The 72,089-nt window shown below is 35.3% G+C and overlaps 2 protein-coding genes, 1 non-coding gene and 2 pseudogenes across 4 annotated transcripts in view; 2 read left to right on the forward strand and 3 right to left on the reverse strand.

Moving 5' to 3' along the window:
- Positions 1-17,043: 17,043 nt before the first annotated feature.
- LOC143591395 (uncharacterized) lies at positions 17,044-23,881 on the reverse strand. Its single transcript, XM_077071612.1, has 14 exons — positions 23,764-23,881; positions 23,582-23,652; positions 21,450-21,635; positions 20,506-20,597; positions 20,153-20,346; positions 19,877-20,055; positions 18,590-18,922; positions 18,435-18,499; positions 18,298-18,346; positions 18,074-18,227; positions 17,903-17,987; positions 17,757-17,826; positions 17,520-17,660; positions 17,044-17,440 (listed from the first exon to the last, which is right to left on the reverse strand). Exons 1-14 carry the CDS (start codon positions 23,879-23,881, stop codon positions 17,144-17,146), a joined length of 2,034 nt encoding a protein of 677 aa, XP_076927727.1. The 3' UTR covers positions 17,044-17,143.
- A 4,638-nt stretch (positions 23,882-28,519) lies between these two features.
- LOC143591390 (GDSL esterase/lipase At5g55050-like) lies at positions 28,520-32,933 on the reverse strand (annotated as a pseudogene). Its single transcript, XR_013145659.1, has 5 exons — positions 32,672-32,933; positions 31,975-32,120; positions 29,185-29,420; positions 28,807-29,099; positions 28,520-28,740 (listed from the first exon to the last, which is right to left on the reverse strand). The product of XR_013145659.1 is annotated as a GDSL esterase/lipase At5g55050-like (transcript).
- Positions 29,462-29,534, forward strand: TRNAF-GAA (transfer RNA phenylalanine (anticodon GAA)). The gene has a single exon. It is a non-coding gene; the product is annotated as a tRNA-Phe (tRNA).
- Positions 32,934-53,298: 20,365 nt separating the features above from the next.
- LOC143591392 (tetrapyrrole-binding protein, chloroplastic pseudogene) lies at positions 53,299-54,067 on the reverse strand (annotated as a pseudogene).
- A 15,481-nt stretch (positions 54,068-69,548) lies between these two features.
- The window catches only part of LOC143591391 (uncharacterized), a 5,291-nt gene continuing 2,750 nt past the window's right edge, over positions 69,549-72,089 (forward strand). Inside the window, exons 1-6 of the mRNA XM_077071610.1 lie at positions 69,549-69,951; positions 70,736-70,814; positions 70,900-70,945; positions 71,047-71,145; positions 71,251-71,319; positions 71,420-71,759. Coding sequence (XP_076927725.1) covers positions 69,549-69,951; positions 70,736-70,814; positions 70,900-70,945; positions 71,047-71,145; positions 71,251-71,319; positions 71,420-71,759 — 1,036 coding nt within the window. The remainder of the gene's footprint in view (positions 69,952-70,735; positions 70,815-70,899; positions 70,946-71,046; positions 71,146-71,250; positions 71,320-71,419; positions 71,760-72,089) is intronic.

Consider the following 72,089-nt stretch of genomic DNA (forward strand, 5'->3'; position numbering starts at 1 on the left):
TGGTCGGATCAATTTCTCAAAATTTGAAAATTCTAATTATCCGACTCCCTCTAAGCAGGAGCTCCCTCTAAACGGGACAATTCCTTTTAGATTTTCTTAAAAATAATATAAAATCTTTTTTGGTAAATTAATTAATTTGTTTTTTGCTTTTCTTAAGATGAATTGAAAATCTTTTGGTGAGTTAAACTTAACTCATTTTCTCCCTCTAAAATTGTGACATATTTGAAAAATATTTACAATTTTAAAACAAAAGGATAGATAGGTTGTTTTAATCAAAATTGATCAGGCCGAGCGATTCGACCAGAAATTCAAATCGGGCATGATCGATGGCTTTAGTGAAAAGGTCTGCAAAGTTGTTGTCAGATAGACTATCTTAAGCATGCATTATCACATTGTATAACAAAGTTGAAGAGATTCAAACCGAGATCCAACAGCTGATGCTGGATCCATCACTTGAGAGAAGCAGTTGGACGAGGTTGGTTTGAGAAACGCTCGAAAAGTTGTTGTTGAGCCATTTAAACAAGGCTTCCCTTCCATGAAGTTTGTCCTCCCATGTCGCTTATGAAAGACTCGAATCCGCCATCTAATGGTTTAGCATCAAATAGCAAGGGTTCATCTCCCATCATATGCCGGGTGTAATCACTATCTAAGTACCTAATACTATTGATAGTCCTCCTTGATTGACCCTGCAAGTCGTTGATGGGAGATCTAGAAATACAAGACCGTGGTTTTCTCTTCACCAAAATCATTGAAACCTTCATCGGATTCGTCAGTCAAATTCTGGCCAACAGACTGTATATAGAAGAGGCCCCATTCTACTATGAGACTGACTAAGGCAGAGCAAGAGACAAAAGCAAACTTCTATACTAAAGCCTAAAGGGAGATTGCTGGTTCCTATTTTTTAATATTTTGTTAGGCTTTTGTATTTGAAATGGCCTGTAATTGATTAATCATGTTACTTTTGTTTCGTTTTACTTGTATATGGTGGTCCTGAGGCCAAAGACTATGCTTGTGCCATGTTAGGCCAGCACATGTGGCCCATTATGTATTTTGACCTAGATATGGAGTATATGCACTAACATGTACTCCATATTCTAGCAACTCTCTTGGAAATAGTATTCTTCTTCAACTCATTGTCTCTCTCCATAAAGTGTGTGTTTTGTGTATTTCTTGATCCGAGATCCAGAAATTCTTAGTAATTACCCCTCACCAAAGTCTACAGATTGATCCGGGATTAGTTGTTAGCTCCATATTGAGACCTACAGGTGTAGGTAAGGAATGAGTGGGATTCAAGCCCTCAATAAGCAAAAGCTTACATATCAGTTTCAATGCTCGCTTTCAGTCACTCAACCATCTCTCATACACAACGATTATGAACAAAAACCTAAAATAGACTGAATAGTAAATCTTCTTTGATTATTGTGTAGATACACGTATAAAACAAATCAATTTCTAACTAAAAAAACTACAGAAATACAAAACATGTAAAACAAATCAATTTCTAACTAAAAAACTACAGAAATACAAAACATGTATAGCAATGAAAAATTTTTAATTTGAAATGAAATTAAAAGTCAATGCACCTGCACCTGAAGCAACCATTTGCAATCACTAATCACGCGTTCACGCACTTCATAATATTAAAGTTTTCAAATTATCAAATATTAGATAATAACAAATAACGGAAAAAAAAACAATTCAAGAATGTCATTCAAATCTTGAAGTATTTTAGTTGTTATATTTTAAGGAATAATATCGTTTTTTTTAACGACCAACAAACATAGAATATGTAGGTACTCCGTACAGGGTGACCCAATGGCAAAAGAACACCACCAGCAGGCACAACCCAGCCGAACAGAGCCCTTAAGCGTCTGAAAATCACAAAGATCTCAGTCTTCCTTCATAGAGCTACCCATATCTCCCAAAGTGTTGTAAGTGGGATTTGAACTTGAGTCTCCGTTAAGAAACCCAAGCCCCCTACCACTACACCACATTGGATGGATACAGAATAATATTGCATACTAAATTAAAAAGAATCAAAGGGAATAAAACATATAAGATGAGAGAAATTATAAATTAGTATAATACAGAACTTTGTTGTCACAAAGTTTAAGCATATGACTTTGACTATTGATATTGTTAGTTTCAATAATTATTCGTGTTATTGAGTTGGTTTGATGATTGATTGAAAGCCTCCTAGGTCTTGTCCCTGTTGTTTGCCTAAGTTCAAGTCCTTATTGTGTAGCAACTTCTTTTTATAAGTTATTGATCGTTGTATTAGGTATTTTTAATTATGTTTTATTTGTTTCTTTTTTTAAAGACAATGAAATTATTTTTTATGATTAGTTTTCGTACACCTAGTGAACCTAATTTATACCGATGGAATTCGCATCGAGTCGTCGTCGTAACACCAATGTTTTTTGTCTTAATAATGCTAACTTGACGTAACTATATTTTTTAGGCTTAGTTCCCAAAACTTAACAAACATAGATAATACCGACCAATTGTAAATACTGCGTTTTATTGACCGAATAAACGTTGATACGTAAAATTTTTGTGACATATGTTGTACATGTATCATTACTAATCTATGTGTTTACTAATTTGTGTTTTGTATCATATGTACGGGTTTGAACCTAGCTGATAGCAACAGAATTGTGTCCATCGCCACAACGTAGCGGGTTGCCACCTAGTTTGATATAAAAGATTAAATTTGCTATAATTTAGGTTTAGGTGAATGTTAAAGAAATTGTATATAAATAGCTTGCAGAAATTCTTCCTGTTTTGAGAGGTGAATTTGACATAAATATAAAACAATAGGTTAAAAAACGTCGCAAACATAAAGTTGTAAGATATAAGTTGTGTCGTTACTGTTTCTATACCGCTATTAAAAAAAGACCAAAAATACATAAACCTGAATTCAATCATATTGAAACCAAAAAAACGACTATTTTGAATTTTTGTAACCATTTTTGTTCAGGTGGTATCGATTTGGTTAGGTTAAAAAAATATGTGTATTACAAGATTAAATGTTTAGTTACAATGGTTTCATTGCACAAAATTTGTCTTATGAAACTTAGAAAATAAAGCTGTGGTATGCTTAAAAGTATATCAAAACATGTTTTATATAAGCTAAAAAACCATACAAACAAATACTAATATTGGTTCCGATAATATCAACAAGTGTACCGATGTTGTTTGGTTGGTATCGATTCAATTTCTCACGGTAACCATACAATACCATCAATGGTACAGTTTTGCGACACTAAAGTCGTTTTATTTAGTATATATACAACTTCGTTTCTGACAAAGTTAATATTGGAATGTTTTAAGAAAAACTAATCATGATTGCAGCATATTTAAGTTAAAATGTTTATAATATTAAGTGTATAAGTGGTAAAATTGAAACTTATTTACAGAAAAAATGGTCGTGAATCTTACTTGTGGATAGTCAACTAATCATGATATTTGTTTAGTATATTTAACTATTATGTGATAAATTAAGTGATGGTGGATTTTGTCAAAGAAAGAGACAGATGGGAGAATTTGGACACCATTTGTACTGCACAAGTGTTTGTTGCATGCATGCATGTTTGCCCTATATAAACTCATGCAGCATACATGCATCATTGCATCAAGCAGTCATCTAAATTAATCATTGGCATAGGATCGCCTTGAGTGAATGAATGAGGAATGTGTATGGCATGGTCATGGGTTGCATTGTTGTTGAATTATATAAAGAATAAAAGCCATATATTACATGGTTTATTGTTGTAATAAAAACTGAAAATGTTTATCTTTTTTTTTAATTGTAATTGTTTGTGATTCGTGTACGTATTAAATTGTATGAAATGATTGAATGTAAAGTGGTTTATTGGTCGGGCATGTTTTTTTTTTTTTTGACAACATACATCTTACTCACTTCTAAATCACATCAAAATTAATCCTTATCTGGAATTGAACTCAGGATCTCTCGTCTAAGATACTTACACCTCTATGATGTGGGCTAGTTCCACAACCGCGGTCATGCATCTTACTAAATTAGATGCTATGATCACCAAGTTAGAAAGTTTCGATTTAAAACCTTAGGGACCTTTTGATTCGAAAAATGTCATGAGAAAACTTGGTGGAATTAGAATTAATTCAACGGAAAGGCTTAAGGATTTTGGTTTGTAAAATTAATTAAGGATTTGAATTTAAAAAAAATCAAATTGCCCTTTATTAAACCAAATTCCCACCAATCTTACTCCCGTATTTTATATGTCTCAAGATTAAAAAATAATAATAAAAAACTAACTGAAGCACACCCGACTCGGGAATCAGAGCCGGTCTATAGCTATCACTTTCGAAAAACTTAACTGTTACTCGGTCAGTTAAGGAGATCATTTAATACAGGTTAAAAGAGGTCTAAAAGGGGTCTTGCAAGGCAATCCAAGCGATCATGGCAGCAACTTGTTAGTTGATTTGAAAATAGAGGAGCGATTTCGTTTTTAATAATAAGCATCTCTCGTTCACAAATTTTGTTAACGTTATTAAAGTTACCTCTTTTCTTTGGGTTAAATAATGGAGCAACATACTGCCTTTGGATTGGGAGGCATGGTGCAAGTTTAATTCTGTTCACTTTTCCTTCTAGCATTGGCGAACCTACACTTTAAGTGTAGAGTCGGTCGACCCTATGAAATTTTTTTATAAATGTATATTTATGTTAAAATCCTAACCGACTCATTTCCTTTGTTTTTTTTCTTTCATGCTATAAGTTACCTTTTTGTTTAATGTATTTGCCATTTCAAGTAAAAAATAAAATAAGACATCCAATAATGGCATTTTAGCAATGTTAAATCATTCCATTGGAATGTTAAGGTTTTGAACTTTGAAGGAATTGAATTTCATATGAATGACGGAATTCAATTGCTTGATCAACCAAAGGTATTTTTGAGTGAAAACATTCTAATTTCAATTTTAATTCCAATTCCAGAAAGCACTAATAAGGGTTATTTTGGGGAAACTAAAATATATGTAATTCTTAATATCATTCATATTCATCCGGCAAGGCGTAAGGAAAGGCGAGGATGGGTGACCGTCTAGGGCCCGTTCTAACTTGATAGGTTATCATGCTGACGTGAAGAATTTTTTTCTTTCTAAAAACATTGTTAAAGGTTACATGGCCTTGTGATGTGCAAGTTGTAACTAATGAAAAAAAAATTTCACGTTAGGAATAGTGAATCCATGCATATCAAAGAAAGGTCTAGCTATTAAAATAGTTGTATCTATTGCTATTTGATCTATTATGATTAGTAATTGGTAATGTCGGTAAATTAGGTGTAGGTGGGGAAAGAGAGGGATTCGAACTCTCAGTAAGCAAAAGCCAACATACCAGTCCCAATGATACGCTTTTAACCACAGAGTCATCTCTCCTACATAATAATTATAACCCAAAAACCGAAAAAATAGTGAATGATGAATCATTCATATTAGATTGTTTTGTAGACACAACCAATCGATTACTAGAATGAATAAAAATAAAAAAAAATTATAGCTGATGAAATAGAAAACAGAAATAGAGTAAAGTTGTGATAAGTTTTTTTCTTTTTCTTTTTTTTTGTTATTTTTTAAGGGGGTGTTTGTTTTTTCTTCAAACATCTTCAAGGAGCTAATGTCTGCAGGCGCGCAGACATTACCCTTGAAGACTGTTTGTTTTTTTTCTTAAAACAGATCTGAAGTTATCTTCTTTCATCTTAAAAGAAAAGCAAGGAAATCTTGCTTAAAACATCTTCACAAAAAAACCCTACTCTTCTCCCTTTGCAGCCACCCTCTCATCCACTGCTCCTACCACCGTCCGCCAACACCACCACCCACCGTACGCCGCCACCACCACCCCCGTACCCCGCCGCCACCGTCCACCACCATCCACCGCCACCACCACCACCACCGTCCACCACCCACCATCCATCACCACCACCGTCCACCACCCACCATCCATCACCACCACCGTCCGCCACCACCACCACCATCCATCACCGCCACCACCGCCATCCATCACCCACCACCACCACCATCCATCACCGCCACCACCACCGTCCACCACCCACCATCCATCACCACCACCGTCCACCACCCACCATCCATCACCACCACCGTCCGCCACCACCACCACCATCCATCACCACCACCGTCCACCACCCACCATCCATCACCACCACCATCCATCACCACCACCACCATCCATCACCCACCACCACCACCATCCATCACCACCACCGTCCACCACCAACCAAAACCATCCATCACCACCACCCATTGTCCACCACCACCATCCACCGCCACTACCCACCGTCCGCCGCCACTACCACCATCCACCACCACCACCTTCCACCACCCACCAAAACCAAATCGGCATGGCAAGCAAAGACTAAAAACTAGATGTAACTTGAATAAATGACTTCTATCTTGTGAGATAAGTTTGACAGTTATGCAGACAGTATCAGCTTATAAAAACAAACAGTCTTATATTTTCAGCTTGCAGATCTTCAGACCACATCTTCAGTTGCAGACATGAAAACAGATGAAATCAGCTTGCAGACAGTTTATGTCTGCAAAAACAAACAGCACCTAAGTTAGCGAATGTCAATTGAGAGAAATTTAATTATGTAAAAACGTGAATTATTTAAAGTATGAAAGTAAAACTTAAATGTAAAAAAGAAATTAAAAGTCAATACACGTGAAGCAACCATTTGCAATCGCTAATCACACTTCATAATACTAAATTATAAATATTAAATAATAACAGATAACGTGAAAAACAATTGAAGAATATCATTAATATCTTTAAGGGGAAAAAGTTAAAATACAAAGGGAGCCAAAAATGAGAAGTGTGAGAAGGATTTAGGACCACACAAAAAACCCCTCATAAAAAATTCCAAAAAATTAATAAAAAAGTTCATAACTCAAAATATAAATAAAAAACGAAAAAGTTTAAAAACCAAAAATGTTTCCCTCGTTATTCTCGTTAAAAAAATAAAAATAAAAAAAAACTCCGAAAAGACACAATGCAGAGACAAAAGACACAATGACGAAAATGAACAAAAGTCACAATTATAACTAAAAAAAGACACAAAAAATCACAAAATATAACGCAATGCCGAACAAAATATAGCACAGTGTTAAGTAATATAACACAATATCAAGAAAAAAGACACAATGTTAAAGAAAAAAGACACAATCAATGACGAAAATAAACATAAAACACAATGATAAACAAAAAGACACAATGGTCTTTTTCACTTAACATTGTGTCTTTTTCGAGTTTTTTTTTTAAAAACGAGGAAGTCGGTGAAAACATTTTTGTGCTTTTACATTTTTTGTTTTTTTATTAAATTTTGAGTTATGATTTTTTATTTATTACTTTTAATTCTTTTTGAATGGTTTTTTTGTGTGGTTATAAATCATTCTCATCCTTCTTATTTTTGTCTCCCTTTATATAATAATTTGACCCTCTTTAAGGTTTATGAATTGTTATATTTTAAGGAACAATATCGCATATTTAATTAAGCTAATCAAAAGGAATAAAACAAATAATTAAGAAAAGAGTAACTTGATATAAATGAATTTTAAATTTGTCATGATTCACATGTGAACATTAAAAGAAATCTTAATCTTAAATATATAAATGAATCCTTTAAATTCTGCTTCATAATTTCTTTTAAGCTATCAGATTGTTTTATTTATAAATAAATAGAGGTTTCTAATGCATTTGATATGAATTCACAGGTATGGGTCTCACCAAACCATATAGTCATTAAACGGGTTATAACATCTCATTAAATTAAAAACTAATCTAACCAAATATTTGATATGAAATCCTATAAAACAGGGATATACTAAAAATTAATATCTGTTTTTTTAAATATTATTTATAATTAAAAAACAATTTTATAGTAAAAGAAAATAAGCGGGTCATATGTCTCATCAAACCCAGATAGCTTTTAAACGGGTTATAACATCTCACTTATTTGTGAAATTCTTTCATTATCAAACCCTAAGTATATTATTAATTTTCTTACAATAAATAAAATTAAATTAAAAAAATATATATAAATATTAAAAACGAAAAAAGTAAAATGAACTCCGTAATACGAGAGGAGAAAAACTAGTTATGAATAATATAGACCATGGTCGCTCAAGTGTCATACTTTTGCTAGAAAAACATCTTTTTAAGCAATTCTGACCGTGTTAAATAATCGGTTATTGACGGGTTTTTTTTTTCACTTTTAATCTCATATCATGATCGGTTAGAGTTGGGAAATTACAAATTAACATACGCGTCATATTTGGAATAAAACCACAAACTTGATTTAAAATCGCGAGAAAAGCTTGCATGGAAATTATGGTCACATAGAACATATATTCATTTTTTGATTCATGTGAAACCATTTTAAGTAAGGTTACGTGAATTTTAGTGTGGGGACAAATCATGTGTCTTGTTGCAAATTAGGTATGTTGAATGCATATAACCACTTGGTTTAGTGATAAATATATATATTTTACAATCAAATAGTTATGTATTCAAGTCTCACTTAAGACATGATAAAAGATAGAGAAAAAAAATTGGTTGTTCAAAAGAAATGGATGCATGATCAAGCAATAATTGCTATTAGTAAAATAGGTCAGAACTTATGTGATGTCGCGTAAAAGCTTTGACCTTGGATCACACCAGCCCCGGCCCAGAGGGGTGAGTAGAGAGGGCGACGGTCTAAGACTCACCGGTTTTTGAGACCTGGAAAAAGTTGACGCGTTTATATATATATATATATATATATATATATATATATATAATGTAAACTCTATAGTTTAATAAGTTTAATTTGGCTCAACTGGTAAACACTCCCCTGTTAAAGCTGGGTTGCTCAAGTTCAAATCTTGCATATGAGCCTAATTCTTATTAACCCTATGTTAAAGTCATTTTTTTATTATTTAAAGAAAAAAGACCATTTAATTTAAAACAAAAAATGGTAGAATAAATTCACGGTTCGTTTACATATTTAAATTAAATTATTTTGCTAATATATTTTTGTTTTGTTTATTGTTTCACAATTATCGTCATATAACTTACTTTATATATGAGCGGTATTGCGTTTATAGTTTAAAGGCACATTCTTTACTCGCCCTGGGTTCTCAATTTTTAAGGATTATCGGAGACAGCCCTGGATAACACAAACTAGAGCTACACAAACCAGTTATTTTGTAGGAACCTGTCCCAGTTGGTCAATAAAAGTCAAAACCAGGTCAAGTAGGAACTAGTTCCGGGTATAGTCGGGTATTTGACTGGGTTTTTCGGGTTTCGTGTTGGGTTTTGACCAGGTGAAGGTGAAACCGGTTCCGGCGGGTTCGGATCGGGTCTGGTTCCGGGTACATGTCTGCGGACAAACCCAATACCAGTCCGTACCCGCAGGTCAGGTGTGGTAGGAATCGATTCCGGGTCGGGTCCGGAACCAGGTATTTTGTGCACCTCTAACACAAACTATTAGCATCACGTGAAAATCGGTAGGAAGCATCATGTAAAAACCTTTTTGGGCCATGTTCACGTAACAATCAAGTGGGCCTAGAACCCATGAATTTGGTGATAGTGGGATCACGTAGAAATTCTACGAGAGGCCCAATACCTATCAACTGAAGTAAGACTTTTTACAAGATCACTAGTTTTACGAGTTAACTAGTTTTACGAGATGGATCGCGTAAGTGAACTTATGCTTCTCAGGATTTACCAGTCTCAATCCTGCGCCTAAGCCTTCCTCACTTGACGCTCCATCCGTGAACAATGCCCAAACCTGGTCTTGTTTCGGCACCTTGGCAGGCTCTTATTCAACTTGACATTCATTTACTTAAGTCGCTGGCACTTATGTAATAAAATCTGCCAAAATTTGTCCTTTGATAGCGGGCCTGGGCTAATACTCCAATGTATGCTTGCCCAACTTGATTTCCCATTTAGCCAATCGTCTAGACAATTCTGGTTTGCTAAGAGCATTCTTTAACTTGTAGTTTGTCAAAAAATTAATCGGTTGGCCTTGAAAATATATGCGGAGGCGACGAGAGGCGTAGACCAGTGCTAGCACCATTTTTTCCAACATGGAGTATCAGGTTTCCGCTTCCGCCAAGGTCCTGCTAACATAATAGATAGGAGTTTGAACTGACTTCCTATATGCTAGGAGAATAGTACCAATCGCTATATCTGCGTAGAAAGATACAATGTTAACGGCTCATCCGCACGTGGAGCTGTTAAGGTTGGTAACTCCATCAAACAATTTTCACTTCCTGAAAGGCCCGCTCTGCCTCTGGTGTCCACTTATATTGAGCTTTCTTGAGGCATTTCCAAAGCATGGACACAAAAGGAAATGACTTCGACGCGTGATTAGTTAAAAATTGATTTAGAGCCACCAAACAGCCATTCAATGTTTGAAGTTATTTAAGGGAGGAAGGTGAGGGCATTCTTGCGACCGCTTGAACTTTCTCGGGATTGGCTTTAAAACCATCATTTGTGACCATGACCACAGAGAACTTCCCCTCCTCCCTACCAAAAGAGCACTTACTCGGATTGAGTTTCATGCTTATTTCTCTGAGCTTATTGAACGTCTCTTCGATATCCCGTAGCATTTGATCTTCCTTAATACTCTTGATTACGAGGTCGTCCATGTAAGCCTCTAAATTGTTACCTATTTATTCCCTGAAAACTTAATCCATGAGCCGTTGATAAGTAGCTCCCGCGTTCTTGAGACCGAATGACATCATTTTGTAACATAAGATGTTGTGGTCTGTTCGGAAGGCTGTCTTGTCTTCATCACCCGCTGCCATGCGGATCTGATGATACCTCTTACAGGCGTCCAGGAAGCATTTGAATCGAAAAGGAGAGACAGCGTCAACTTTTAAATCAATTTCAGGCAATGGATAGCAGTCCTTGGGGCAAGTGTATTCAAATCTTTGAAATCGATACACGTACCACTACTTTTGGCAACCATTACTGGGTTTGCCACCCAAGTTTGGACCCATCTTCCTCTTCTTCTGTACCACTGGCGTGAACGTCGGGTTGACTTTAAGCTCAGCTCTGTTTCACGGAATACCCATCATGTCAGCGGCTTGCCATGTGAAAATATTAATGTTTTTGGTGAGTAGCTGTTTCAAAAAGGTACAAATAGTTTCAGATTCATTGAGCCCTATTTTGATTGTCTGCTCTAGGAACTTAGGATTCAGAACCCATTTTTCCGGCTCTGTTCTTGCGGGTAGCTTCATTGTTTTGACCCTTCTGTGGTAAAGCTGTGTTTGTTAACATGTATTATTACAACCCTCGTAGCAGTTGGAACATCCACTGCACCATGCGCGGTGAAAGGATTGGCATTAAAGTCACCAATAGCTTCGCGGCCAAGAATCACGTCATTTTTGGAGCGCACAGGTAACACCAAAATCTACATCTTATGTTCTGGAATTAACCCCGTCACTCAAGGTGACAGGGAAAGTGATCGTACCTCTCGGATGCATAACTTCATACCCAAATCCCATGACCGGGTCATGCATTGGCTGAAGGTGGGCTTTGTCCGCATCGTCAAGCTCTTCGAAACACTGCTCGAACATGATATCAGACGTGCTCCCTGTATCCAAAAACACCTGTTGTGACCGGTAATGACCGATCAAAGCCAACAAATTTACAAAAACCAACAAATTTTTCTCAATTATAATAAAAGATAAATATTACAATACATATTATCCATTATTAAGCAACCAACGTGCGAAATTCATCTGCCATGAATCTTAGGTCTCTGTTCTTCAAAAAAGTGTGTACGCCATGTGATCAAGACCACACTCGTGTGCCAAAACTGAAAATTTGGAGTTCAATCTCTCCATCTCATATGGAGGGTTTCACCCATTTTCAAGTTACCCCCTATGTTATTTCATATATTTTTTATTATACGTAAGTTTGCTAAAAATGAAAATATGGAGTTCAATTCCTCCAGGGTTGGAGGATTTCATGTTAAGCTGTCATGTGGCGCAAGGGATGAATCTTAGATCCAGATAGGGGCGCAAATGAGCCGAGTTACTCGCGAGCTACTCGAGATCGGCTCGTTAAAAAGCTCGATCGAGCCAGCTTAGTCGAGCCCGAGCCTGAGCTCGAGCCTAAAAATAAGCTCGTTTAATAAACGAGCCCGAGCCCGAGCCCGAGCTTCACTTATTGAGCTCGAGCCGGATTGCGAGCCTAAACAAGCCTGTCATTTATATAATTTTTTAAAATATATATATTTAATAACTATTAATTAATATATATAATGTTATGAAAAAATAAATACAAATAACTAAATAATATATATTATTTTATACATAAAGTTATAGTAAAAAAATATATAAAAATAATTATAATTATATAAAAAATAGTTGATATATAGTAAACGAGCCGAGCTCGAGCTTGAAAATTTACTCACAAGCCGAGCTCGAGCTTTGAAAATAGAGCTTGAAACGAGCCTAGCTTGAGTTCGAGCTCTGTGTAAGCTAAACGAGTCGAGCTCGGGCTCGGCTCGCTTGCACCCCTAGATCCAGCCATCTCAGATGGCGGATCTAGTCATCTCTAACTTGCACGTCATCGCTGACTTGACGTGTCATTAGACTCCATCTCAAATAGAGGAACACCTAAAACCCCTTACCACTCTTGTCAGACACCTAGAACCCATTTTCTTTGATAAAACCTACTAGTTTGAAAAAAAAAATCCAATTCACACACCCATCTACTTCACACCAAGATTTGAACTCTGGTCTTCTCAATACGCAAGAGCCGTTACCACCCAACCAAGGCTGGAATAGATTTTTGAACGGCAACCCACACATTAATCATCTAATTGCTACTACTAAACTGCATGCAATGAATAATCTACTCCATGTCGGTATTTAAACTCTGATCTTCTCCACAAAGACAATACCTTTTACCACTCAGCTAGTACTTTTATGAGTTTTAGTGTTAGTACATATATAGTGTAAATTTGCTTTTTTCAGTTGTAGGGCTATGTTTAAATAAATCTATAATATATATAAACGAAACCCTTAAAATTCTATGTGTCGCGATGTGGTCGCTCCTTTTTTTTATGAAAACCATCAGATTGCTTGATTTTAAATGGAGGACTGCCATTGATTTAACCTAAATTCATGGGTCTTACCAAAACCAAATAGCTCTTAAACGGGTTATAACATCTCATTAAATTAAAAAAATTAATGTTACCAATTATTTTATATGAAAATCCTATAAAATAGGGATATACTAAAATTTAATATCCAATTTAAAAAGAAAAAGTATTATTTATAATTAAAAAACAATTTTATAGTAAAAAACATACGCGGTTTATGGGTCATCAAATCCAGATAGCTTTTAAATGGGTTATAACATATCATTTATTTATGAAACCCTTTCATTATCAAACCCTAAGTATATTATTAACTTTCTTACAATAAAGAAAATTAAAATCCAAAAAATAAAAAATGTAACAAGCATTTTCTCAAGATATCAGATTGCTTTATTTGTAAATGAAGGCTTCTCACGCATTTGACCCGAATTCATGGATAAAGGTCTCACCAAACCCAGATAGCTCTTAAATGGGTTATAATATCTCATTATATTAAAAATTAATCTTATCAAATATTTGATATGAAAATCCTATAAAATAGAGATATACTAAAAATTAATATCCTATTTTATTTAAAAAAATATATATTATTTATAATTAAGAAACATTTTATAATAAAGAAAAGAAATGGGTAATGGGTATCACCAAACCCAGACAACTTTTAAACCGGAATATAACATATCATTTATTTGTGAAACCATTTAATCATCAAACCTCAAGTATATTAATTATTAACTTTCTTACAATAAATAAAATTAAAATCCAAATATACATATATAAATATTAAAAACGAATAATATAAAACAACCCCCGTAATACGGGGATAAAATCTAGTTAGTATAATAATGAATACATACATATGTTTATGTATCCGGGTGGGTGGAGTCTTGATCATAAACTCATGGATTTAGATAAAGAAACAGTTAGGGGAATGCTATATATATTGCAACACCACCATTTATTTTCCTCACATTTTACTGGTACCTTTGCATTTATTAATACAAAATTCTGTATTTTCATTGGTTGTTTAAATGTACTGTACAAGTGTTCCTCGCATGGAGGATTTGGTGGTGGTTCAAATGGAGATTTGGTGGTGGGCTGCCTTGAGGCACGAGTATAAGTTGATGTGCATGGCATGGCTTTGTGTTGTAATAAAAACCATACGTAAGATGGTTTTATGAATCAAAAACATACATAAGATGGTTTTATGTTGTAATAAAACAAGAAAAAAAAATTTAATTTATTATTTTTTTATATAATATTTATTTATGATTACTGATTTAGTGATGTGTTAAATGGCTTTTGTAAGAAAAAAACAATGCATAAATGTATTATCAACAAAAATAAAAAGAAATAAAAAAAAGTGAAGATGCTGGCATGGTTACTATATAACTGTATATATAGTTATATAGGTCCCAGCAGAGCCCAGTTGGACCCGCAAGACTCACCTTGAAGAGAGACGTCTGCGCAGAAACCAACTGGATCCGTAGGACCCACCATGCTCAGAGACGTGACGTCCTTACGCGCAGTACGCAAGCTGTTCCCGCAGGAAATGCCTCCCAATGGTGAAGTACTCCGCCTGTTCCCGCAGCTGCGGATACAAGCCATCAGGGAAGGCCACCCGCGCAGCAAGGCTACAATCACAAGGCACTTAGCTCTCAATAATTCAGTTGTCACCTGAAGGAATGAGCAAAGCCGGGAGCAATCCCGCACAAAGGCGGGAGGGGGAATACTCCCGCCCAAATAAGCCAGTCCGTACGATACGGGAAGATCTTCTGTACTGTACCTGACGAGGTATGGGCAAAAGATCTGACCAAAGATACGACAGCTTATTGACAACAGTATGGCGAGCTGCATGCTCTTGTACTGTATGTCACTATTAGCCGCTGCCTACTCACCAACTCTTGTCATACCACGTGCATAGCCGGCAGTTGGTGGAAAAGGAATAGTACACAGCAGGCCTGGTCACTGTCAGCCGCTGCCTACCCACCAACTACCAGCATGGCACGTGCGTAGGCCACAGTTGGTAGAACAGGAATACTATTAAGCCGGCTACACCTTCTTGGAAACCTACCTTCGGCTATAAATACCCCAAATGGTATGATCATCTCATCTTATCATCTTATCATCATATACTATCTCGTATTACATATTATACCTGATATCTGCTCTAGCAATCTCTTAATATACATTTATATTCAAGAGCAATCTAGTCTGATTCTCACGCCGGAGGGTGGTCACAAGGAGGAACCCCCCCCCCCTTCTCAGTGACGAGCTTACGGTGTCTGTTTTGCAGGTTATCAGAAGAACCATCTTTGCCGGGTCCAACCCCTCGTGGGAAACATCTATCTAACCCCCAGGTTATCCGTAATCTGCCCGGGGTCGATTAGTGTTTCTTCAATAACCGTATATATATGCATAAAAGGAAAAATCACTTAAATTACCATAATGGATAGTGTCTTGTAACTTATGGCAACACGTTTTGCGTTACTCGTCATAACACATGTTATTTATCTTATTAATGTATAAAGATAACAAGCGTAATTATATGTCATTAATTTTCATCACCTTTTCATTTTTAACTCTTCTATTTTAAAAAAAAATAGTAAAGTTAGTAATTATATTATTAGTGAATTCATGATTTTTTATTATTTTATTATTAGTCAATCATATACACATAGAAAGTATATACCCAAAGATAACATGAACCCCAAAAACATTATCCACACATGACTAGCCTAAAGGCATATATGCATTGTGAACATTAAACAGAAATTTAAAAAATGAAGTCCATACACCACCATAAGCCACCACTATCCACCCTCTCAAGTAACCTCCACTGGCTGTCTAGACATGGACCACCACCGGTTGGCCGACACTTTCCGAACCATGTGAAGACTAAAACCATGGCTGTTACCACTTCTCATCTGGTGGTTCTTGCTGTCAATTCACCCGCCACCACCGCTGCCGCTGGAGATATCTCAGTCTTGATTCCCACAAGGTTTTCTTAACGGGATAATGATCAAAATGTCTATTTTACCTGTCAATGTCCGACGAAATATCCATTTAACCAACCAATTATCAGAATGTTCACGCTAAAACCTGTCGACCCTACAACATTTTCAACAAACCATTTTCTGTTCCATCATAAAACCTTTGGATCATTAGTTTGGTTTTGTTTTTTTTTTTTATTGTTAGAGCAGTGGCGAACCCAGAAAAAATTTCATCGGGGTCAGAAGAGGATCGGTGTCAAAATTTAATAGAGGTCGATCAGGATTTTAACATATATACACCTATAAGATTATCTTTCCACAAGGGTCGACACCTACACCTTTGGTGTAGGTCCGCCACTGCGTCGGAGGGGATGCGATTATCTGGGCGTTTGACGTTTTGGCTTCCGACAAGATTTTTATGACTTTTGACAAGATTTTTTATGCTGGTTTGTTAAAAATCTCGTTGGATGATTAAAAAGTCATCGGGTTAACAAGCGTAAGGGTTGACATTATGGAAACTAGTTAATGAAATGAACATTTTATTGACACTGACAGGTGAAATGGATATTTTTGCATTTTCCCCTTCTCAATGCCTTCTTATTCTACCTTCATAATATGTGCATTTATGTTACTCATGTATATAGCTTATCAAAGGCCAGCTTGAAACTACACTTAAGAATAACAATAATATTACAACAAATTTTACCGTTCATTAACTTTGGATTACTTTCTTTGATTGACAGTGTGGCATTCATCTTTCTTTACTGGATAGCGAACTTCGTAATCCCGGGAATCATCATGAAGGATCTTGAATCCGATGACGCGAATAAAGATCAAAACCCTAATTGATTCAAGTCCACTATTTCAATTCATTCATGTAACAGTCTCTTAAATTTACAGTTGGTTTCTTTCAAATATGTAAAACAAAATTAACCTTAGCTCATTATTTCAGGATAAATTTACAATTAAATGCAGATGTAATAACAATGATTATTGTTATTATACATCTATCCAATCATTTTGAATTGAACTAACTGGTTTCTCAGCTGGTGATGCATTCCCGGCTTTTGGCGGTTTTTTTGAAAACATTGAAGTTAACGACTGACGTAAAGGGTTTTCCTCGCTTTTGGGGTCTTTTGGTGGTGTTTTCCCGTGGCTTTTATCCTTGTTACCGAACGGAAAACTTAGCCTTCTAAACCGACCCCTTTGTTCGCCTGGTGTAGGCGTGTCGTCGTGCTTTGTGAGCCTCATGAACTCGTCTGGGTTCAATACCATCATCACCACCGAGTCGTATACCTACCCCGCCGCAAAATAAATATAAATAAATAACAAATACACACGGTGCCACACACGTGTAGATTTAATATTTAGATACCTGGCATATATCGTCGACTTTTTCAAAACAATTATTTCCTTGACAAGTGGCGACGATGTAGTCTTTGCAATCAAGAAACAGCTTGTATAGATGTTCATTAGTCGAGGTTTTTCTCTCGGCAACTGCGCAACCTGAACACAGCTGAAAATATAGCAATTTACATTAGTTGCCATCGATAAAACAATACATACAACAATGAAAAATGGTGAAATAAATAAAAGATAAGTTACAACTTACAAGTGAAATGTATAGCTGTTCAAAGAGATTAGAAGGCGGAAAATCCTCTAAGCCTTGCAGAATATGTTCCCTATAAACATGAACCTTTTATCAGATAAAAAAATAAAAAATGATTTTTGTAGCAAAAATATAAATGGCTCACTTACACAGACAAATCTTCATCGTATAATGGAGACTGTTTAACAGCTGGCACCGGTTTTGCGGTTTCCCAAATCTCTCTCCATAAATTCCCTGAACACCAACACGAAAACAAGCTCATCATAAAACAAGAAGACCCGTTAAAAGTTTGCTGCTTGTAAATGTATAGTTGTGTATACCTTCTTTCTGCATACGCATACTTAGGTGTCCTCTAGAAGACCCGTTATCACCATTGAAAGATTTTTTGCTTACATCATCTGTTGTGGGCTCCATCCAATCAGGGGGTGAATGCCATCTAACAAAATCTTCTAATATGCACCCCGGATTTGCAGCCTAAAACACAATGATCGATAAGTTAAATTATATTTATTTACACATCTGCATTTTAAAGCCTACGACTCACCTTAAAAGCCTGCATATCTGAAAGAAGTTGAGAACACCCCGCTCCAACACTGACCACGTGAAAAAAATCAATATGTTTAACATAAATGTTATAACAAATATATATTAATATATTATACAAAGTTTTAATCAACTGACCTCCCTGTACGTAATATAAATTCCTCAGTCTCCTTAACGAGATCTTCTGTGAGCAAAGGCTCTTCCTGTAAGCTCGCAAATGAAGATGATTTTTATATTGATAAAAGGAAGCATATTGATATAACAAGTTAAATAAAGTTAAATGTTAATCGAACCTGCATAACAGGGGCATACACGGGTTCGCCAGTTTCCAACATTGTTAAGTTCTCGCATTGTTTAGCAGCTCCTAATCTAAGCACAAGCTCTCCAGAGCTAACTTTAGCATACATTAGAGGTGTTTCTCCATGTGAAGGTGCCATGTCATCATTTAAACTGGCTTGTTTCAAGACGGAATCTAGTGATTCTGTTGCAATTGCACGACGGTTTTTCCTTGAAATACAGCAGTTGATAACTTGTAACTGCTGATACAATAAACAGCAGTTTAAATCTGGAATTTCATCAGCGGGAATCCCGGGAATATGCTGTCCTTCAGACCATAGTCTCCTTAACTGCACACAAAAGGTTCAGAAGATATTAAGACTGAATTAATATATAAATCGAATAATTTTCCAGAAAAATAATAAGTGGCATTAAATGAATAGAATAACATACTCCAGCTAGCAGCTAGTTCGGTGAAGCCACAGCCGAACTACGAATGGACAAATTTTGGTTGCATACAACTTCCTAAATCACTTTATTCAAAAATTTTGAATAATATTACAACAATACTTTTTTTGTAATAAAAATGTCCACATAATTTATTTCTAAAATGTTTTCAAATTTAAACGCTGTTTAAAGATATAACAAAACCCACCCAGTCAAGTTCCAGTGTTCCACCACATGCTAATAGATGGCATGTTTCAAACCATACCAGTTTTGAACCGTTACCCAACCCGTCTCACCAGCCCACGTTACTACCTCCAACTACTATAATGGAACACATACAAAGATAAAAGAACACAAACACATTATAGTGACGAAAGGCTAAAATGTGTCCCAAGCTGTGTCTCGAAAGTCAACCGGTCAAACAGGTTGAAACTCCCCCAAAATTTATTTCTAAAGCATGCAACCTCCTAAATCGCTTTATTCAAAGATTTAGATTTCAACGATAACAATACTGTCTTTGTAATCATAATCAGCATGTTTATTAGTTCTAAAACATCTTAAAGAAATGAACAAATGAAGTAACTGAGGATCGACCAAACCCGTCCCAGTTTATTCCACCCCGTAGTAAAAGATCACCCATTTTAACCTGAACTAGCTTTTAATATGTTATCCGACCCACACAATCTTGCCACCTCTAAGTATAATAAATTAATTATTGAACAAGTTATCACAAAGGATCTACAAAATGGCATACAAAGATGAAACAAACTCATAATAATATGACAAACAGGCCAGATTCTCCTCTGATTTATTTTCGGTTCCAAGTATAATATTATAAGCCAGAGCAATTCACTTACTTCGGCAACAACTCTACACCAAAATGATGCCATTCTCTTTATAGTTTTCAAACATCCAATGGCTTCTGCAAGCTCCAGAATAAAGCTACCAGGTGGAGCACCATGAAGGTCTTTAATTAAAGATGCAATTGTTGTATTTATCTCCAATTTACAGTTTTTCCTTCCAGAAATATGCCCTTCTGCAAATATCTTACAAGAAAATGGAGAAAAGAAAATCAAGGGAAAATGGAAGAAAATTTGGCAAATATGTTTCTTTCACAAAAACAAAGAATGTACCTGCACCAAGAAGTGAATTTATACAAGAAACAACTTTTTCATCAGCACTAAGTTCCATATCAAACTTATCTTCTTTATCTCTAAGTACTAACGATTTCACTGTAGAGAAGTTTAAACCGGCTTTCTCTCTCACAGGTGACGTATCTCTTGATGACATTAAAAGGTCTCTCATTGACTTGACCATTCTGGTAGTCCTGCAGTTGAACAAAAACTTAAATTACAACTTAAGACTTTATCATACTTCATATCTGATAACCGAAATCGTCTCATACAGATGTCACAGATGCTCTACATATTCACTTCACTATTTTTAGAACAGGAAGAAGACAAAATCAAATAAATGAAAAGCTTACTCAACACCAATAGCCAATTGCCTAAGCACAGCTGCTGATGGAATGATGTCAATATTTGAATCATCTGAACGCAATAAACCACCTTCTGGTTCCTATAGGATATGAACATCACTTTAAGTTGTATGATGGCAACACCACAAAATACTTTGATTATTTTAAAAAATCAATATCAACAATTTAGGATTGTAAACGGACTGAACAGCAAACTGTTCCTGAACTGTTCAGCGGGAAGTTTGTTTATGTCCATTCGTTTAATAAATAAACGAACATGAACAAGGAATTTCTTTCTATTACTAAATAAACCAACATGAACAGAGGCCGTGTTCGTTCAGTTGTGTTCGTGAACGGTCGATAATGTATTAGTTTACGTCCTTTTAAGTTCGTTAAAGTTTGTTCATTTATGTTTTTTCATTCAGGGTCTTTATAATTTAGTGATTTTTCTAATCAATTCATATAAATTTAAGCAAAAATATTAAATATAAAACAAAAATATATGAGTACTATGTAAAATTAACATATGAATGTAACCAACACAAACTTGATAGCCAGACCGAACCGTTAATACTGACCATTATCGGTTAGCCAAATCAAATAAAACATTGTTCGTGTTCAATTTTTTTCGTAAACCGTTCACGGACAAGTTTATTTCCCTGCTAAAATTAGTAACTATCTAAGTTAGAATGGAATTTTTGTTGACAACAAAACTGAAAGTTGAGATTGCCACTAGTCTTATTATTATTGTTAGTAGGGATTGATATTGACCAATGGTTAATAGTTTGGATTATTAAAATCCAATTTTCCTTGCTAAAATTAGTAACTATCTAAGTTTCAATTTCAGTAAAGATTACGGTATACAATACCACAATAACATCTGCATACAAATACCCATATCAAATATCAACAAAACTAACAATTTTAACTTTTGGATAAGATCTTATTATTACCTTTGACATAGGGCTTCTACTTGGTAGAAACACACTATCATCAAATATTGAAAAAGACATTGTTGTATGATCATCAGTTTTATCAGCTTCTTGACCTCCTTTTTTCCCAAACCTCATGTTTTTAAATCTCTCCTGCCAATCTTGTTTTGTCTTGATCGGCTCCGGCCTCCTTCTTCCACTCTTTTCCTATCATAAAAATTCAACAATACTTATATTAATAACAAAATTTCATTATAAATACTGTATTAGTCAACAATTGAATTCAATATCTGTATAATCAACCACTCTCAGGGATGAACATTTTTTACCAAATACTGATACCATACCGAACCAGGCACAACAGAACACAATCATTACAGTACCAGTATTTGTTTTTTCATGTTTTCTATTTCAGTATTTTCAAAATGGTGCATGTACCAAATAATGTTACCGAACCTAACACAATCGGTACTGATACCGGTATTCGTTTTCTCATGTTTTCAGTTTTAGTATTTTCAACGGTACATGTCCCAATCGGCACCTATCCAAACACAGCCGGCGCCCGTAAAGGTATTCATTTTTTCATGTTTTTAGTTTCGGTATTTTCCACGGTACCAGTACCCAATTGTGTTCAGTTAGTCAACGTCTCAACAACCGAATCTAATATCTGCATAATCAACCATTCTTAGAGATAAGCATTTTACCGTATACCAGCGACGAAATACAATCGGTACCGGTACAGGTACTCGTTTTCTCATGTTTTCATTTTCAGTATTTTTCAATGGGGCATGTACCAACCGAACATAACACATCAACACAATCAGTACCAGTACAGGTATTCCTTTTATCATGTTTACGTTTTCATAAATTTTCAATGGTACAGCTACCGATTAGTACCTAACCGAACACAATCAATACCAATACCGGTATTCATTTCCTCACGTTTTCAGTTTCGTAACTGTCAACAGTACCCGTACCGATTGATACCTAACCTAAAAAAATGATACACTATTCGGTATACAGTACAAGTACTCGTTTTTTAATGTTTTCATTTTCAGTATTTTTCAATGATACATGTACCAACCGAACAGAACATAACACATCAACACAATCGGTACCCGTATAGGTATTCGTTTTCTCATGTTTTCGTTTTCATTATATTTCCACGGTTCAGGTACCGATCATTACCTAACCAAACACAATCAGTACCAGTACCAGTATTCGTTTCCTCATGGTTTCAGTTTCACGATCGATACCTAACCTAAAAAATCGACACGCTATTCGGTATATAGTACAGGTACTCGTTTTTTCATGTTTACATTTTCAGCATTTTTCAATGGTGCGTGTACCAACCGAACAGAACAGAACACATCAACACAATAGGTACCAGTACAGGTACTCATTTTCTCATGTTTTCATTTTCATTATATTTCAACGGTACAGGTACCAATCTACCTAGATCCTATGCAGTCAATCTTGGTGGTATCTCGGTTATCGGTCCTCATATGAAATATCGGTCAAAATATTGATCAGAATATCGGTACCGATAATATCGGCGATATTGACAGATATATCACCGATATTCCCGATATCAGGATTTTTAAGTCTTAATTTTCAACTTTTAGTGTTTAATGGTGGTGTTTTTAGTCTTAATCAGTTCCTACTTGCTACATTTGTTAGTGTTTTCAAAGTTGCAAAAGGATAATTTGTTAATAGTAGGAGAGTATACTGAATTGTTAGTGTTAAAGTGCTATATATATAAATTTTGCATGATATTAAAATTACCGATATCCCACCGATATATCACAGCGATAACCGATATCTCAAATATCGGTCCTCGACCGATATCCGATATTTTTCCGCATTAACTGCTTAGCCTAGATCATTACCTAACCAAACACAATCAGTACCAGTACCAGTACCGGTATTCGTTTCCTCATGGTTCAGTTTCAGTTTCTCAACCGATACCTAACCTAAAAAATCGACACGCTATTCGTCATCCAGTTTACTCGTTTTCGATAAACTACCGATCTCATCCTAACTCCTATTAACATCAAATCTCCATTTCAAAAACTAAATCTAACATCCGTACAATCAATCAATCTAAAATCATCGACTACTTATCGAATACGTATCGAATAGTTATCGAATACCTGCGTAACAGCCACATCGCTAGTAGAATCAACCGTCGACTCATCACTCACCGATAGCTTGCCAATCTCATCTTCAAATTCAAATTAACAAACAATCAGTTAAGATCTAAGTTACGTGAACAATATAAACCCTAAGTAAAACCTAAAGCCAGTAAAATTAGGTCAAACGAAGTGAAATTGACCTAGATCGGTGGACGAATCTGATTTTTTGATGTCAGTGAAGACTTTCTCGGCTTTAGCGGCGGCGGAATGTAAGGCCGTGCGAGCTTTAGAGACGAATCCAGTTGAAGACGCCGCCATTAAAGTGTCTCGGGATTACGGAAATGAAGGCATGTTTGGAGTGAAACCGTGTGTTGCACACAATGTATTGAAGAAAGAAGAAGAAAATAATAATAAATATAAAGACGCAAAGAGTAAGTTACTAGTAGGGAATGTGTGGATAGTAGATATAGAGATATGTATGTATGTATAAAATGTATATATTTAGGAAACAATGGTGAGTGCGCCTAATGTATTGCATTGCTATAATTAAATTGTATTGTATGAATATATGATATTAATTCGGATATTCCAATAATTTTGTTTTCTCCTAATTTTTTTTAAAAGAAGACAGGTGAAGTTCAACTGGACGACTTGTTTTGACTTACAAGAGCTTGAAGTTTAGTTTGGTTTATAAATCATGTTCTTAAATTCGGACTTGACTTGTTTGTTATTTCTTAGTGTATTGGAGCATTCTCATCCTATCTCCCATAATATGTGAGTGAGGTTTTATTTTATAATATATGGATGGGTTAGGGTGTTGGAGAAGAATAAAAATGTAATGATTTTTTTGTATATTTGAAAAGTTATTGTTCACCTTATATAATTTTTAATATTTTTTAAAATATTGTTTTGAGTCGTCATTTTTTAATGCTTGGATAAAAATATGATGCGTTTGAATATTTAAGAATTTTTTTGGTGAAAGTTTTAGTATTTCTTTTAATGATAAGACGGGACTTTGATTTAGGGATGAGCAAATTCAATACCGGTACTGAATCGGTGCCAAAGTTTTGAGTTTCGGCATCAATACGGTACCGGTATATCCTGAATTTTACCTTAAATACTGGTACTTGTACGAAACCGAAAATTTCGATACCAGTACCGGTACCAACAATTTATGATTTTCAGGATCAGAATTTTTGGTACCGGTACCGATACGATACCAATCTCATCCCTACTTTGATTCACTTCTCTCATAAAATGATGGGTTCACTTTTCATATCGTTTAGGGACAAATACATGAGTATATAGTTGTGCTGAATCATGAATGGTTGAATATAAGTGTTAAAATCAAATTAGTATATCTGCATAATTAAAATATGTAAGACAAGTATTATTGTATAGAACGTGGTAACAAGCACGTTATAAAAACAAGAAACAAGAAAAAAAAACATAAAAATAAAAAAATAACTACAGAAAAATAATATAAGCAGATCCAATCAAATCTTCATAAATATTCAAGCACTCTTTACTTTCGACATTGCACTCCTTTATTGGTCGATATCTCATCATAATTATCCATAGTACATACTTAATAACGTAATAATTATGTTCTAAAAACCGTTTTCATTTTTTTAAACTGATTACATCTTTTAATTTTATAGCTAACACGTGATTTTCAACTAGGATGTCGTATATTTTCTACGACTAGGTATGCTTACAAAGACTTGATGTGATGATATGAGGTAGAAGATTAATAAATAACAAATAATAAAATATCTTAGAACTTTCTTTTAGTTATCTATAAATATTATGTTATTAACAACGTAGTTTTTTTTAAATAATAGTGCTACCCAAATCATAGTCGAATAATAAAAATATCAAGTTGTGGTTTCGTGTCATCAACTAATTAGGGAAATCATCAACGGTGATTGGGTCTAACATATAACTTGTGGGTAAACATTTAGCATCGATTTCATTGTATTAGACTTGTTGGTAAACAATGCATGTTTACAGTAATTTATAAGTTTATATCATAAAATAAACATAAGAAAGAGACTTCGTAATATTTTATACAAGTTGACTTGGGATTTGTATGTAGCAAAGTATGTGTCGTTGTCTCTTATTTTAAATTGTTTACGTTTGTTCGTAATTTTGCTTTTACTAAAATGCCTCTGTTGTAAAAGTATAAGGCAACTTGAAAATAAATAATTTTATTTTTTATGTATTGATCGATAATAATCTTATTTTTAAAAATCACTATTAACAGTTCAACCTTTCAACTATTTTTGTTTTAATGGACCTTCGTTAAAAAATACTTAATGTCGTTAAGTTTTTTTCCATGTTTCAAACCGATGTTTAGAGCTTTTGATCGAAAGAAGGATACGAGTCGACTGATGTAAAACTTATCTCGAAACGGTGATTCAAATGGCTTGATTTGTGTCAATTGGAAATCCATACACCCGAATTGAAACACTCTTTTGTCATTTGGATCACCGTTTCGAGATAAGTTTTACATCAGTCGACTAGTATCCTTCTTCCGATCAAAAGTCCTAAAACATCGGTTTTAAACTCGGCAAAAACTTACGACGTTAAGTGTTTTTTAACGGAGGTCTATTGAGATAAAAATAGTTGAAAGGTTGGACCATTGATAATGATTTTTAAAGGTGGATTATTATTGGCCAACGCACAAAAGGTAAGATTATTTATTTTCAATTTGCCAAAGTATAAAAGGCTAATGAATTTTATAAACATTATTTTCGATATGTAGCGTACTATATGACTTTTCATATCGGTCAATATTGTACATTTAACCATATTAGTTCACGACTTTCTTTTTAGTTACCTAGATTGTGACTTTCTAGAATGTCACTCACCTTTGGATTACTCTTACGGTTTTACCCGATCTTATTTAACTGTCAAATTCAGTCCTTAATTCATCATCTACAACCATTGCGTTTAAAACACATTTGACAACTATACATGCCATACATCGGTCATGAGACCATCATCTATCTCGTGTTTGTGATCATTGTGAATTTGCCGTATAAAATAAATTTAAAACTTAGTAGTATTTAGATAAGTAATACAGACAAACTGTCTACTTGTAAAATTTAAGCACCATAAAATTGATATTTTATTTTAAGGATGTTAATTCAATATTTAAAAATACAAAATAACAAAGTCAGATGTTGTATTGTCTACCAAAGAGCATGTAGGCGGTTTAAGGTGTGCGGGATAGGTGTCCCTTCTCACATACTTGATGGTTCAAGTTTCATGATAAAGAAAATGTGTAGATTTAGAAGTAAGATAAGATGATGCGTATAACGTATACTAGTTGTTCAAAAAAGAAAAAAAAAGGGTATTACACTATTTGTTGATATATATAAGTATCATAAATCTTAAGAATAAACTACATTTGTGAAAAAAGGATAGCTTTATAAAAAATAATTAATTATGAATAAACTTTGTCACCCTTTTAGAGTTATTTATGCTTACTTAATCATTAAGTTGTGATCAACTTTCCATCATGTGGATGTCTAATCATCAACTTATGATGCATATTTGGTTATTTCTATATCCATCTAATATATTGAGACTAAAACATGTGAGCATATAATTGAGTTAACCGAACAATCAAGGGTAGCTTGGTTAAGTCATAAACCAATAACCAAAAATTATAGTTCTGTTTCGTATTGGCGCATAAGCAAGTTTAACCGAATTGTGCCCAATTTATTCATAAGAGTAAACTGCGGTTTTCGTCGTTGTGGTTTGTCCAAATATGCGGTTTTAGTCAGATAGTTTCAAATTTGCGATTTTTTATCCATGTGGTTTCATTTCACTTGCTATTAAACCCGAATTCACTAATCCCGTTAAGTCTGTTCGTTAAACCCATCAACATGTCCTTCGTGTGAGGGGCATTTTGTCCTTTTTTCCCCTCAAATTAACCCCAATCCTAATTCGCAAGCCCCCCTCACGTGAGGGATGGGGTGTATTTTTTTGGGGGGGGGGGGAAGGGACAAAAGCGCCTCTCACGTGAAGGACACACTGATGGGTTTAACGACCAAACTTAACGGGATTAGTGAATTAGGGTTTAATTGCAAGTGAAATGAAAACAGAAGGACGAAAATCACAAATTAGAAACTATTTGACTAAAACCGCAGATTTTGACAAACCACATAAACGAAAACTGCAGTTCACTCTATTCATAACATATGATGACTTCTGGATTCTTGTTTGTTTCATTGTTTGTTTGCCTTCTTGAAGTTATAGAAAACTTGTGGGCTTGTAGCCAAGGGATTTGACATATTCAGGAAACATTTTGTTCTAGTCATATTGTTAGGCTTAATATATTCAATTGCTTATATACAAACAAAAAATAAGCCGGCATCAGGTGTTTATCACCACAAAAGTGGTGCACGTTCGAGTCTCTCAAAATGAGCATCGGATGGATTTTAGGAATATGTTTAAAAAAAGTCGCATAAATACGTAACTAAAGTTCATGCGGATTTTAGCTTTTCAGGTTTAAAAAAGTCGCACAAAACAGTGTTTGTGACATTAAGCTATATACTTCAGTACTTCATATTGACAAAAGCACAACTACGATTCAGGTTTATCTCCATCGTAGTATAAAGTTCCTAATGTCAAATATTATTGATATATTCAATTTCGGTTATTGATCTACGCGCGCCATTTTACCGGTCATACACTTTCTCAAACTCTTGAAAGGACCAATATGTCAATTTAAAATCACATAAATCATTTAATTTGTATGGCATAATTATAAACACAGCCCAATCCAACAACCAATACTAGCAAAACCAACTTACATTAATCGGATCGATAAACACTATTACAACAAGCTTTAAGAAAAAATACATATGATTTTATACATATATGCATGTTTACGAATGTATAAATATGTGTGTGCGTACACGTATATTTGTAATGTTTCTTGTCTTAGACTTTAATAAGTTGTTCCGCATTCATTGGGGTCGTAACTTGTGGTGATCCACTATAGAGAAAGCCTGCAAAAATACTAGATGCGTATTCTGTTGGATGATATAGATCTCAAAACAAATGGTTTTTTCGGTTGGAGCAATAGGTTGATATTGGGATGCAAGGGATGTCGGCTTTTAGGTTTCCAAGACCGCAGCAAGCCGCTTTTATCTCCGTAATTCCTAAAACAATATCAATATTGTTAGAGTTTTAGATCATTTGACGTATTTATTAAGTTTAAGATCTACCATATTGTTGAAATAAAAATGAAAAAAAACATAGTCAGGTATTAAGTACCGTAAGTTCTGGATGTTGGATAAGATCATCCATAACACCATACGTGTCAAAATAAGAGTAGTGCATATCCGACAATTCTGACTTCAATTCACTTAGCAAAGCCTTTAGACCAACATTGTACTGTGTAGCCCAATAATTCGCCTCCACCTTACAATCGGTGGTGTTCTGCTTTCTTTGTGCCGGACAACAACCAATCACTCCAACTCCACTTACCACAAACTTACGCGCTCCCAACCCATACAGCCTTTGTATCAACCAAATCAAATAAATCGTCATCGAAATTAAACTATCCAAATGCAACTTGTTGATTTGAATACTAGTTAGTTAACTTCAAAAGTCCTTGGAGGTTGGAGGCCATGAGATCAACATATTGTTGTGGGGTGTATTGTTTAGAGGCTTTAGAATCTTTGGTGAAGTAGCCGAAGAGGTCATTGCTACCAATGACTACTAGGAATAGAGAATTTGATAAGTGGGCTTGGGCTCCAGCTGAGCCCATTTGCTGAACCAGTTGATCATGGACTAGAGTGTAGAAGCCCACTTGCTTTGTCAAGGATATTGTTTCTCTCTGAAATATATAATAATGTAATATTAGATAGTATTTGAATTGCGGGGATAGCTCAGTTGGGAGAGCGTCAGTCAGAAGATCTGAAGGTCACGTGTTCGATCCACGTTCACCGTATTTTATTTGTTTTTGAATATTTAAGCTAAAATACAATTAATATTAATCGTTTTGTAAAGTACTAAATAACTCTCTTTTACTCTTTTACTCTTTTACTAAATAAACTTGTAAGTTGTTACATGTTGAATATTTATTAAAAAATTTCATTATTTTGTAATGAATGTTTTTTATATTATGTTTGCATTGGTATACTTATAGAGGATCAACTTATTTTACAAAAGTGAACAAAAACGAGAGAGGTTAGAAAGATTTATAACCACACAAAAACTACTCAAAAAAATAATAAAAAAACCATAACTCAAAATTTAATAAATAAATAAAAAAAAAAGTAAAAACACATTAATGTTCTCACCATCTTTTTCGTTCTAAAAAAAACCAATGTTGAGTGAAAAATATCATTGTATTTTGTGTTTATTTTCGACATTAATTGTTTTTTTTCCTTGGCATTGTGTCTATTTTTCTTGATATTGTGTTATATTACTCAACATTGTGTTGTATTTTGTTCGTCATTGTGTTATATTTTGCGATATATTGTGTTTTTTTAAGTTATAATTGTGTTTTTGTTCATTTTCGTCATTGTGTCTTTTCGTCGTTTTTTTAATGAGAATTATATATGGTGGAAACATTTTAGTTTTTTAAACTTTTTCGTTTTTTATTTATATTTTGAGTTATTATTTTTTGGAATGCATTTTAGTTTTTTTAAATTTTTTCTGTTTTTATTTATATTTTTGGACTAATTACTTTCTTAAAAACATAATTAAACTACTATTTTTTTATATATTAGCCGATTTTAATTGCTCAGTTTATTCCATGCAAAACTGAATTATTGATCTTAGTGGTTGTGTCTATTCTGTAGTTCATCATAAAATGTCTCCTGTGTTTTTTTTTTAATTTCTTTTTTCAGCTTTTTTATGGGTTCAATTGTTTAAAACGAGAAAAATAATTGTGCAAATGTGATTGTATAATATTATTTGTTATACGCTCAAGCATATATATGCGTATTTACATACTTTTAAAAATGTTTGTTCGAAAGCTTCAAGGATGACATAACGGTGAGCGTAAAAACATAATTTTGGAAAATGTTTGTTAAAAAGCCTTGAGGATGATGACACAATGAGTCATTCGAATTCATATTTCAATGATTTTTTTTTCCTTTTACCAACTTGAAAGAGATATGTTCAGCACAAGAGGATTAGCACGGACGCACCGTATTGTTGTGATCTCATAAATTTATTGGTAACGGTTTCTCATATAAAAAAAATTGTGTAACAAACTAACAATATATATGTTTGATTTTTAGGGATAGTTTTGACTTTTAAGTATGTGCGTTCATCTTAAAACTTAACATAACACCTTAAAGAATCGTTATCGGTCCTATTTTTTTTTTTTTCTTTTATAATTCCAACATGTTATGAATATAAACATTAAACTTTCAGATTTAAGTTAGATAAAATTTGGTGGCTTATTTTGACACAATTATCTTCTATTTCAAGATGAAAAGAGTTAAAACACTTAAAGGAAAATTCATAATTTATATTAGTAAAACAATATTTAAATCCTAGGGTTTAGATCAAATAAAAATTGAATTAACGTGCTAATTTTGCGAATCAGGTAGTGCAATTATATATATATATATATATATATATATATATATATATATATATATATATAGGGTAAGGTTAAAATGAAAACCCATTTGAGTTGTGAAAATCCGCGAAAACCCTATGTAACATAGTTTTTTGTTTTTTTGTTACATGTAATATATGTTGTAACATTTAATACAAAACATCGAAACATCAAAAAAAAATGTTTTGCTATTTTTTAACATTTTTTTACTAATTTTTATATATGTTTCAGGAGAGAGAAAAAGTTATATTTATATTTACATTTTTTATTCACTTTAATTGTGCACCACAAGATTTAAACATTAATTAAAAACATTTGGTTAAGAATGAGTTTCTAAAATTTTCACAACTCAAGTGGGTTTTTATTTTATACTTAGCCTATATATATATATAATAGTGTAATTATAGTGTAGTATAATTATATTATGTGTAATTACATAATTAGATTACTTGTATATATAATAATTACACTATTTGATTCCCATAGTTAGCGTAATTTTTTTTGTTTATGTTAACTTTTCTCTAAATACAAATAGATATGTGGAAATATGTTAGTTTATCACTAAAAAAAACTTACTGTTTTATTTGCTTTAAAATAAAAAGGGTATACGAATATTAATAAAAAAATGTATGCTAATAAAACTGAGTAAATATCTTTTTCTAATATTTAAAAAAAAAACACGTACACGTAGTAAACCCCCCAATGTCCTTCCACCACCATAACTTTGTTATCAATAGACTTTTATCATTGATTTGAAACTATATGATATAAATAACGAAATAGTAGCTTTCATGAATGAATGATTAAATCTTACAAATAAATCATCAGTTCCATTGAAGATGCCGGCACCTCCGGATGCAAAGTTAACTCCGGTCACCGTGGCGTTCGTGCTACTCAACTTCTTTGAGTTCGACACGAGTGACAGGTATGCAGGTGCCAACGGTAGTCCAACCTTCTCCGCTGCAAAGTCACACATAATATGAAGGAATGAGTGATATCGTATACAACGTGGAGTTTTTTTTTAAAAAAAACTGCACGTTGTATAGGTAGAGAGGCCTAGGAAGTCCGAAGGATAATACCTTCCGTAAATCATTAGTCCTTCCAAATTTCATAAACAAACTATTGTATTTATGAAATTTTGAGGGACGAATGATATCTTATATGACGTGCAGTATTTTTTTTAAAATAATTGCACGTCGTATACGTAGAGAGGCCTGGGAAGTCCGAAAGATAATTCTTCCCGTCAATCATTAGTTCTTCCAAATTTCATAAATAAAAAAGTTATGAAATTCTGAGGGACAAATGATATCTTATACGAGTGGAGTTTTTTTTAAAATAATTGCACGTCGTATACGTAGAGAGCCTAGGAAGTCTGAAAGATAATTTTGAGGGACGAATGATATAATATATGGCGTTTAGTTATTTAAAATAACTGCATGCCATGTACGTGAAGACCTAGAAGGTCTAACGGATACTTCGCTCCATTGGATTATCATAATAGAAAAACATACCTAGAAAGTCAGCAGCATTTTTGCCGTTACTAAACCGTCCAGTAGCTTTTCTAGTCGGGAAATCAACCCCGTTATGAGGGAAATCAGCTTTTAACAGTGACAAAGCCAGATAATTGTTGTTACCCGCGTCCACTAACGAGTCCCCTAACACATAAAGACCCGGAACTGATTCACACAAACCACAGGATCCGAAAAGCAAAACAGATAACATGAAACATGTTATGAGTGTATTAATGGGAGCCTCATTAATGGAAGTAGCCATGGCTTGTGTGTGTGTGTGTTTTTGTTAAGTGTGTGTTGATGGATGGCTTGAAAATGGTGGACATGATGAGTTTATAAAGTGGTGAATGTGAAGTCAAAATAGGAGTGTGAATGAAGTGAACGAAAAATTGGAGTTATGATTCTGATTTTTTGAGTTGTATGGTTAACGTGTGAATAAGTTCCTAAATAGTGGCCCATGTGGTTTTTGTTTTTTATTAAAAAAAAAACATAGCATAACATGTATGAGAAAAATTGTACTTATTTCACACTTAAATTCTCGTTATATCAACCAAGAGCGGTAGTCTAGTGATGTAGGCAGCGGGTCGGCAGGTTTTTCTTGTAACGGTAGATGATGGACTTGAGCTATCTAGCGTTGTATGTGATTACGGACGTATGGAGTCGTCATTAACCACTAGGTTACCCCCAAGGGCGGATCTCTCTTTGGGCCAAAGTGGGCCGTGGCTCCACCACGTTTTTCGCTCGATAGTGCATATTTTCCGAAAAATAAAAAAAATATGTAAATGTATTAAGTCCGGCCCAGCCAAATTATTTGAGTCCGGCCCATTCACGTTATTTGAGTCCGGGTCAGCCTGGAATTTTAAAAAAAAATGAAGTTTGTTTACAGCATAAGAACAAGAAATCTTTAACAAAATAAGCATAAAGGTAAAGAAATACTAAGAAATAAAACTCCATAAAACCAAGTCCAGTTCAAATAAATTGTAAATAAAAAACTAAACATTAAGACCAAAATCCAACCATACCATATGGTCGATGATCGAACACAACAACAAACGGAGTTTCCATTGTGCGTTGTGATTTACTGACTTGTAAGGTTCTCACAGAAGCCAGAACAAAATCTAAGAAGCAAAGAAGTGAATTGAGGAATTCGTTTGGGTGTAAATCGATTAATTAATTGACTGGGCACTGCAGCAGTCTGTTGAGGCATGAGGTTCGGAACTGACTCGTGTGAGAGTAAAATTGATTAATCGAAACAATTAACGATAGAAAGCAGAGATCAAGTTCGGCAATTCGCATTTCACTATTTTATATTTGTTTCAACTTGGTAGGTTAGGGTTTGAAATTATTGTTTGACCCAACCCGAACAAAAACTTAGAAGTAGGGGAAAAAAATTGGGTCTTGTGACTTTCGATCCATTCATACTAAATGTTCAAGATCCAACACTGGTTACCCCTGATAGTCGGACTTATTCGTTGACCGTCTAAAATAAATTTCTTGTTATTTCACTATACATTTTCTTTTTGTTAACATTCTACCATACGTCTTACTATTCATCCATATTTTTTAGGATTTTCATACGATCTTTGTCCAACAGATAATCATGAATTCTAACAACCGAAACAACTCATTCTTCATAAACCAACAAAATAACTCAAATAACCTGTTCAGTTCAAATATTTTCAACACCAACTATGTTTACTGCCCCATCAATCGGAACCAAAGCCAACCCACATTCAAAATCATTCACGAAACCCAAAAAAAAACTGTCGTCCAACACAAAAAAGCAAGCATCAACATCGAGTGCCGATGCAACCAAAAAGAACTCGATAAAGTGGACGAGAGAGAAAGAATTTGCACCGGCAAGTAGTTGGGTCCACATTTAAGTGGACTCGATTATCAGTGATACTTATTACTCGTTATTATTTTTCAAATTTGCTTAATATTGTTTATTTTATATCACTTATTATGTAATAATTTAACCAAAATGATTAAATGTGTGTTTCCTTATTTAACCAAAACAATTATGTTTTAACTTTTAAGTATTGTTGGGATTAGTAGCTTATAAATAGTTTACTGTTAAGATAAAATCATGATAAGAACATGTATTTGTGCTAATCATTGCAATTGTGAAAGAATCATTATTTATCAACTTAATATTATAATAATATAATTTACACTAAAAAAAATAATTTTTGAATGTTCTGGAATAGGGGTCAAGAGTTGACTTATTATTTATTTGTATATGTGAGATCATTATTTTCGTGTATGTGGTGTCATTAACATTCTGATTTGGATTCTTGCAAAAAGTCAAAATATGTGTAAATCATTATCATTCTTCTTCTTTGAATTTTTGGTTATCAAAAAACCAAAGATGTTGATCTTTGTTTATAAGATATGATAAGAATTCGGTTGATATATTTATAAAAAAATAAAATTATAAAATATGTTTGGTTGAAGCGATGAAATGTTTCATGAAACAATGTGTTAGTTTGATGGTAACCAAAAGTTGTTATGTTAACTTGCGTTAGTATGAGCTTAATAACTACTAATGATTGACTTTTGTATGTTAGTACTTAGTTTTTATTGGTGATTAGTTTATACCGGTAATAACTTCATTACTAATGATGATTGGTCGTTAGCGTGAACATTATTTCCTATTAATTAGTTAGTTTCCACTAATGGTGTGGCTTTAATCATCGTAGTAGATCAATTGTCCTTCACCTTGTTATTCACTAAAGCAAGAATTAGAATACTTTCGAACGAGTGTGCATTTACACTTTCAACCAACATTGAATCTTATTCCGTTTTAAGAAAATTACAATTTCCTAAATGAAATGATAGCATCATAAAAATTTTGAATTTGTGATTATCATTGTAAACTTATCGTTGTTTATGGATGTTCAAACATGACTTAAGAATTGTTATAAGGCCATATTACTATGCAAAGTCAATGCTTATACAATAAAGAACTAATGGTTTTCTTTGTATGATAACGAGTTTCTGCATGTCAGACACCGTATACTTGTATCTTATGCTTAGCCAGTTCCTTACCAAATACGAGGACTATAACCTAGGATGTAATAACTTGTTTTCCACATTACATGCATCATGATTAATAAGACCATGTCTATAACACAACTACTATAGGGGCAGAACCTGTCCCTTTACGTCGGTTGCACAGCTGGTTAATTACTCAATTCCATCTTTCTTCATCTCTCTCCGTCTTTTTCTCTCTTTCATTCCTCTCATGAAAACGTTTGGTTCTATCATAAGTTAATATCAGATGTGATGCAATTATGTGATTTGATCCTTTCAACTTATTGTTGTCTATTGCATGTGTTATGTTCACATCTAAGCTTTTGTTGTTGGGGGTATAAATGGAAAAGTGACACCAACAAGACAAGTAGAAATCAACAACGATAGGATAAGTATGTTCTCAATCATGTTCACTATGTGCTTCTCTCATTTATTGCCCAAGCAAACATGAAACTAATAAAGAGTTCGGCGGAAAATTCGTTTATATTTGTTTTTTTAATAAACAAATGAGCATGAACAAAAATTAGTGTTCGTTTAATTAAACGAGCGAACATGAACCATGTTTCGTTCATTTATGTACATGAACATTTGTTTGTGTTTGTTTATTTATGTTCATTTGTGTCCATTTACATATTAATAGAAAATAATTAAATATTATCTAGATGTGTTATCTACTTATGGATTTATATTTGTCCGTTTGTGTTCATTTATGTTAGTTTGTGTTTATTTACATTTGTTTGTATATGTTCACTTATGTTCGTTTATCTTTGTTCAGTTATGTTCGTGAACTGTTTGCTTAGATTTTAAACAAACGAGCATAAACGAATACGAACATATTCATTTTTTAAAACGAACGAACACGAATATGCAATATTCAAGGTGTTAGATTAACACCTAATACAATTACACAATCTTAGGAGCTTTAGAGTCTAGTAGTTTGTATCCCATATTAATTTAATACACCATTGTATTTATCTTAATCAACTCAACATACCACTTTTATCCAACTTCTAGTTGAGTTAAACAAGTGAGTCGATTACTCGTTGAGTCAACTCATTACTCCAGGCGAAGTTAAAAAAAAAAAAAAAAAAAAATTGTTTGGAGTTTTCGTCTGTATGGCCAGGTGTACACGATTATTGTGAGACCGAAGATGTTGTTCCGTCAACGAATGAAACTTGTTATCTCTTGGTCTTACGTGTGAACAAATACGTGTCAACTCTGGATTTGGAGTTGAGGTTGTGAATGGGATATTGATTGAAACTGGATATTGACACATATTTGGGTGTTTGTGGGCAATGAAATTGTTGTTGTTCGAGGTTGACCAACTGAAGAAAGTCAAATTGAACTGAAGGCTTTCGTCATTACTGGATTGCGGTCAGAGCATATTATTTATGTTATTTTCAAGGCGTTCGAGAATTGGATCCTGAAACGTGATGCTTATTTATTAGAGTGAAAATTCTGGAACAAGTTGGATTTAATCGGGAACTAAAGTGTTTATGTTCTTGATCGTTATCCCTGGTGATTGAAGATGCTTCGGATTAATTAATGGTCATGTGTTAGATTCTGTCAAGGTGGTTTTTTGATGAAATTGATCACTTGATGTTGAGTAGTTGAAGATTAAACCTTATCGTATGCCGACGAGTTGGTGAAGTTGTGGAGGACGCCCAACTTCACGTGTTGGTGAAGTCAGATGGACTCACGTGATTGGTTGAGATGATCTATTGGCACGAGGATGCATGCATTTCAAAGACCTCAATCGTTATAGTCGGAGAAGCTTACACTGAAGGGGAGATCTGATATGGAAGACGCTGGGTGATTGGTAGATTTGTGAAGCTACATGACAGTTTCAGACACGGCTGGTTGAAGGGCAAACAGAAGATCATCAGTTAAGAGGGAGTCTGTTGGTACATGTTTTGTAACAGATGATCTTTTGTGTTTGTTAGAATTGAGAGCAACGGTCAAAGGGGAGACTGTTGGTGCATTTTGTGACCGTCGCTATGCAATTCAGACCAGCGGAACGCCACAGGCGAAGTTAGCACAACTTCGCCTTAGGCGAAGTTAGAACAACTTCGCCAACGGCGAAGTTATAACAACTTCTGCCTTAGGCGAAGTTATCACAACTTCGCCATAGGCGAAGTTATGAACAACTTCGCCTACTGACCCAAGCCCAAGCCCGAGAAGATGTTTTGTCTATATATATGTGTGTCTTGTTTAGGTTTTGTATCCAGAAAATAAGAGTAATTGTGTTATAGTTCATTTGTCTAGAGAGTAAAAGAGAGGAAGTGTCGTGAGGGACGACCCGAGGTAGAGCTCACCTCGGGTCGGACGTGTTTCTGTTTATGTTACGGTATGTTACGTGTTTGATTATTATATTATAAAGATCTGCAGATGTGTTTTATCCCGTTCGTGTGTTTGTTCTTGTGTTTGTGTACGTGTTTGTGTTCTTCATATTTACACCAATAAACGAGTCTAGAAGGATTCCGCACTCCTAGATCTCGTGCGGATCTCGTATCGATGGGCGACGCCCCGGGGGGACCTACAAGCATCTGTTGGTACATAAATGTCAGTAGTTCATAGTCTAGCGTTTGTAATCGAGTCTGTAATGTAATTATGTTTAAGTTTATGTTTATGTATGTAAGCGAAGTTGTCAACAAGTTCGCTTAGGCAAGCGAACTTGTTGAACAAGCGAAGTTGTCGACAAGTTCGCCTAAGCGAACTTGTTGAACGAGCGAAGTTATGGACAACTTCGCCTGAACATATCAGGCGAAGTTGTCGTGTCTATATATACTGTAGCCGACGGTGTGTTTAGGTGACGAGAGAGGAGTCAGTTGTTGAGTTCAGTGAACGTGTCGAGAGTCTGTAATAGACGTGTTTCAAGTTATAATACATAACGTGTTCGTTTGTATCGCGTGTGTTTGTTTTACGTATTCTACGCTCGTAACTACCTACGCAGGGATTGGCTCGATTGTGTGGTTCGGGATTTCACGCGGGTGTAGAAAACGTCTCGTTTGACCTATTCGCGGGACGTGTTTTCGTTGATATTGTGGTATACTCACCTTATACAGTCATATTCAAGCCGTCACACCGACCGGAAACTGCTAAATCGTCGAAAACAGATCTGAATATTTTCAGTGTTCTTCGGGCGAAGTTGTTGTTCTTCAGGCGAAGTTGCCGTCGCTGGAAGTAGGGTTTCGGCGAAGATATAAGGTTGAGCGAAGTTAACCACAACTTCGCCTACCTCATAAGTTCGCCTAAGCGAAGTTAACCTCAACTTCGCTTACCTCCTAAGTTCGTTTACCTTAAGCGAAGTTATTCTCAACTTCGCCAAGTCACGCGAATTTAAGGATTTTCCAGCGAAGTTAACACTTAAGCGAAGTTATCCTTAACTTCGCCTATAGTACTGTTTGGAAGAATTTTTGTTTTTTTCGGGTTTTTCTTGTTTTCGAGAAGATGTCGCCGATTAACATCTCAGAGTTAGTCAAAATGGAAGTTGAAGCGGGGTCGGCTACTAAGGCCCCAAGGTTGATGAAAGGAACCGACTTTGTGGCGTGGAAGGATAGGTTCATTAAGTATATTAAATACCAGGATGCAAAGATGTGGTTGTGCATCCAGGATGGATATATTCCACCGACAATGGAATACGAAGGTCGGGATGTGATAAAGAAGTACAGCAAGATGGAGGAAGAAGAGAAGAAGATGTATGAGGCCGAGAGCAAGGCCCATGCTGCAATTACTATGGCTCTTCCTCAAGAAATTCTCCATACATTCCGGAGGTACACTTCTGCACGAGAGCTTTGGGATGCTCTTGAGAATAGATTCGAAGGGAACGTGGGTATTCGTGCCTCGAAGATTAAGTTGTTAAAGACCCAGTTCTCTGTCTTCAAGTATTTGAAGAACGAATCGCTCGATGATATTATCACCCGATATTATCATCTAATGACAGAGCTGAACAACTATTCTATTGCTTATAGAGAGGAGGAAATAGTTGAGAAGCTTCTCGATGCTCTTCCACCGAAGTGGAAAATGTACACTGTTCTGGGAAGACAAAGACTTTCACAATTATGACTTGGAGACAGCAGTAAACAAGCTCAGAACCTTTGAGCTTAATATGGTTTGTAAAGAGACACCAACGGATCAGGTTCAAGACCCTGGTATGTATGGTGCCAAAGTTAACTCAGGCTCAAGTTCGAAGTCTGAATCTGCTGCTTACTACTCCAAAGGAGAGTCAGGTTCTAACTCTTCTCATGAAGGAAATGTGTCAGTAAACATGAACGGTGATGTTTGCTTTGTTGCTGGAGGATCAAGTGCTTCGAAACCTCAAGCATCCAAGAGTAGTTTCTCTCCCAGTGCTTCAAGCAATAACTACACTAAGATGCCAATGAGTGTCAAATCTGCTGAAGAGCAGTTTGCACTCTATGCATCTTTTATTGCTTCTTACGAGAACTACATACAAGGGAAGATAGTGGACCCTGCTGCTTTGGAAGAAGACTATGACCAGATCGATCCTGATGATCTGGAGGAGATGGATCTGCAATGGCAGATGGCGATGATAGTCAGAAGAGTGAAGCGTTTCATGAAGAAGACTGGCAGAAAGTTCGTAGGTGGAAAGCCAGGATTTGATAAGTCAAGGGTGAGGTGTTACAATTGTCAACAAAATGGACACTTTGCAAAGGAGTGCACTAATGCACGTGTAGAACGTAGTTAGGGGAGGACTACACAGCAAAGTGGAAATAACAATGGGAATAATGCCATGATGTCTGATGCTGGTGAATACAACTGGAACATGTTCTCTGGAGAACTCTTTGAGCAGGCACACATGGCGAAGGTTGCAGCTGAAGAATGTATGAAAGCTGCTGAAAATGAAAAAGCTTTCATGGCTAATGACCAGAACTCCGAGGTATGTACTAAACCTATCTGTACTAAATGTGAGAACTTGTCTGAACAGCTTGCTACAATTACTGATCAGTATGTTAAGTTGGATGCCGAATTTAAAACCTTGAAAGAAGATCATCACTTCACAAAGACAAGAGAAAATAATTATAAAATAAAAATTAAAGCTTGTGAAAAAGACGTTAAAAGTTTGAAAACAAAATTAGCTGAGAAAATTGATGTGATCGATCTAAGCTACGAGGTTTTAGAAGAGAAACCAAGTTAATCGCTGAGAAAGAAAAACAGATTGCTGATCACCAGGTAAAAGTGGTGGAACTAAATAGGAAACTGGAGCAATTCCGGAATTCCTCTGCTATTCTTGATCACCTCGTTAGTGATCAAGGTTCCTCACCTAAGAGGGGAGGAATTGGTTACCATGAGGTTCCACCACCTTATAACCATAATTATACTTTCAATCCTAGTGTTCATGAATCTGTTAATTTTGTAGCTGATCAGACAGGTCCTGCTAAGGAAACTGGTAAAGTACCGGAAGTTAGTAAAGGCGAAACAAGTTCGTCTGTCTCAAAAGTTAAAATTTCTATTTCAAGTCCAGTCTCATCTGATTCGGATAAGTCATCCGAGTTGGGTAAGACAAAAGAGAAGGAAGTATTACCCACTAGTGGTGAAAAAGTTAAATCAACTAAAAGGAGTACTCCACTCAACCTATATGTCCCACCTTATGTGAGATGTACGGTTGGTAATACTGCCTCCACATCTAAAACATCTGCTGAAAAGAGAGCTGAACATAGGTGTTGTTTTAGATGTAATCAAACAGGGCACCTTGTTGCTGATTGCCCTCTGAAGCAGCGTTTCAGAGAGGTGAGGCCCTCGAAAACTGAGACTAAGGTTTTTAGTAATCGTTTAAATGTTAAAAATGAAAACCATTCAAATTTGAGAGATAATACAGGTTTTCAAAGAGACACATCTCGTTTTTACACTACTAATAACCAAACCAAATGCTATAATTCTTTTGATTCTCTTAATGTTCGTCGGTTTGGTTGGCCTCACTATCAGTCTCCAAGGAGGTATCCTGTTAGGACTCGTGGAAATTTACTAATGCTAATGTTGGTCAGCCAAGGTGTGTGAGTTCTGTTAAGAAGGTTAATCGACCCAAGACCAAGAGGTCTTGGGTCCCCAAATTTTAATAATCTCTTTTGTTTGTGCAGGAACAGTTGAACAGGGCTTCCAATAATCTTTGGGTTGTGGACAGCGGCTGTTCCCGGCACATGAATGGTAACAAGGATTTGTTACAAGATTTAAAACCTGTTCAAGGAGCAAGAGTCAGTTTTGCCGGTGAGAGTGGAGGCAAAATAACAGGAAGGGGTACAGTAACTAACGGGAAGATGACGTTAGAAAATGTGAACTTTGTTGAAGAACTGAAGCACAATCTGCTGAGTGTGTCGCAGATTTGTGATAAAGATTATACCGTACACTTCACGAAGACTGATGCGATTGTGTTGAAGCCTGGTTTTCAAATACCAGAGGAGTGGATAGTAATGAAGGCTCCACGTGATCGAAATACGTATATGATGGATTTAAGTTCAACTGAAATGTCAACGGAAGAATCGTGCCTTTTGACGAAAGCAAGCGAATCGGAATCTGAACTGTGGCACAGGAGAATGGGGCACATTCATCTTCGGAAGATGAACCATATTGTCAGACATGGGCTTGTGTTGGGTGTTCCCTTAAAAAGTTTCAATTTTGAAGACAAATGTCTTGCGTGCAAAAAGGGAAAGCAGCACAAGAAGTCCCATCTCACCAAGAAAGTAAACTCAATTGCCAGTACACTAGAGCTGCTTCACATGGATCTCTTCGGTCCTGTGAATGTAAGAAGTCTAGGTGGTACAACTTATTGCTTGGTGATCACTGATGACTACTCACGATACTCGTGGGTATACTTCCTGAAATCAAAGGACGAAACGGCTCAAATGGTGAAAAATCTGATTACCAAAGTTGAGAACATTATGGATAAACGAGTGAAGTTCATCAGAAGTGACAATGGTTCCGAGTTTAAAAATTTTGAAATGGAGATCTTCTGTCTGTCAAGAGGGATTGAACACCAATTCAGCGCTCCGTATACTCCGCAACAGAATGGAGTGGCTGAAAGGAAGAATAGAACTTTAATTGAAGGAGCCAGAACTATGCTGGCTGATTCGAAGCTTCCGGTGGTGTTCTGGGCAGAAGCTGTTTCTACAGTTTGCAATGTACTGAATAGAGTTTTAACGGTAAAAAGACTTAATAAAACATGCTACGAGCTTATGCATGGGAGAAAGCCCAATTTGTGTGGACTTGAAGCTTTCGGGTCCCCGTGTTCAATTTTAAAGGCACATTCAAAGTTTGGTGAAGCAGCCGTTGAAGGAATCTTAGTCGGCTATGAAGTTGGGACTCCTAACAGGCGTGTCTTTAATACAACGAACGACAAGGTTGAGGTGGTATGTAACACCGACATTACGAGTTACAGATCGCCAAGACCGAGCATCGGATCTCCTGGGATTTTCGACTATGATAGGCTCTTCAGGTCTTTTAACATACCTGATTTGTTTTGTACAGAAGAAGAAGAACGTGTTGCTACGAAGATGATTCTAGATGAGGAGGAAAATTTGGCACATAGACAGCTATTTGATGATTGTCAACCGTCCTCATCAAATTCTATCGGTTCCCCTGCTGTCTCTCCTGAAGAAGAGTTTATCAATCCATTTCACTCTCAGCCAGAAACAACCATTGATGAGCTCTCTTCTAATTTAGAAGATAATTTGCATGTCGGTGCTGTTCCGACCACGAGAATTCACAAAGACCACCCTTTGGAGAATGTTATAGGTGATGTGTCCTCCGGTGTACAAACCAGAAGTAGCTTGAATGAGCACACCTGTGTTTATACAAGCATTAAGCAAAAACGGGTATAATGAACGAATGTTTGTACTCATGCTTTATCAGCCAGATTGAACCAAAAAATTATCAAATGGCTCTTAAGGACAGCTCGTGGGTCGAGGCCATGCAAGAAGAGTTGGCTCAATTTAAGAAGATGGAAGTTTGGACTTTGGTTGAAAAACCAAGGAATGTGCATGCGATAGGCACAAAATGGGTGTTTAAGTGCAAGAGAGATGAAAAGGGGATTATTATAAGAAACAAGGCGAGGCTGGTCGTTAAAGGGTTCAATCAGCAAGAGGGGATAGATTATAATGAAGTGTTCGCTCCGGTGGCCAGGTTGGAAGCGATAAGATTGTTTTTGGCGTTTGCTGCTTTTAAGAAGATGAAAGTGTTTCAGTTGGACGTGAAGAGTGCGTTCCTCAATGGGAAAGTTGATGAGGTTGTGTATGTTGAGCAACCTCCGGGTTTTCCTGACCTAGACTTTCCTGATCATGTGTACAAGTTGAGCAAGGCGCTGTATGGATTACATCAGGCACCTCGTGCCTGGTATTCAACGTTGTCGGACTACTTGCTAGAAAATGGTTTTGAAAGGGGTTTGATTGACAGCACACTGTTTGTGAAGAGAGATGGAAGTGACTTCCTGCTAGTTCAAGTCTACGTGGATGACATCATATTTGCTGCATCAAGAGTCTCCATGTGTCAGGAATTTGAGGCCGTCATGAAGAAAAGATTTGAGATGAGTGCCATGGGTGAACTAACGTTCTTTTTAGGTTTGCAGGTTGATCAAAAGAAGGATGGGATGTTCATTCATCAAACAAAATATGTTCATGATGTCCTCAAGCGCTTCAAGATGGAGGACTCTTCTCCATTTGACACTCCAATTTGCGTCAACCACAAGTTGGGAGCTGAAATAGACGGTGACGCAGATGTGGACCCAACTCAGTATCGGGCTATAATAGGTTCTTTGATGTATTTGACTGCTTCTAGGCCTGATATAATGTTTGCTGTTTGTCTTTGTGCTCGTTTTCAGGCAAACCCAAAGGAATCTCACATGAAGGGTGTGAAGAGGATTTTGCGGTATCTCAAAGGCAAGCCGAAGCTAGGGTTGTGGTACCCGAAGGGAGGAGACGTGGAACTGGTTGCTTATACGGATTCTGATTATGGAGGGTGCAATCAGAGTCGGAAGTCGACAACAGGAGGATGTCAGTTTCTCGGTGGAAGATTAGTTTCCTGGCAGTGCAAGAAACAGACATCAGTCGCAATCTCTACGTGCGAAGCTGAATATATGGCAGCATCCAACTGCTGCTCTCAGGTTTTGTGGATTCAGCAACAATTGCGCGACTATGGTCTAAATTTCTTACTCACTCCTATTTTTATTGATAACACTGCTGCCATCTCAGTAATTAACAATCCCGTGAAACATAGTAAAACTAAACATATTGACATTCGTCATCATTTCATACGGGATTGTGCTGAGAAGAAACTGATTAAGGTCGAAAAGGTCTATACGCTAGAAAATTTCGCTGATTTATTTACAAAAGCGTTTGATAAATCCAGATTTCAAAACCTAATTGAGCTGAACGGGATGATCAATCCCGAGTAACCATGTTTTTGTGTTTATTTAAAAAAAAAAAAAAAAAAAAAAACGTCACTATTGCTTAAAATTAGTCGGTTACCTCAGTTTGATGGACATATCCTCGGATATGTTTTGGTCCTCGTTTCTACTTGTAGAGAATGAGGGTCGCCATTAACCAGATGACTGAAAGTGACCGGGGCTGTTATGATGTGTTTTCTTTCTGTCGCTGAAAATTAGTCGGTCATACTTAGTTAAAAGGACACATACTTGTATGTGGTCGGTCCAGTTGATCCATTGGATCTTCAGGATTGCCGTTTACCTGAAGACTTTGACATGATCGGGGCGATTGAAGTCAAAATTTTTTTATGGGAAATGAAATTACTTTTCAAGTCTGTTACTTCGTAAGAAGTTAGTTAGCTATGTTGAACGGAAAATTGATCCAACCATGGAAATTGATAGATATACTAACTTTTTGTGCTTAACTAGTGACGTTATTAGGCTTAAAAGGCTTTAGGACAATCATTGTATGTCATGGTAACTTTTTATGGTGCGTAAAAGTGAATGTGATACAAATTAAATTTTACTTGATTTTATGTGGAAACTCCTTAAGAGTTTTGCGTGTCTTTATGTATATCTTTCCGAATGATAGGCAGAAAAGTGATTACCCAGTCATACACGAGCCCGTAAGCGTTCTGATTCCCGTGAGGAAAGCGTTTCAAGACACTGCAGTGATCCAGATTCGGGACTTGCAGTTGTTTATTACTCTGAAGTCTATAAGTACGTTTGAAAAAAAAAAATTTACTTATGAGTTATTGTAACATTCGAGAGTTCAAGATATCGATACTTCTCAATCATGGAGTAAGAATGTGTACGGGAAGCAGACAAAGAATACTTACAAGTTAATCAGACACTATGGGTCGAAGTCAATTCGGGGTGACTTGGGGAAAGCCAAATACGCTTTGAGGATAGATAGGAGGCATCAATATTTCTGAGTTGTTGCCCACTTAAATTTTAAGGATTAATTGAACCTAACTCGTATCACAGAAACGATGAAAACCATCTTAAGCATTTTACCTGCTTACAACCTGTCTCTATATGTCATAATACAGCTAAACACGGATCTATGTGATAGTCACGTAGTTAGTATGATTCCGTTAGGATCTTTTCTAAAACATGGTGGTCCCTGACTAGACTGAAATTTGATCCCTTATTCGTTAAATTTTTATAAGTTTTTCTTAGTTTTGTAGTTGTATTATTTTTTAACTGGTTACTTAGAATTGATCAAGTCGGGAAGTTTTAATTCAAATTGTTTAAAATTATAAGGTTTGATTTTGTAAATATATAGGCGATGTTGTTGAACAGGCGAAGTTGTGGATAACTTCGCCTAGGCGAAGTTATCTGTAACTTCGCCTGTATAACAGAGCCTCTATATAAAGGATTTTAAGGGTCAAAACTGTTCATCAGAATATACAGCGAACTTATTCGAAATATCCGGCGAACATATATATTAACCGGCGAACTTGATTCGTTTCCGATTTCGATCCTTTTTCTCAGTTCGTTCATAGATTCAAGGTGTGTGTTATCATTTAACCGTATATCCAATGACGGTGATGCTTTTCATAGGTCGTTTTGAACGGTTTCGTGACCTCGGTCCGGTGACCTTTCAAAACCGAGATTTACAAACTTGTATTACGTGTTCATGGACAATCTTTTCATCTAACCATCCATAATATCATGTGTTACAATCTCCTGGATCGTCAAACTTTGCCGAATCATCGGATTCCGCCTGTTAGAATCCTAACAGTCGCCGATTCAGTTCAGGCGAAGTTAGGGCTTCGGCGAAGTTATCCGCAACTTCGCCTGACGATTAATTTCGCCTGAGGCGAAGTTATCCGCAACTTCGCCTGAGGCTTAATTTCGCCTAACCCTTATCTTCGCCTGAGGCGATGTTGTGAAGAGGCGAAGTTAACACTAACTTCGCCCAGACCATTTTACTTAAAATTAATTAGACGAACTTAAAGATGAAGCGAAGTTGTTCCCAACTTCGCCTCACCTTTAACTTCGCCTATACAGGTTTGATCACAACTTCGCTCCTGGTAATCAAGCGAACTTGTGTACAACTTAAACGTTTATCTAACTTGGTTCGTTTAGTGCAGATATGGCTGCTGTTGGAGGTGCAGGAGGTGCAGGTGATGACGGTGATGATCACAGACAATTCTTCCCAGCTCATAACCAGTTCATAACACTTGACCCAGATGCAAAGGGTGTGGAGGACTATAGGGAGATAATTACTTTTCTCCTGCGCTCACGGATATATCACGCAATAACAACTACCCTGCCTATTTCCCTACCGAATATTGAAGACTTTTGGCAGACGGTAGAGTACGATTGCCGGGTTGAGCCCCCGGTTATGCGAGCCACCGTAAACGGTCAAGTTGTTCAGTTTTCTTCTGAACACATACGGGTGGCGTTGCAGTTTGGTGAAGAGACGAGGGATGACCCAACGGAGTTTGTTGCGCCATTCCGTGATGGGGCGTTCCTCAGGATGGGGTATTCTGGTCTCTTAGGGGACACTCAACGGAGGAAGGGATTCCTTTTAGATCAGTGGCGCTTCCTTATGCACGTCATGATCGTATGTATGTCAGGACGGAAGGCAGGCACTGATGGTATGGGTGCGACAATGCAGTCTGCTATGACTGCGTTGACTTATAATAAAAGATATTCTTTCAGCCAGATGATCTTTTACGAGATTGATAGGCAACGAAGGGCTGTGGCGCGTGAGCGGTTTACAATGTATCCTCGATTCCTACAGATGATTTTCAATCATGTGGCTCCGACGCTGCCTCAACGACGCCCTATTCAATACGTGGAAAGTGTGACAAAACGTATCTTTGCACAGTGTCGCACTTCCAGCGCACGAAGCAAGCCTGAGCTGCGTCCCAGGCATACTCCGCTCTTTGGGTATCTTATAAACCCGGAGTATGTGCCTGCGGCAGGGGACGAGTTCAGAGACCCAAGACCACAACAGGCGGCAGCACCCAGGCTGTATCAGCTGCGCCTGCTGTATCTGCTGCTGTGACAGCTGCAGAGATTGACCTTGATGCCATGTTGGGAGGCCAAGGAATGTTTGATATGGACCGAGATCCTCAAGAGAATATTCAAGTCTCGGGTCCACAGGCTGACTTTGATGATGTGACGGAAGAGGCTAGAAGGTTGATGGTAACGCATGAGAGAACGGTTGGTAAACAAAAGAGAACTGCTGACGACGACGATGAGTAAGATGATGAGGAAGAAGCTGTGCAGCTGGTGAGAAAGCGTTCACGAAGGGAAACGACAGGTATGGGTGTAGGAGCTGGAGAGACTTCACGGTTGGTACGTTTTGCTCCACCTGCCCTGTCTGGTATGTCCTTTGTTCCTACCTCTGTGCAGGTATCGAGTACAAGCGCTACGGTTGTTCCCGTAGTGGCTACATTGTCGGCTGACATTCCATCGATCACGGCCGTCCAGACGTCGACTCCAGCAATTGTGTCTCTACCACCTCAAACGCTTACTCCATCGGTGGTAGTAGCACGATTTGTCGAGTCTACGGTTACCACTACTGCAGGGTTATCGGGTACGGTACCACCTGCGGACACGCCCACTTCAGACTCGGAACGAATAGCTTCACTAGAGCGGATTGTCGCTGAGCAGTCAAAGACTATTCAAAGCCTAGTGGAAGCAAATCAACTGCAGGCATCCCTCCTGGTTGAGCACGGAAAAGTTATAGATGCCTTGAAGGTGTTCTTGGCATCTCAGGGGGAGATGAGCTGTAGAGGAGATGAGCTGAGGACCAAAAGAAGAGAAGATCAAGACGATGATCCCAATGCACCGGAAGGTGCAGGTGGTGAGTTGCCAAGAACTACTATAGCTTTTGGGGCTTCCACAGCTGAGGGGGAGTCTGCAGCTGGTGATGATGTGGTTGCCGCTGGTGATGATGTGGATGTGGTTGAAGATGTTGAGATTGTTGATGATATGATTGATGCGCTAAAAGAGATAGACGATATGTTAGAGGATGATGAGTTGATAAATGAAGATGATGTTCTGCCAATCGATGAGATCGAAAAGATTGGTGCAGAAATTGTGGTTGAGAATGTGATAGAAGAAGAAGAGATTGTTGAAGAAAATGTAGAGCATGAGATCCCTGTGGTTGAACAGTCGACTATATGTGAAGATGCTGTGGTTGACAACACTGAGTGGGAAGATCAGCCAAACTGGAAGGAAGGCTGCGCTCAGTGGTTTGTAAAGACGAAGAAGCCAGCAGTACCGACGATGTTCAAAAAGTCGTATAATATAAAGGGATATGCAGAATCAAAGAAGGGAATCATATGCTGGTTGTACGATGAAGAGTTGAAACTATTTGTGATCAAACGTTACGACGGCATTCAGTACTTCAAGAAGATGTTAAGATCCCTGAATACCTTACCGGAGTGTGAGGTGAAAGACTTAGCGAGACTGGGGCTGATAAACAGAAGTGACGATAACATGGCGAGAGTAATTGAGAAAATTGTTTGGAAGGAGGCCATTAAAGATAAAAAGTTTGAACTTCTAAAGCCTCAGAAAGGGAAGTTAGTAGAAGACAAAGATAGAGGGATGAGGGCAGACGGCAAACCATGGATGGTTATGAAGTATAAACCAGTCCGTCATTTAAAAGAAGTGCCGATGAAGGTGATGCCCAAGAACGTCTTGAAAGACTTGAAGTGGTGGTACGTGGATTGTGAAACTGCTGAAGCGGTCATGGAGGATGAAGATGAGCAAGAGATCATGAGAGTGTATGATCCTATGCACTTAGTCAATCTGTCTCAAGCTGACTTGCAGGTACTACATGCTAAGAAGATTTTCTACATTCCTGCTTGGAAAGAGGAAGCTAAGAAGTACCAGAAGTTGGTTTCTGTATGTGTTAGACAGGGAGTGCATGCTTGAAGAGATGAAGAGAGAAGACGAGAGATTACAAGACACAAGCGTTGAAGATCAAGATATGAAGCTACTGCCAAGGGGGAGTCTGTTGGTACATAAATGTCAGTAGTTCATAGTCTAGCGTTTGTAATCGAGTCTGTAATGTAATTATGTTTAAGTTTATGTTTATGTATGTAAGCGAAGTTGTCAACAAGTTCGCTTAGGCGAACTTGTTGAACAAGCGAAGTTGTCGACAAGTTCGCCTAGGCGAACTTGTTGAACGAGCGAAGTTATGGACAACTTCGCCTGAACATATCAGGCGAAGTTGTCGTGTCTATATATACTGTAGCCGACGGTGTGTTTAGGTGACGAGAGAGGAGTCAGTTGTTGAGTTCAGTGAACGTGTCGAGAGTCTGTAATAGACGTGTTTCAAGTTATAATACATAACGTGTTCGTTTGTATCGCGTGTGTTTGTTTTACGTATTCTACGCTCGTAACTACCTACGCAGGGATTCCGCACCTACGTAGATAGCGATATCCCGTGTAAGATCCGTCCGGGAACCTACACTCCACTTCACTAAAATGGAGTTGAGGTGCGGTAGCCTAAATACAATAAAGTCGTCGTTCTAAAAAAATAGAAAAAAAAAGATTTATAACTATTGAATCATGTTAATAGTGTATTATAACTTATGGGATCATTTAAGTAGGAACACATATAGATTGATAGTGTAAACAAGATCCCAAAATGGTGGTGGAGAGTCCACTACTTGCTATCTCATACCATATTAACACATGGTTTCATGATCTTTAACAATAATATAATATTATAGAAAAGTTATAAAAAAAAAGGCATAAGATGGGATATAAATCACACAAACAACTTTCGATTATAAAGTAGGATTGGATTCAAATACCATATTACTCTCAAACTAGGAAGTCGAGTGAAGGGTATCAAACGGATTCTGATTAAACTCAAACTGGTGGCATTGGAACCGTCTCGTCATACTCAACGAAATTAGATTTTAAGTTTTTGCTTTCGATTTCTAGCTTGTAGATTTTTGAATTTTGTTCAGATCATTGTGTTTTTTGTTTATTTTCGTCATTATGTTTTTTTCATCAACGGTGTGTTATATAATTCAGCAATGTGTTACATTTAACTCAGCAATGTTTTGTATATTGTGATCCATTAAATCTTTGTACTCTTCTTAGATTTAGGAATATGTGTATGATAACTTAGCCTTATAAAATAACTCGCGACTCAAAGGTCCTTTGAAAAAACTAAAAGCTTCAAAATCATGTAACGATGCAGTTAATTGATGATTTATTTTATATTACTATTACATCCTTCTGTAATATAATTTTAATGAATGTACTGTGGCGAACTCATGAACATTTTTCATAGGGTCGGAAATATATCATCATATGGCCTATGTATATTAATTTTACGTCTGAATCAGTCGGGTCACGTGATAAAAAGATGAAACCATATTGAGTTCTAAATACATAGCATATGTATGCCAACTGCCATTATTAGAAATGTATGATAGAAACACAATACTCTTACGTTTGGTTCCTATGTATTTCATTTTATATCTATTAAGTATTTTTTTTTCCTAAATATAACATGCACCAGCTATTTTATAAAGAAAAGTAAAAGTAGGACAAAAGTTACCTAAAATTGAAAATATTAAACCAAATTAAAAAATAATAATAAAAGTATACAATGAAGTAATTCAATAATAAAAAAAATAAAATTTTATTTTCTTTTAATAAAAAAATATTTCCCAATTACTTACAATTTTTATACCCATTAGGCCATTTGCCACCAACCATGTTCGATCCTAGGTATCCACCTAAGACTCTAAGAGACTAACAGAGGCAAAGCCCAAATGGCAATAGACTGGCTGTTCAAAACAAATTCTTGCCTCTAGCCCATTTGCCACCAACCCTAAAATTCTTGTATATTTGTTTTTCTTACGCCCATGGCAGATATGAAGCTCCTAAACGTGACTTTCTCTTTCGTTTCTACATTTTTTTAGTTGTTCATGTGGTCGGTTTTAAATTTCACTGGGGTCGATGTCAAAAGTTTTTAATAATTAGACAATATTAGATTGTATAATATATTAAGATTTTTTTTCATGTGGTGCAACCGACCCCATGAAAACAACCTAGGTCCGACCTGCATGCAAGAAAGCTCAATTCCTTCGATATACTATTATTTCATCCTATAAAATGGTTAAATATTTTAGAGTTAACACTCGGTTTTAATAAATTTTTGATGACGGGCTACTTAATATTTGTTGTAGTTATGGTTTAATAAATTTTGATATTTGTAAATTAGATTACTTTCTTAGAACTGGGGCTACAAAAGAACTGAATCTGATTGGAACTTGTTCGTACTCGTCTGTTAAGCTTTAGTCAAACAAACAGACGGTTTATGAACACTCTACCGGACGAAAATCCGTGTCCGTTTGTTAAGAGATTGAGCGTGTTCATGTTCGTTCGTTAAATTTGTAAATGAAAGAAAACATACACTTATTGATTTAGGGTTTTATTCTTTTAACCTTAAAAATACATGAGAGCTGGTGGCAAAACATGTTGTCCTTTGTATTAAATATGTAATGACAATTTTTAATATTTGAATAATATGAATGTTTTTGCAGAAAAACATAAAAATATAATAAATAAAATAAAATATGATGGTAGAGAAACAAATAAATAAAAATATTAACAATAAAGAATATATTAATTAATACATGAACCTAACCAAACGAACATAAACAAAGCTAGTCAGACGCATGCAAATGAATATAACCAGACGAGCATAAACAAACACATTACCAAAGGTTCACAAGCATTATTAAACAAACACGGCCTCTGTTCATGTTTGTTCGTTAAGCCTACCAAACGAAAACTTTTGTTCTTGTTCATCCCTTTATTAAACAAACATACATAAACCAATAAACAAACTTCCTATCAAACGATTCACCGGACATTTAGATCGTGTATAACCCTAGTTAGAACTTACCACTAATAAAGTTTGCACAGTGAGTCCAAAATATGTTAAAAAACTTAAAACTATATTTATTATTATAAAATTAAAAATCAAAACCACATTTTACCCATTAAAAAAAATTGAAAAAAGTTCACCTAGACAATCAATCCTCCCCACATTTCTCTCTCTCTCTTTTGTCATAATAATCCACCTTTCTTACAAATGGACAAACATGTTACATGTCTACTTGCCAATTCATCCAAATACATGTTTGTACAGTACACACACCCAATGCACAAAACCATTTAAAAACTGTAATTTGTTTTAAACAGCCCTTTGCCAACTGTCACTTTACTTTCCTTTCTTTCGCTTTCTTTATCCTCCTCTTCTTTTTTAGACTCATCTTCATGACCCGCAAACGCGGGATGACTTAAAATACACCCGAGCAATTGCGTCCCTCGCAACGCATTTGTCAGGGGCGCAAATGCCCCTCGGGCGTCTCGTCATTCAATTCCCAAATAAACTCATCCGGAAACGCCTTGTAATTATATTGCACCACTTCGGTGTCCAGTTTTTTCATCCATCCGACTTTTATAAAAAACCGTGTGAAGTCTTTGTCTAGCTTTTCCCATATCCGTTTCTGGACACTGTACCCAAACTTATTATCACTGTGGGTCCGCCACAGCGTGTCTATCGTTTCAAGATACGTTTTCGAAATAAACTGAACCTCCGAAAAAAACACATACCCCCGCTTCTGTGCGCCCTCGCCCGCGAGGGCGATTAAGAGGCGGCGGGTTTCGTTGTCGGCCTCTTGGAAGTCTTTTGCCTCTAAAAGACGTTCCAAGAGATCGAATGATGTGCAAGTTGTTGATTCTGCTGGTGACGTGGAAGAAAGAGAAAATGTTATCCCTGCAGTGGATATTGAGACTTTTGTGTTGTTGGGAGTCGTGTTAAATGTTAGAGAAGGCGGGCGTTGTGACGGCAAATCTAGGGATTGGCGTCGGGTGATTGGCGGGTTACGGTTGCGAGTGGTAAGGGATTGGAGAGAATTTGTGGCCATTGTTTGTGTACAGAGAGAGATGTGGTTTATGAATTTATGATGATAATGAAGTGGAGACAAATACAAGTAGAATATGAAAGAAAGAGGAATATTGTTTTTTTTAGTTATAATACCTAAGGTTTGAGGATATTATTATTTAGTCCTTCTAGGAAAAACTTCAAGGTTTAATTAGTCATTTAGTTGATTGCTAAGATATTAAATATAAAGATTACATGATTAATTAAAAGCTGGGAACTAAAATAAATGAAAAAAAAAACACGAAAGGTTAATCAGTTAAAAAAGACCAATCATTATTATGAAAACAGAAATTTTAATTTAAATAAAAGAAAATTTGTACTTATAAGTAGGGATGAGCTCCGTATCACACCGGTACTGGTATCGAAAATCCTGATCTCGAAAATCGTAATTTTTTGCGCTGGTACCAGTACCGAAATGTTCGGTTCGATACCGATATGGTACCTGTATTTAAGGTAATATTCGGGAAATACAGGTACAGGTACCGGTACAGTATGGGTCCTGAAAACTCAAAGCCTTAGTAATAATTCGGTACCAACACCGAATTTGTTCATCCCTACTTACAAGTTATAACTATGAGTACAAGATTAAAAGATGTCCGAATTTAAAAAACAAGTGATGGAAGGTATTGTTTACACATATTAGTGTGGTGGGTGATTTAAATGACTTGGAGTGAAGCGATCTTTAAAGCTAATGGTTTAGAGCATGTTTGGAATTGAGTTTTAAAAATGTTTATTGGCTTATTGACTTTTTCAGAAAATCATTTTGAAAAGTCAGGATTTTAGGCTTTTGAAAATTAACTTTTTAACCCTTCAAAAAAGATAAAATAAGAAAGATTTTTATGATTGTCAAACACGTTTTAATTTATTGGCTTTTTGAAAACATAAAGAAAAAAATAAGCATTTTTCAAACTCAATCTCAGATATGCTCTTAAAATTGGATTACATTTTAGTTAGTAAAAACAAGTGATGGAATATATTTTTTACTCATTTTTCATTATTTGGTTGGTTAGTTGAAAGAGAAAAATAAAGGTGACCTAGACAGAGTGGTTTAAAAAACCCAATTAATTTATGTAATTTTTTTATGTTTGGTTAACTTTTTCCTAACAATCTTTATGCTTTATATATTTTGTTTTAAAGAAAAAGTATAACTTAAGCTTTTTTCTACATTTTTGAGAACATATAATAATGGCAATGTTTCCAATAAAAAAACTTTTCATTACACGGTGAGCATTTATGATTTCAGGATGTTATCACTACAAAGTTATAATTTATTTTTTTTCTATAATATTTAGAAAAAACATATGTAAATACAACCGCAAACTTTTAATAATTTTGTTAAAGAATTAGGTTAACTCTATTTATTAAATAAAATAATTTTATTAATATTCTCTTAAACACGTCTAATGCTCTATTAGATCCTGGGTTCGAGTCCAAAAAATAAAGAAACTTGTCTTTCAAAAAAAACACATGGTTCTTTTAGAAGCTAGTCTAAATTAAGAATGGTGTTTTAAATTCCCATAAAAAGTGTGAAAAATTTAAATAGTTAAAGTGAAAAAAGTTGAGGGGCTTTAACTGTAGTTTTAATAAAGAGAAGGATGGGATAAGATAATGGAGATAAGAAATGAGTGAAGGCAAATGTGTATTGGCTAGATTTTGGGTGAGGGGGGATTCTCTCTTCCTACAACATTACAAATGATCCTTCATGACTACATTTGTTACACTTTATAGTTATTTTTATATTTATTCTTATAATTTAATACAAGGTTCTTACCCGTGCGCGCGAGCTGTGTTAATGTGTTTTGTTATTTGTCGTATACGATAGATAGAATGGTTGTTGTTGATACATGTAATGAGTTCTCAGTTTCATATATGCACGTTCGGTTATGTTCATGGTTGCCTTTATATATTGTTTTGATTCATGACAACAATAAACAATCTTTGTTCTCTAATTCATCCCCTGGACGGCCTCCTAAGCCTAAACTCGTGATTTTGATCAGTGGCCGGCATGGCCTTTAGAGAGGGGTGGCAATCGCCCGCCTTTATTTAGTGAGATTCGATTACAAGAAAATACACGATACTCAACTAATATCTTACTATAGAGGTGCACAAACCGGGTATTTTTAGGAACTGGAACCGGGTAGGAACCGGAACCGGGTATAGTCAACAAAAGTCAAAATTGGGTCCGGGTAGGAACCGGTTCCGTTGGGTTTTTTTCGGGTTTCGGGTAGGGTACAGCCTGGTTTTGACCGGGTATTGGTGGAACCGGTTCCACCGGTTCCGGTTCCAGTTTCAGAGGGAAACCCAAGACCCGGTCCATACCCGCGGGTAGGGTAGGATCGGGTACGGTTCCGGGTAGGAACCGCCGGGTCGGGTCCGGACTCGGTTTTTTTGTGCACCTCTATTTACTATCTAGTGGAATACACAGTTTGCGTTACCCAATTGTCTTAAAGAGTGGTGAAAGTTAGAAAACTAGTTGAAGCGAGATTCAAACCCTAGAGCTCCGTAAAAGGTCACTAAGTTTTGTTTTAATAAATAAAGATAACAACCTTATTCAAAATATAATAGAATACTTATTAACAAATAACACATAAAAAGTGTTACTAGTCAACTCAACAGCATTTTAACTCATTAAAAATTATACTTCATTGGATACCCAACTTATGTGGCTTGCTTATATCACAACTAATACACATTAAGAAAAAAAAACTCTTATTATTTATCATTGCATAAAATATATATATAAATAATTTATAATTAAACTATTGAATCATGTTAATCGTGTATTAATTGAATGTTCATTTAAGTTGGAACACATATCAACCATATAAAGTGATGGTGTAAAGTGTAAACAAAATCCAAATATGGTGGAGGGTCGAAACCAAGTTAAGACATGGTGATGGTGTAAAGGGTAAACAAAAGTTGTGACACATGGTCTCATAATCTTTAATAATAATATAATATTATAGAAAAGTTATTAAAAATCATAAGATCGATGTAAAATACACATAGAACTTTAGATTATAAAATAAGTAATTTGATTCTTGTATAATACACAAAAGTATATTTTTGTAAAATATACGTATAAAGCTGTTTAAATAGCTCACGTCTCTAAAATTCTTTTTAAAAAGCTGGTCCAAAATCATGTAACAATATAATTAATTGGTAATATTAATGTTATATTACTATTACATCCTTTTGTTAAATTTATTTTAACGAACGTAATTAATTGGTAGTATAAGATTGTATAAAATAGTATTTAAATAAACTTGTTGAAAGTAGTTATTATCTATTAATTAAAATATGTAGGTCTTTCTTCGTGATTTCGGGCGCCCTAAATGAATACAAAAAAAATAAACTTGCGTATTATTTTTTTTCCAAACATCAACGATAATTGTGATAACAATAAATAATTCACAGTTAAACTATAAAGTATAAACGAAACAAAATTACACGAACTTCATTGCCCACTTTGTAGTGTATACTAGACCCAAAAATACCCAGTTTCCCCCTTACATTAACATATTTGTTTGTGTATAAATGTGTAATTGTGTATTGGATTATTGAACACAAATAACTAAACACGTATATGGGACGTGTTAGGATTGAAGAATTATTAACCTGATATGATTAACAGTCCGTTTTTTTTTTCTTTATTGAAAATAATAAAAATATGATATTATTAGCATACTTGATTTGTAATTAAATATGTTATAACCAATAAGGTTATATCACCTATTTAATTTCAAAAAAGAAAATCATAAACTTTTCTGTTATTGTGATACTCTTATAAATAAACAATGCATAACGAGTTAATTATCGTTATAATTTTGATCTAAATCAACTTCCTTTGCTCTCTAGTGAGTTGTAGGGTCTTGGTTTGAACACGCTACCTCGACGAGAAGCCGGGAATTCTTAGAGGATCGTTAATTGGCCGTGCTAGGTCCATATCTCTTAAGGTATGTTTTTCGTCCGGTAATCATGGCTTTTCCAAGTCTATAAATTTGACTTTGTTAGAGCTTGATAAAACCATTGAGTTGTTGGGAAATTGGTGGGCATTATGATGGATGAGAATGATTTAAACATTATGCAATTTTTTGAAGCAGAAGGGGGTTTTAATTGTTTTAGATGATTTTTGTGCCCATTTTTTCCCGGGGTTGCTCGGTGGGTTAAAGCGGAGTGGTCGTTGAGAATGAATAGGTAACATTTGATAAGTTTCTACGCATGTCAAGAAAAAATTTCGGATCAGGTGTTTTCGAAGGTGGAGGTCTCGTTTAATGTTTGTGTTTCATTTGGAGGCTCTTGGAAATTCTTTTCCATTAGCAATTAGAGGGGTTATTGTGTAGTTTTATTATTATTTTGTTTGAGGGAGCACACGACTATTCTTGATGGCTTCTTTTGAAGCATTGTTTTTGCTTTCACATGTTTCTTGTTTTATAATTTTCCAGCTTCTAGCTTATGGTTTAATGAAATTTGTTCGTTTGAAATAGAATAACAACTCTTGATAGTTCGCATTAGGGATGAGCATTTGGTACTTGGTACCGGTACCGAATCGGTACCAAAGTTTTGAGTTTTGGGATCGATACGGTACTGGTATTTCCCGAATTTTTACCTTCAATACCGGCACCGTCCCGGTACCAAACCGAATATTTCAGTACCTGTACCGGTACCCAGATTTGGCGATTTTCAGGATCGGTATTTTCGGTACCGAGCACATCCCTAGTTCGCATTCCTTCCATCTACTATTTTTAGATTCCATTTACACAAAATCACAAAGAATATGCTAATTTTAAAATTGTGTTTACAATACTACATAAACTTACTTTACAAATCCGTATTTTAAAGACCAATATATTTTAATACTCTGAACTTTGTTGATGTGCTGCAATATTCTTATATTCTTAATTTGAATTCGAGAGCATAAAGATGTTTATAAGAGAAAACGATATGGGTATGGAGTAAGGCTGAGCACGGTTCGGTTCGGCTTGGTTATTAGGCAAAACCCAAACCCAAACCGAAGTAATCGGTTATTTGAATATGCAAACCCTTCGGTTTTCGGTTTTCCAGTTTTTTGGTTTTTCGGTTATTTTCGGTTTCGGTTCGGTTATTTTCGGTTTTTTTCAAGTATGTGTTGACATTGCAAAAAAAAATTAAAAAATGAAAATGCATATTTTAAGCTTGTATAAGAACGTGCTAAAGTAGCACAGTCCACATATATGTTGAATTCAAAAAACAAAAATAGACACGTGCTACGTGGAACTATATGAATATAAAGTTGCTAAATAGAGTTTAAAAACTAAAAAACATTAAAAGTTTAGTCTCGATTTTCATTCATCATATTATTTATTTATCTTAAAAGTTTAGTCCATTCTTCCTCATCTTGATAATCTTTATCATCATCAATCGGTTCGGTTCGGTTTTTTTCGGTTTTTTAAAAATGGATAACCGAATCGAAACCGAAATTTTGGTTTTTCAAAAAAATAAAAAATAAACCGTCGGTTAAAGCTTCGGTTCGGTTTTTTCGGTGCGGTTTTTTCGGTTAATTCGGTTTCGATTCAGTTAATTCGGTTTTCTGCTCACCCCTAGTATGGAGAGGGTTTGGGTGGTGCGGGACTAGGTTGGAACACACTTCCCACCCTCTTGATATTAAAAGAATGACGTTCGTTTGTTAATACAATACTATACCTATATATGAAACCAAAAATAGATAGGGTTCAGGTGAATTTGAACCCAATTGCCTAGCTCCGGCCCAAGCTATACATAAATATTTAAAGCATGAGATATACGTGTATTAAAATTCAAGAGGGTGTAATATAAATAGATATAAATATAAATATAAATATAAATATTTAAAGCATGAGATATATGTGTAATATAAATATAATGAGCTTATAACTAAATAGATATAAATAACAGTTAACGATGTGACGGTGGCCGCGTTTGAGGCAGTAAAGTACGGAAGGAGAATTTTATAAGGTTGCTGTTGCTTCGTTTTAAATAATAAAAAAAAACACGTCGCAATAGTAATATAAAAGAAGAATGTCGAAGCAATAACGGAAGTAATCATGTAAAGTGAATTATATGAGGTTTTTGCAGTTTCGTTTTGAATATCCAAACTTACTTAAAAAACACATTGCGATGGTAAATTTAAAAGAATCACGTCAAAGTGCTGATAAAATAAACATGTCCCAACACTAGATCCAAAATTTTATAAAACATCATATTTATTTATGAAGTGTAAAATACAAAAAGAAAATGTAAAAAATTGAAATCTTGACAACTTGGATTATTTATAACTTATAAATTATCACGCATAACTCCGTTTTGAATGAAATTTACATTGAAACGTAGATAAAGTAAGAATGCCACATAATATGTTTGAAATTCAATAAAACGTCATATTTTAAAGGTTATAGAGGAGAAAAGAAAAAAAAACGGTGAAAATACCACACGACCACGTGGAAATTTTTATTAGCGTAGAATAGCCTTTTAAAATTTTGAAAAAAGGTATATGGTTCAAATGGTAAGTCCGCTAAAGTTTAAAGATCATAGTGTAACTCTATGTGAGGAATATATATAAACTCAATAAATATAGCTCTGATGACTTATAGTGTGTTTGGTTCATAAAAAAGATATCTTTTAATGGATTATAAAGCCTCTTAATGCTTAAGTTTCAAACACATAGATGCCCACCTCACAATCAATAAAATATCTTAATAATTCAGAATAAAATTACCAAACAGTATTATGAATTTAAACATTCAAGTTTCAATAACTTATATGTATGTATATAGTTGTTTTACATTATGAACAGTGAACTATGTGTCGGCAAAGACTTTCAGAATCAATAATACATATTATATATATATATATATATATATATATATATCATAATTACCCTCTTATCATTTTAACATTACGTTTGTACATATGGAAAAATAACTTAATTGTACTGTTTGTACTCATTCAATTCAATGATTTCAATCATTACGTTTTGCACTGTACAAAAATGGGTACTAAAACTACTGGCCCTGTTTTAGTGGTACATGTTAACGATAACGGGCCATTAATTGAAAGAAGAATTACACTCTAATCTTGACTTTGGTGGCTATGGAGGAGCTAGGGTACCACGTAACCCACGACACAATGATAAATCTTTCGTAAATGCGGAAGACCTTCTGCGGAGAAACATATATTCCTCATGGAGGGGATGTTAACCACCCGCATGAAGAACGACTTTCACATAGAAAGATCTACACTTCCCATGGAAGAAACACTTAACAATTCAATTAGTTCAGCATAATATATGTTCGTGACAAAGGAAGGACAACGCGTGATAGGGAAAGAATAACCAATCACAGGTCGAGATCCCTATGATGTCCATGATTGCATGATGGACCAATCACAGAAGGCCAACGTTGTACCCGCCTAAGACAAGAATATTCAAGTACCAGCTGGCCAACCAGTCAGGAGCCACTGTCATTCTCAAGCATGAGAATAGAAGGCCCCGTTAAGTGGGACAGCTGGCCCAATGCTTCTCCTTCGCTTCAGCTATAAATATGAGAAGAATACTAATGATAAAGGGATCCACATTCTCTCATTCTCACTAAGAATTACTCATCCTTTACCATACTGATTCTCAGTGGTTACGAGAAGACCCCCCCTATTCCCCTTCTTGTAACGAGCTCACGATGTTCGGTTTTGCAGGTCAAGGTCGTCGGAATTCATAACAGCTGTTAGTTACTCTCATCGGAACATATTAATCTAAGGCCGCCTAGGATTAGATTGATATTCGTACACTCTTGGTCGAGATACCAGGTTAAACCTACCAAGGTTAACTTAGTATTTATATTGTGTATTATAAAATTAAGGTTTGAGCAACTAATACTTTTTTTTACTAATTAGATGCATAGTAACTTGTTTATTTTTATAGTGTGATCTATATATGTTGGGTTCTATGCACCCAATGACATGAGGAAGATGGTTAAGATTTTTGATCTTATGGTTTCATGTTCGAGACTGACGCAAGGGGATATTCTTACATTAGTGGGTTTCCTTCTTTATTGGGTGTTCTTCGGGTTTCAGGTTTTTTTGTAGGGTTCTTCGCGTCTTAATGTTTTAAGTCTTGACTCGAAAACCAACCCAAATCTCTCATGGTTTTTTCAGGTTCGGGTTGGGTCAATTGGGTTTCAAGTATCATAGAAAACATAAACAAAAAATTATATATATAATGCTAAAATAAAGTAGCATGTTTTTCTTTGTTCGTAACGTAAATAACCAAACAATAAACCAACATGACCCGATAAAACAATTCAACAACGGAGTAATTTTAACAAAGTTCAACCATAATATAAGGGAAAAAAACCCAACATAAGTGTCTTTAATTTGGTGTGATTTGGGTGTACGACTGTGGTTGATATTAACCATAAATCTACCTATACTAATAAACAAAAATAATATGGATGATGTGTTCTAACCACATTTAATCTTAACTTTAATTTTCCTCATATTTTCTAATCTCTACTCTCCTTAATCCATGTTATTCATGGGTCATAGATTTAATTGATATAGCCCATTAATTGTAACCCATATGAAAAAAAAAGTATTTAATGCAATTTAAATCATACTAACTTTTACTAACCCGTTACATCTAATTTTATAGAAAATTTAACCATGATTTTTATAAAAACATATAAACTATTGAATATCAATAATAAGTTTAAAATCAAACAGTGAATTATTAAATTAGTTAAATAATGTTTAACTAACCGTATAATAATTAGTGATTTATGTTTAAATAGACATTTAATTACGTGTGTACTTCAAATTTCGTTGAATAAATACAATATTTATAATCTTGCAATTTGTAAAACATTGTTTAGTTTAAGTTCGTATTGATCATATAAAGCAATTTTAATATATTTAGCTAATCACTAATATTTGATTTTATGTCATCTTAAAAAATTATTTCAATTTCATTAATATGTAATATTTGAAGTGTGTGTGATAATATTAAAATTAATCTATAAATTCAAAATAAAATCCCTAAATTACATATGATTAAATACCTAAATTTCGGTCATTTGACAAGCCCCGTGTAATACACGAGTTCAGAAGCTAATAGAAAATATACATAAACAAGAAACAGTCAATCCTTAATAGGTGCAATGAGAGCAGTCGATCTATATCAGATTTTGATAACCTTAGCGGCTAAAGCTTAACCTGTTATAGCTAAAAATATATTTTGTTTTAAATTAAAAGTTATCGGGTTTTTGGGTTGACCCAAAACCCAAATATTAGACGCAAGAACCAATCCAAATTACTTCAATTTAGGTTAGTCTTTTCTCAGGTCCGGGTATTTTTGGTCAGGTTAGTTCGGATTCGGGTGTGGGTTTTCTCGAGTCAGGTTTCGGGTAACAGTGGCAACCCTACTCCTTGATGGTGAACCTTGGTGAGTCAAGTATGGAGCGTCAACATCTATATAACGGTTCACATCCCATTTTAAAAAGGCTTACCAAGATATTGTGGGTGGTTAAAAAAAGCTGTAAAAAATATTCTTGATTTGAACCAATGTTTTAAAAACCAGTATTTTACTCGTACCGTATTTTGTTCAATAATGGTACAACTGATTAAACCGGAATGTAACGGGAGGCTCAACCGGGTTGAATATTTTACCTTTTAATTTCATATAAATATAATTTCAACACAAAAATTAACTCAAAAATACATTAATAAACATTACACTTGAACCATATACCACAAATGAACAATGATCGAGTATATGGAAAGATTTGTATTTTGTATACGAAATTAGTCGATTACAAAAAATGTGAATAAACCAACATTGGATTTGCATGATACAAAATTGGTTGATTAATGAATAGTCGTTTAACGTGTTTACTCGTTTCAATTTTATCCGCTATGTTAAAAGTCATTTTTAAAAAACATGGGTGGCAAAAAATATCTAAAACTTTTGGATTTAAAATCGGTTTGCCGGTTTAGCACGGTATTTAAAAAAAACCGGCGGTATAATGTTCTAGCAAACTGCCCAAAAATACCGACCTCTAAATACAAGTTACCTTACGAAAATCTAATAAAACCGGTTCAACCGGCCGTTACATACCAGTTTTAAAACATTGTTTTGAACCCTAAACCTCAAAGTGAATCTTAAATCTTAATCTTAAAATACTAATAAAATAAAATGTTGAATCTTAGGTGTCAAGCCCACATTCATCTAATTCCTAATCTTTGATCTCATTCATTTTAGCTATTTATGGGTCATGGGTCAAAACCATTTTGTTAAATGGGTTATAACATAGTGTGGATTATATTAATTATTGAATCAAATACCATTTTCATACCTAAGGTTTGACCAACTACACAACTTTAATACATTTTTTTTTTAAATTTCTTGCAATTCAACACATGGTGTTTCCAAAATAATGCTATTTTAGTACTTTTCATGAACCATATTTGTTTTTTCCATTAAGTCTACATTAAATTAATTCACAAGTATTTTGAGAATCACAACTGAAATAACAGACCTTATTTATATTTATCATTTGACAAAACCCGTGTAATACACGGGTTCAAAAGCTAGTTGGGAATGTAGGATGAACGGCAGAACTTTTACAAGTTGATAATGGTCTGGACCCTGGGCCATGACCCATGAGTACACTTGGTTCAACCGGTGTGAACCCCTGGCTTAATTTTCATCCTAGCATGGGTCATTGTTTAGCTACAAACGTCATTCATCCAAAGATATTTTTTTAATAAATTTTATAATCTTTTGTATTACTCTTTAACCAAGTATTTTTAACTAAATATTTTTTTTAACGACCAACAAAACATATAGTTTATTAAGAAACTCGCAACACGCTAAATAATAGGAGTAACAACAAACATTGCAACAGCACACCAAGTGCCACCAAAACAAAGAGAACAACCCACCCAAGAATCATTAGAATCGAAACACACACTAATCTTTCAAAAAAAAGATTAGCCATAGTTTTAAGTTTTAACACTCACGTATAAATAAAAAAACTCATATACATTAAATTTCACATATCAATGTAGTAAATTAAAAAAAAATACGTATCCAAACAATAACATACTTATGTTTTCTTAATTCTTATAATACAACAATTTTTACATATGAACATATGATACATGATACCTCATCAATAAAAGTTCACTTTTTTAAAAAGATTTAAGATCATAATCATTGTTGTAAATTTTCTGATACAATAATAACCTAACACATAATCACATATTAGTGTTTAATCTAAAAAAGGATTCATGTTAGTTTTACGTCCAACTTGTTAACACGATTGGCTAAACCATTTATTTATTTGTTTATTTTAAATGCACATTGCCTTGGTATTTAGGATTTTTTTTCTCAAAAGAAGTTTTACATAATAATATGAAAATAGTTAAATAATTTTTTGGTGTTAAACGAGTTGTGATCATGCTAATCCATTAATACTCGTATCGTTTTCAAGTTTATGTGTGCAACAAGATTTTCATACCGTGTCATGTATGGTTTCTTGTAAAATTTTGGGTGGTTGTGTTTGACTGCACGTTGGACCCATTTAGCGGCCGCTATCATACTCTAGCACTTTATTTATGCTTTTCTCTTTAAAAAAACCCGATTAAAAGAACCTCTTTTCATGCCAAAGAAGTTATATTATATCAGTATTTGTAGCAATAAGCTAGAATCAATAGATAATAAACTATAAAATTTCCAGTTAGGCTTACGAGTTTAAAACTACATCAGTTTAACCATTCAAACATATGAAGATTTGCTATTTTCAACCATAGAAAACAATCTGTCTTTATCTCTTCAGTTGTCTTGTTGATTTAAATTTCTTGGATTTTGTTATTACGAGTTAATCGTATACACTCCAACATGTAATAATAAATACTTTGCAAAGTGACACGAGATCAATAAATGATCACTTGAATATTTGATTATGTTATCTCACCGTTGATTGCACATATGTTTGTGTTGATATTAACTCATTTCTTGGCAAGCCTCTCGGGTGTTGGCAAGTTGCTCATTAATATTCCATAGTCAATGAAATTAGAACAATTCGGCAAATACATTGGTATGCCGGTTATGTAAGAAATCGTAAGTTACCCGTCTAAGTGATTTGATCAAGAACTCATCAGTATGTGGGTTAAATAAGAGATGGAAAGTTATCCGTCTAATTGATCGGATTGAGAAGTCATCAATATCGCTCACTAATCATACCCATTTGTCATGCTTATCATTGCTTCCCAATTGGTTTAGTAGAGAAGCATAATGTTGTAATTATATAATCTACCAACTCCTTTCGTGGTTGTCGAATCCAACTTCAATTCTAAGGCATACGATTATCTTACTTAACAGTTGACAAGTCGGTCTTATACTTTGCACCGTTTTGTTGCTTCTAGATAAAATAATCGTGGGAACAACTCGATTAATGGACGCCATAAATCAATCTCGTTTCCATTTCCTTACACCCTTTTTATACCGATTTAAATCAACTGAGGGTATTGATACATTACTATCAATTTTGAATATATTTTACACGTATAAGTATCCTTAATTGACATAAATTATGTTCCTATGATCCCATATTCAATGAATGGAAGTGGTATCTATAGTAGAGTATAGACCACTTGTTTCTTTAATCTTGTGTCTCCACCAATGTTGTCGAGACTAGCCCGGACCGGTTGGTCTGACCGGTTTGATCAGGATTGGGTCAACTGACCGATCCGGCCGGTCCAGTCGGGATTCGGTCAACTGACCGGACCGGTTGAACCGGTTTACTGTGGAAAAAATATATTTCTTTGAAAAATAATTTTTTCAGCCCTATCCATCATTTTTAGCAAATTTGTTCGGCCGGCCCAACTATTTTAATAGGTGAACAATTTCCTGTCCAGTTCGCTGTCCGGTACGGTTAAGAAAACATTGGTTCCACCGTCATTTAGACACTGTTAATAAAAATGATTAATTAATACTTAAATTCATTTAACTTATTAAAGTTTGAAAACAAAGTGTCTTTATGAAAAATCACTTCGGACTTTTTATCGCTGGTGTTATTACGTGGTGTCTAGTGGTTGGACAATAGCATTCATGTGGGACCCACACCTCAAATGAATCTGTAAACTTGAGTGGGCTTTGGCCCACCACCATCAACACCTGTTAACATCTCAGCACTGTCATTAATGCATCCCAACTACAAAAATACCTTTTATGTTTTTAATTTTATTTCCATTCATTGATATATAGTAAATGCAATTGGTAAGCAACATACTATGACCAGAGTTATATTTAATGTAACAAGTTTTGTTTAAGGTATTAATTAAAAGTATAAGTTAATCATTAAAGAAATTTAATTTAATTTAATTTCAGCTACTCGAACTCATTTTCTAAGAACCTTATATTTCATGGTATCGAGACCACAAGGAACGTTTCATGGCATTTCGACTTTGTTTGGACACCTTACTTAAAAAGCTCGACAAGATAAGCGCCCAGGACTCATTGAGCCTAAAACCAAATGAGCGATTATTCTAGTTTAATCATATAATGATTATTTTTCTTCTTTGTATCATATTCATTCAGCTGAGGTTATTCTAGGCTGTAACTTAAATCAAATAAGAACAGTTTCTTTCGTTGATAGACTATTTCGATAGAGTAAGATGAAATCGAATCCAGTTTCCATATTTATTTCTTGGTTCTTATCAATTCTTTTTTTAGAACCTCATATTTTATGGCCTCAAGGCCTCATGCAAAGTAAAAATCCAACAAATATATTAAAGTCAGTATTTTGAATCTCATGTTAATAATTCATAGATATTTCAACCACCAATCAAGGATTCTATATATATGTATGTATATATCAATAGATCTCAAATACCATAGTCAAATGGTTCATATTTATTTGGAAAATGATAAGCAGCAAACATCAATATTTTTCATGGTCCCCTTGATGAAGAGAGTGGTTGGTTGAGGTTTTCTGTAGCACCAACAGTCAGTGGCGGATCCAGGATTTTTTGCCAATGGGGTCCCATATTTTCGATGTTCAAATTTTTCGGGTCGGTCGTTGTTCAGGTCGGGTCGAGGCGAAGAACATAATAAAAAACAATATCATAATAAAACTTTCTTTTCAATCATCACTACCTGAACGTGTCAAAATGGGTCGGGTTGACACATAAACACTTTGTTTTCCCTTTCTTAAATATTTTTGAGATATAACCTAGATCCACCCTTTCATAAGCATGTGTTGAAAACCATTAACTTAAACTAGTGAAAAATAAAACTGATATTTTAAAGTGTTTGAATGTTTCTAAAGAAAACCATGCATAAAGTTGAAAACAATGATATGTATTTTAGAGGTGTTTGAATGTTTCCAAAGTTGTCATTGCAACATTAGCAATCAAATGATTGATTAACACTAAAAATTAACACAAAAAACCAAAAACTGAGCCTTGTAAGACTTGAACCCATGACATTTCAAAGATAAAACAAGGGACTTTCCACCAGACCACATCAACATTAATAGTATGGGTTCCAAGTATTAAATCTTATGGGGTCCTCAAAAAATTTAATATACCGCTTCTAATAAATTTTTAAAAAACATTGGTGTCCCGGGACCCCGATCCACACTATGTGGGTCCGCCCCTGCCAACAGTGGAATCAGAAGTTAGTAGACTAGTAGTTAACATAAATTTCTTTTTTTTTCTTTTTTCCTATCAACTATAACCAAGATGTCAAGTTTTCAACTATAACTAAACCTGAGATTCACCGCTGCACCAAAGCATCCAACAAACTCCAAACCGAAATCAACAGACCGTCTCTAAGAATTTATATGTCTCAGCCGAGTTAAAATAAAAAGGTCCGTAGACCAAGTAGGTTATTGTATAATACTATAATTAGAGTAAAACATTAAATATATATATATATTTCTTTTTCATACATACATACATACACACAAACATATATATGTATATAATTTTGTGCCCCCAAAAATAAAGTGTCCCGACCGGTCGTTCACATCGCCCTACACCTGAGCCGACCCTGGAAATCAAACAACCAAGTTCCAACCAAATCCAACAACAAAAATCATAAAACGCGGGAAACATATATACAAAATAGTTTCAAAAACACAAAAAAAAAAAATAAATAAAATAAAAACACAATAAATGCAAGTTGTTGAAGAAAAAATAAAATTCAAACTCGATACATTATCGTGCTGACATTAATTTTTCCGGGTAAAATTCAAACCTTTTTTCAACTAAAAGACAAAAACCCTTCTGTACCACACTCCACCCCACAGCCTCGGATTTAGGCTCGGGAGTCAAGACACCCTTAGGGAAATAATACTCTGCAATACGGCACTAGTAAAAGAAGAGAGAGAAACAACAACACAACACATCGATCAATCAACAAACAACTGAACAAGCGATTGCAAGTGACAAACATGACACAGATCGAGAGGAAAAAGCGCCGCGGACGTCCGTCGAACACAGATCGAGCTCGCCGGACCTCTCAGCTCGGTCCGCCGGACCGCCGCAGCACGCGGCGGCGGCGGAACGTGAGGTATAACTTCGACATCGACGATTACGTCGACGACGATGAATTTTACGACGGCAGGAGAGAGAAGAAGCTCAGGCTGCTGTTGTTTGACGACGACGTGCATAGGCGCGTGCCGCACGCGCCGATGCCGTCGGCTTCCTCCTCGTCCTCATCGGAAAACTCCTCGTCCGATGAAGACGAGGAGGAGTACGGACGGAAGCGTACCAAGAAGCGGAAGCTTTACCGGAACGAAGTCAATGAGGTAGTTGCTCAATTGGATCTGAAAATTAGTCTAATTTTGCATTTTTGTTAGATGCTATTGTTGCAGCATATTATTATTATATTATGATGCAACAATAGCAACAAACAAATTAATTACTTGTTAGCTGATATTGTTGCAGCTAACAAGTAAATTTGGTGACCATTTGTGACCAAGTGAAGTAATATGTGGTTGGATATTGTTGTTATTGATTGTAACGGACAGTCAACTAACTGTCATAACTAACTCCCAACTCAATCTCTCACGCAGAATCTAATATACATTCTCTCTCTTCCACTCTATTTGTATTCTCTCTCTCCATCACTCTCTCTCTCTCTCTCTCTCTCTCTCTCTCTCTCTTGTTTCGTGTCACACACTCTGCCTTCTTATTTGTATAGGTCTCTATGTTGTGTAATACTTTTGTGGTAGTGTTGTTCTTTACCTTGCTTTATGTGGTTTAATTTTTTGGTTTGTTGTTGTGTGACACATTTCAACAGATTAGAAGGAGAAAATTGGATGAGGAGGAGGAAGAAAATGAAGACGAGGAGGAGGAAGAAGCGGGAGGATTGGATTTTGATTGCGGTTGGTTAAATTTGATTCTGCTTCTACATTTAGGGGGTGTTTGGGATTGCTTATTTTCACCAACTTATAACTTATTAACTTTTTAAAAAGTAATAAGGTGTTTGGGATTGCTTATATTGTGAGAGGAAAAGTTTCGTAAGTTACACTTTTGTAACTTATTAACTTAATGAAAAGTTATAAGGAGGTAAAATAAGGAATCCCAAACACCCCCTTCTAATTTGTTGCTAATTGTTGATTGGGATGTTAATTAGGGACAGCTTCGGATCATCCGAAGAGAGTGCCTATGCCGGATAAAAAGACTCTCGAGTTGATTTTGGATAAACTTCAAAAGTGAGTGTCATTGGTTTAATAGTTTAATATTTCGAGCCAACGAGTTATGAGTTATGCTAATTTTGCGGTGGATTTATTGTGACAGAAAAGATATTTACGGAGTTTACGCTGAGCCAGTTGATCCTGACGAGGTAGCTTTGAGTTAGTTACTTAGTATCGTTTTCGTGAAAATTTGATTTTGAATTTATAAAATTTATAATCATATAAACGACAATTCGTTGTTTATTCTCAGCTTCCGGACTATCATGATGTGATCAAGCATCCGATGGACTTCGCAACCGTGAGGAAGAAGCTAGCAAAAGGATTGTATTTATCCATGAAAGAATTTGAGGTTAGTACGTACTACGTAATGCTGCGTATGTTTATGTTCGATGACTTTTATCTTCTTCGGTGTTCTTTTAGTGTCATAATAATATATGGCTTATCTTGAATGCAGAGCGATGTGTTTCTGATTTGCTCGAATGCAATGCAATACAATGCACCGGATACCGTTTACTATAAACAGGTATTAGTTTTGGAGGTTTATTATTTAAATCTTTCGGTATGTTAATCATTTTGCAATCTTATTCAATTTATTGATCTCACCACATTAATAATTTGGGAAGGCAAGCTCTATTCAAGAACTGGCGAAACTAAAGTTCCAGAGATTACGGGCTAATACCGATCAATCTGAAAAAGAACTCAAATCCGACCACAATACGACACTAAGTTTTTCAATGCCTAAAAAACAGTTAAAGAAGTCAATGGCCCGGACTACACCTGACCCGGACCCCGTCGGGACCGAAACCTTTTCTGATGCAACCATTAGGACAGGGGAGTTTCCAAATGGTTCATCTGCTCAGACACTGGCCCGACAAATTAGTGGTGAAGTTCTGATTGCTGAAAATTCTTCATTAGGTGATAATGATAATAATAATCTTGATAAAGATCAAGAACTGTTACCAGGTACCGGTTTTTTCTTTAATTTCTGTCATGCTTTTAAATATTTTTTACATTGGATTCGAGAGTTATGTTTTGCATGATTAAGCTTCACTTAGGATGATGATAAACTGAGGTTGAAACTTGCAATCTCCAAAATCTCTTCAAGTCTTTCTTTTTATGTTTTTTTTGGAGGCGGAAAACGTTCAAAATAGAAACTAAGCAGTTCATGCGGAAAAAATATCGAATATCGGTTAAGGACTGATGTCTGAGATATTGGTTATCGTGATGGGATATCGGTAATTTTAATATCATGTAAAATTCATATATATAGCAATATAACACTAATAATTCAGT

The sequence above is a fragment of the Bidens hawaiensis genome, unplaced genomic scaffold, assembly GCF_021521415.1.
Source record: "Bidens hawaiensis isolate Kalapana, Puna unplaced genomic scaffold, B.hawaiensis_p1.1 tig00039611_1, whole genome shotgun sequence".
NCBI lineage: Eukaryota > Viridiplantae > Streptophyta > Magnoliopsida > Asterales > Asteraceae > Bidens > Bidens hawaiensis.

What these genes read in the sequence shown, in the direction of transcription:
- LOC143591395 (XM_077071612.1), bottom strand. Translation starts at nt 23,881, where the DNA reads ATGGCGGCGTCTTCAACTGGATTCGTCTCTAAAGCTCGCACGGCCTTA. An exon ending in AAATTCACTTCTTGGTGCAG is followed by an intron (nt 20,056 to 20,152) that starts GTACATTCTTTG and finishes AGATATTTGCAG; the next exon opens with AAGGGCATATTTCTGGAAGG. An exon ending in GGTGTAGAGTTGTTGCCGAA is followed by an intron (nt 18,923 to 19,876) that starts GTAAGTGAATTG and finishes TTTTGTGTGCAG; the next exon opens with TTAAGGAGACTATGGTCTGA.